Source organism: Phalacrocorax aristotelis, chromosome Z (genome assembly GCF_949628215.1).
Source record: "Phalacrocorax aristotelis chromosome Z, bGulAri2.1, whole genome shotgun sequence".
Lineage (NCBI taxonomy): Eukaryota > Metazoa > Chordata > Aves > Suliformes > Phalacrocoracidae > Phalacrocorax > Phalacrocorax aristotelis.
In genome coordinates this window covers 67048333-67120421 of record NC_134311.1, presented here as the reverse complement: position 1 = coordinate 67120421, position 72089 = coordinate 67048333, and the positions used below count along the sequence as shown (strand labels likewise).

General features: G+C 39.5%; 1 long non-coding RNA gene across 1 annotated transcript; it reads left to right on the top strand.

Annotated features, from left to right (window-relative positions):
* Positions 1-21626: 21626 nt before the first annotated feature.
* LOC142050472 (uncharacterized) lies at positions 21627-71566 on the top strand. The gene is made up of 3 exons (XR_012658039.1): positions 21627-21748; positions 32077-32187; positions 71317-71566. It is a non-coding gene; the product is annotated as an uncharacterized LOC142050472 (long non-coding RNA).
* The last annotated feature ends 523 nt before the right edge of the window (positions 71567-72089 follow it).

Here is a 72089-nt window from a genome sequence, read left to right as displayed (position 1 = left end):
CCACTGGCTGCCATATTCAGCTAAGCTTCATAGTGTGTTGTTTTCAGCTTCTTTTCCCTTTGGGCTCATCTCCGGACTCCTTGGGGCTGACATCAAAGTGGGAATCTTGAATGCCAGTGCTCTCTGGTAACTGGTATGAAACAGCATGTCCAAACAGCTCCACTGCTGGCTGCTGCCTTCCCACCTGAGTGTGTTTCCTCAGCTTTATGACTGAGTTACCCTTTGCTTCTCTGAGTGCTCCTGAGCCCTGTGCACTGCCAAAGTGTTTCTACAGAGAAGGATTATTAAGCTGAAGCTAGCAGGTAGCTGGCGTGGTCCACATTGGGAAACCAACTGTGCAAAACACTGATTCCTTTTTTCTCATGAATGGCTTTCTTCAAGGCTGCTGCCTGCATTCAAATCCCCAATAGTCCACTGGGGATGCTACATCCACTGTTTGTGCTGTGATGCTGGAAACTGGGTGAATATCGTAGCTTCCATGGATATGTCAACTGTGCCAGAACTGGACAGAAACTCTTTTGTAAGACAGTGACCATATTGCTAAAGCAGCTTCAGTATTCTTCAGTATTTGGACCAGTAACTGGAGGCAGTGTGGTAGAGGGGACCCCCTAAAAAACCACATCATGTGGTCTTGGGTTCTACTAAAATGCCATATGAGGGTTTATTTCAAGATATACCCAAAGTAGGGAAATATGACATGCCAACAAATTTCCTTTAAATCTGAAAAAGCTGTATGGGAATGTTCCTCAAACTCATACAGCCAGCGCTCAATAACTTGTGTGTTAAGTCAGTAAGTGTAAGAGCAATGGCCAAATTCAGATGTGTGAAGTGGAATAAACGTCAAGATATTTCATGTGGAAACAAAGTTAACATAGCTTCTAACTCTGCATACCTGGTCCATTATTCATGGTGCATCCAAGGGCAAGTCTTGGACTGTAGCCTGGGACTGATGTACTAAATGGGTATTTCAGTGAAGGACAGGCGATGTTACCAAAGTGCTCTGAAGGTAAAAGGGAGATCTGTGTATGTGTGTACAGTGCCGATACATTTTTGCTGTGTTGTTCCTAGATTTGTAGGTCTAACTGTATTTCTTATAGTTTACTGGACATTGTTTGTATGCACAGCAATACTTCACAGAATTCCAGGTTGGAAGGGACCTCAGGGATCGTCTAGTCCAACCTTTCTAGGAAGAGCAGAGTCTAAACAAGATGGCCCAGCACCCTGTCCAGATTACTCTTAAAGGTGTCCAACGTGGCTGAGGCAACCACTTCCCTGGGGAGAGTATTCCAACAGTTGACTGTCCTCAGCGTGAAAAATTTTCCTCTGGTGTCTAATTGGAATCTCCCCAAGAGAAACTTGTGTCCATTCCCCCTTGTCCTCTCCATCTGACTCCTTGTAAAAAGGGAGTCTCCATCTTCTTTTTAGGTACCCCTTAAGTACAGGTACATGGTGATGAGATCCCCTCTGAGCCTCCTTTTCTCAAGGCTGAACAAACCAGTTCTCCCAGCCTATCCTCATATGGCAGGTTTCCCAGTGCTTTGATCATCTTGGTGGCCCTTCTCTGGACCCCTTCCAGCCTGTCCACATCTTTTTTGTGGAGCAGGGACCAGAACTGTACACAGTACTCCAGGTGTGGCCTGACAAGTGCTGAGTAGAGTGGGATGATGACTTCTTACTCTCTGCTGGCGATGCCCTTTTTGATGCAACCCAGCACCCTGTTGGCCTTCTTGGCCACAGCAGCACACTGTTCGCTCATGTTGAGCTTTCTGTCCACCAGGACCCCCAGGTCCCTCTCAACAGAGCTGCTCTCCAGCCAGGGAGATCCCAGTCTGTGCTGCATTCCGGATTATGTTTTCCCAGGTGCAAGACCTTGCACTTGCCCTTGATGAACTTCATAAGGTTCTTGTCGGCCCACTCTTCCAGCCTGTCCCGATCTCTCTGCAGAGCAGCTCTCCCTTCTGGAGTGCCTACTTCCCCACTCAGTTTTGTGTCATCCACAAACTTCATCAGGCTACACTTGGTGCCGTTATCCAGATCACTTATAAAGATATTGAATAACATTGGGCCCAATATCGATCCCGGGGGGACTCCACTAGTGACAGGTTGCCAGTTTGAGAAAGAGCTATTTACCACCACACTTTGGGTGCAGCCTGTCAGCCAGTTCCCCACCCACTGCACAGACCACTTGTCTAGGCCATAACACTTTAATTTCTCCAGGAGGAGGCTGTGGGGGACCATATCAAAGGCCTTGGAGAAGTCCAGGTAGACAATGAAAGAATTTCATTGAGTAAGAATTACTTACCAAAAAAAAAAATGTTCGCTAAGTTTTCTCATCTTTCAATGATATGTGATTAGGATATTGAAATGTGTGTGAAAAATAAAGATGAATCAGAGAAATGAGTAGAATTACTAATATATTTCTTTGAAGAAAGTTTGAGAGCCCTGACAAAGCTGTTAAGACTCTGTCATAGTCACGTTCACCAGTCCAAACAAATGAAGGAAAAATACTCAGTTCAGTCTTTCTGTCATAGAGATTGATATTAAAACCTCATTAACCCTAAGGATAAGAAACCTGAAAAATATAGAAACTCCATAAAACTACTGTTAGCAGTGAGCCTGTGAAAAAAAAGTTTGTGTAAACACATTATACTTTCTGGCCTTTGCACAAAAAGTACATGGACCTCACTGAGGTGATGCAAATTTTTTATTTCCTTTTCTATAGAAAAGTCGTAGGTTGCTTAAGGCTTTGCTCAGACCCCATTTCATTTTAAGTGGAGTTGCTACTCAGCCCATTACTTCCCAGCCTGCACCCGTGCACAGAGTAGTTCTGCCCCAATGGCAGAGCTGCGCACCTTTTAACCTCACAAGGATTTGCTCATCTAAAACTTTTATGATCTGTCTGTATAGATGCTGTGCTGTATTAAGTCAATTAATTGAGACTGGGAAGGAAAAAGTCTTCAGTGTTTTCTCTCTATTTGATTTAGGGCGACAAGTCAACAGGAAAAAGAAACAACACAGATGTGTGACTACATTTAGTTTTTATGGTGATGGTATTATAGCTATATGAATATTATTCCTTTACTAAAGAGGACTTAATGTCAATGAGTTCAGTTAAACAAAGTATGCTTAAGAGGGAAAGACTTTCAATAATGGTCTTATTTGAATTTCTCTTACTGCATAAAGTCATAGCCATAAAATTGAAAACTTTTTTTAAAATAATGCCACACTGCCTTGCTCTGAGAACATGGATGCTGGATACTTTATATGATAGATACCAAAAGATGAAAAGAATGAAAATATCATACCAATCTGTTCATTTTAAATAGGTCTATCTTGACAATCATATCCTTCCAGTGGTCCTGCTCAGCAAAAGAGTTGTGTTCTATACAGTGTAAACAACATACGGATTTCACCACTGTGTTTTGTTTATCTTGGCAAAGTTAAAGGCTGGAATGATCCTGAAATACCTAACTGCCTTTCAGCTGCAAGATGGATTTGCTGTTAGTGATTTAAACTGCATATTCATTGTCTCTGGGTACAGGAATTAGATCGTGGTATATGGCAAATATTCAAACAGACATGCGTTTGAAATCCTGCTATATCATCACGAGGTTAAAATGTCTGTGGTCTACCTAATCTGTATCTGGCAGTCTTGGGTTGGGTAAGTGTACCTTTAGCATATCTTTTTAACCTCTGGTTTACAAAGACAGGAATGTGTCCAGATTCCAATTTAAAATAGAGTAGCTCAAATATTACTCAAACTTAGGCTCAGTGACAAAGCCCCAAAGATACGTTCCAGTAATCAGGAATAACAGTCTTTGTGGAAAGGCTTGTTGTTCACCGGCCACACCATGGTGAGTCCCCTTCTTCGCAGACCACATTTCCAGCGGTGACTCCCCTCAGCAATCACTCAAGAGCTGTCCCCTTGCAGGCAGTTCCTTTTACGCAAAAACTGGAGTGAGCTCTGCCTGATCTCTGCAGTCAGTGTTGGGACCAGAATACTTGTGTGCTGAGAAAACAGAAGAAAAAGTGAATCATGATCACACAGACAGAGGGTGATTTAGTTGGTGCGCAGAGAGGGTCTGTGACATCTGTTATACGGAGTATTTTGCTAGGAATGTGGAATGGTCGGGAAATCATCTTTCATATGTATTGTAAAGATATTCAGAACGTGAGCTAAAAATTAGGCATCAACTCATGTCTGCGGATAGTCTGAAATAACAGGAAAAAAACCCAAACCAGATAGCTCCCACTGTGCTTATGTAGTGATGCTGACATTGCAATCTAATCATGGTGGTTGAAATGCAATTATTTTACTTCTAATCAAAGAAAGAGGAAGAACCATCACATTGTGTGAATCTGCATTGCCCAGTGCCATGATATTATCTTGGCAGCATTTAGACTGTGGACAAAAACTTTCCTCATCTTTGCCTGTCACTGTAGAATTTCTTTTTTTTTTTTTTTTTTTTGAGTAGAAACCAGGAATTTTTTCTATAGTCTTACAGAAGGAGAAGACACATAACAATCCACCAAATTATATACGTACCCTAAGAAAATAACTGTTGAGAATCATACCTGATCTTAAACTGGGATATTTCACAATGTTGTAATCTTTTTCCTTCCACACAGAGTAGTTTACCATTCAGTTCTGTATCTCTACAGTTGTTTTATTCTAGTTAATCAGAATTCCTGGAGGAATTCCTGCAGTTAGGCAAAACACCTGGCACACAGTAAGAAATTAAGGAGCCAGTGAAGAATGCTGCCCAGAAACCAGTCATCCTGGACTGAGTCTGGAACAGAAAAGGAGAGTTGTGAAAGAAATGATGGAAGCAGATTGCTTCTATAAACTTCACCAAATACAGGAAGGGGAAGACTAAGTAAAGGAAGATTTGGCATGAGGTGGAGGAATATTGAGGGACAGCAGAATGCACAGTAAAGAAAAAGAAGTACTAATATCACATCTTCGAAAATGCTGCAGTTAAAGAAATACGTGTAGCAATTCAGAATAGAAAATCAGGTGTAGTTGTTGAGAACAAAAAAATTTACTAGTGCAAGAAGATAAAAGGAAAAAGGAAGGAATTTGAATTAACTGAAAAAGAATACCTTAACTCTGGAAAGGCACCAGACCTGATAGCTTAGTGAAACTGTTATTATAGCTGGAACATGAGGCCCAACTAATCCTGACCAGGAAAGACAGAAAGATAGATTGATATGATGGAGTAGTTTTGGAGAGGAAAAAGTGCCACTACAAATTATTTCTGTTCCCCAGCAAGGTGTTTACAGCATGTTCCTGCTCTTCTCGGATAGCCTCACCATTAAAGCATTGCATTTAAATTGCTTCAGATGAATAGTGATAGGCTAGAGCAGCAAGCTAAATAGTAATATCTGGGATCATGAGTAGATTTATGGAAACAAAAAATTGCAACAGAAGTTCTTGATTTCAGAAGGATCTAGTTTGCACCTACTATACTGAGAACTTCTGAGATGTCAATGTAAAAGTGGCTGTAGTTTCTCTAAGTCAAAGGCATAAAACTATCTAAAACATGTAACCCAAGCAGGGGAATACTTACAAGTAAATAATCCCAATCCAGATGAGTGAAGATCTGCCTCAAAAGATCTACCTCCTTGCATTAGGCAATGAGTTTATAAGCAATGTGCAAAGGAGCAGGCTGTATTAATTTAGAGAAGCTTGTTGCTAACACGGCTGTATCATCTGGACCAGACCTGACTGCACAGACCAGACCTGGACCACAGCTATCCGATTTAGAACACGGGAAAATTAACTTGCATCTGTCTACATTTGTCTGCTTACACGTACCCTGCAATGCAAACAACCAATATTCTAATATTAGCTCATCCTAATTCCTCACAAAACTGCATTTAACTGCAGTCCTGGTGTAATAGTTTAAAACAGAAAAGCACTGTTGTGGGACCTGCTGTGACTTCCCAAGTGACAGCCCCATTATACATAGAGTTTTGCCTGCTATTCCACTGCTGTTCCTATTAATAATGCATTTTACTAACTAGACGTGCTTTTCTGTTTGGAGTTTGTTTTGTCTTCTCTGGTAACTGCAGCCTGTGCTTTGGCAAACTTGTGCATAAGAAACTACCCGCCTCACTAGCACTCTGTGCACTTTTCAAAATGTTACAAACTTCTTTCTTTTGATTAGTCTTATGCTGATAAGCCTATGAATTAAAAATTATGTAGGAAGTAATCTAGTTTATCAATCATATTTTGAAAAATAAATTGTGTGCTTATGCAACAATATATCCAGAAAGGAACTTTGCTGTGTTTTTTGAATTTGCTTTTTAATGATGGAAAAGACCATTCATTATGTAACAGCTAGACATGCTTGTCAGCAACATTATAAAAAATATTGGATGGAAAGAGCGACAGATGTAGCCCTGATGTTAGCTGACTGCAAACAGTTCAGGAAGAATTTGACCCTTGGTTGCGTATGGGATATTTCTGTCTCCTCAGCTTGCTTCCCCCACAGAAGCAGCACTGGGGGCCTCTCCACAACTCAGCAGAGATGTATGAGAGAGTGGAAATAGCCCAAGCTGGGAACGGGAAGCAGTCTGGAGAGGTGGTATGGCACCACTGCTGAGCTATTTGCCCAGCTGAGAGGTGGAGGTGAGTGTCTTAGCTGCAAGGTCATCCTGACATGGGTTTTGTTTTGCTCCTGTGTGGCCAGTGATTGCCATATCACAGCCTGCTCACAGCCTTACTGTGTACCGTCATTCTGCTTAAACCTGCCTGGTGCCATCTGCAGTTCTCAGTGACATAATGATCATCCTTAATATTTTGTAAAAGTTTTTATTGAAAGTGTAGAACATCACATTTTAAAAGCAAACCCTTACACTGGTGTGATGCCAGATCATGCCTGCCCAAAAGTAAAAGCCCCAGTATGGAGACCATGTTTCCCCTTCCTGCCTTTCTGTGGAGTGTTTCAAGGTGTGCTTGAATCTCCACAACTTGCAGATTTCCAGTTTTGCTTTATCGGGTCATTTCTTGTCCTCTCTCTCAATGGCTTCATATAGAACAAACATAACCAGATTTTTGGCAGGGGATCAGATTATTTCAACCTGAAGGACATGGCCTAAACCATTTCAGGATATTTCAATATTTTTTTTTTAATTTGAAACAGAATAGAAGTATTTTTTAAATCATCAATATTATAAAATCTTAGGAGAATTCAAGCAGGTTATATATCTCTATATATCCATCTCTATCTAGACACAAGAGAGAGTCCTCTCTGGGTCTTTTCATAGTGGTGACAATTTATTTGAAACAATATCTTTTGTACTTTCCATATGTCATATTGAGTCTAAAAGTAAAAATAAGAAATATACCAGTGTCAACATTAACACTCATTTAATTAATAATGTGATACTGAGGAAGCCTAAAGATGTGTGTGGAGCTGGGGAATCACATTTCTTTACACAAGATTGTAATAAAACTTTCACAGCATTTTTTATCCAGCAATAGATTTTTTGTTCTTATTTCATGTTATGCCCATGTAGGAAACTGAAATACATCAGTAAATTTTGCCTTAGTTCCATGTCCTGGCACAAAACCCTCTTAGGGAGAGACCTTGGGGAGATGTTAGGAGCCGACTGATTGCCTTGTAAATTTTTTCTGGCAAAAGCTCAGATGGGTTTTTTGTGGAGTAAATTGTATTATGGGCAGTATTTGGGGAATGTTTATTCTAAGGTAGCAGATATATAGTCACCAAATATGGCACAATGTGATGATTTTGGTAGCTGTCACTTTCTGTCTTTGAGATTTTATGTTGAGAACCCATCCAAGTGCTGTCTCTTCTGCAGATGAGCTCCTTTGAGCAGATGAAAACCATAAGCCTGTGCATGGATATGTAAAGGAAAACGGACAGATTACACACATCTACTCTGTAAAATTTACTTTATCTTAATTTAAATCTATTCCCAGTTTCACCTACCAGTCTGCCTACACCAGACATTCCCATTATATCAATTGTAAACCCAGAATAACCTCCTGGTTGCCAATACTGTTGTATCAGAGTAAATATAGTTTAAGAGAGAACCTTGATTCTTCCAGTAAGAATGGTCTTCAATGCAGTTCTTGAAAAGAAAGCAAAGTTCACTTTGTCCTATAGACACCAACAAAACTTCTGTTTGCCTCTTTTGGAAGGGTAAGCTGCAGAGCCTCAGTGCTTGGGGAATGAGCAGTTCTGGGTGTCTGGGAGACTGTGCGCTGGCAGAGCTGCCCCTTGGCAGGCAGGCAAACTCACACAGGTGACCTGCAGACCTGTCAGCCTACTTGCCCCATCAGCTCTAATAATACTCCAAATTTCTATGTTTCCAAAGAAATATGATGTATCTGGAAATATACTCTGAATACTACCTTTTTATTTTTGCCAGAGCTTAGACTGTAAAAAAAACTAGTTTCCATTTTGCTTGTGGCTGAACAAGGATTAAAACAATGGCTTACTAAGACTTATGCCATACTGACTTGGACAAATGCTTTGTAGTGATATTTGTGATAGACCAAAGTAGGATCTTTGGTGATATCAGGAGCATAACTTTTTTTCCCAGGCTTAAGATAAATCTGCTGTTGCTGTATATTCTGTTCTCCTCTTGTTGTGGGTTGTTGCAATGTTAGAGGGTTCTTGTGAAACCAATGTGTAGATGACCTGCCAACAGTGAGAGAGATAATACACACAGAGGTCTCAGACTGTCAAAGAAATAGATGTACTATTGAAATAGACAAACTGAGTGAAAGTATATAGTTTACAATGTAGAGAAATGGAGGAGAGCGGGACAAAAGAAAAACAAAAATAATAAGTGTACTTCCTGATGGAAGGGAACTGATATGAAAATAAATAAAGTATTGTTCAATTAACAACCAGCTGAAACATCTGCACAAAGTTGTCTAATCTGGATATGTACTTTTTGTTTCACAGAAGCACATCCTGCAGTGATGAACATGATAAGAAAAGACGTTCTTAACTTGACACACTTTGCATGCAGCACCTACTTAATTAAACATAACTGAGTTAAATTGCACCTACTAGTGTGGAGGCATATCAGAGCTGAGACTCACTGTACTGGGTAGACTATGCAGATAATCACACAGAATTGTTTTCATGCTGAAAGACCTTGTCATGTTGAAATTGTTTTCTTGAGGTAGAAAAGTTTTTAATTTAAGCATCAATAAAGATGTGGGCTATGTCTGTGTTTCTGCCCATGGTCAGTCTTCAAAGCACCCAGGAGCAGAGAGAGCTTTGCCTGTCATTTGTGAACAGCCCTAGGAGTACCTGGGGACAGCATCCAGGCGTGGTTGGTAGTGTACCGGCCACCAGGCACTGGCTGCTGCTGGTGTATCTGGCTGCACATGCATCTTCTCCACCAGACCTATATTTTGCACAGCCATTGTGAGCGAGCCTTTCAGAATATGACCTTTGCAACTGCCCCACTTCTGCAATGTAGTCAAGCCTGGTGCATTGTTGCCTTCCTAGTCCTTCAAGTGGAGTATCTTCTGGAAATAGGAATTGTAGCTATGCCTTCTGAGATAGGTGGTAATTCTGTGATACAATGCATTGTTTTTCAGAAGATAACAAAGCATAAAAAAAGCTGTTAAACCTTCTTTGAAAACTGTCAGTGCTCTGGAGGCACCTCTGGTCAAAACTGCTCTGCCCGTTACCCTGGCTAGGCAGACCAATACTTACAATATTAATTTAGGCTGCGAGTAATGGAAATGCAATCTGCTTTTTTTATCTGGCATAGAAACTATAGCATTCATCTTTCTAGGATGAACGTTACTGCACTAAGTAATAGGATTGTTAGAGCATTTTCTTTGTTCTTTTCTGAATTTGAATTATCAGGCATCTCTTACAGATCTGGTTACCCAGTGCTTCAAGAAAATTGACCTTTAGCATATTGAATCATTCTTTCTTTTACTGAACAGTTAATGAACAGCTCTGGTAGGCATAGATGACCTACTGTGGCCTACTTTGGGATTTTCTTTAGTAATTTGGCACATGGAATCAGGCAAAGCCATACCTTGGCCTGATTCTATGTGTACCAGCTGAAGGCACTCATAGCTAGATTATTGTCCAAAAGAACTGTTGTCTCCTTTGGCTGGATGCATTCCTTCTGTCATGTTCATGAAAATCTCCAAATATCATCATTTCACCATGCAGAAGAAAAGATGGCACAGGAGACACATTACAGAAATTCAAAGTGTTTTCCAGAACAGGAAAATTAATTTACATCCACCTCAAAGTAAAGTAGCATCCTGCACTACAGACATGAAAACTCTTGTTTTCTAGAAATAGTGTAATTTATTGTGTAATAGGTGGTCATTTCCATAAAACATTGGCTTGCTGCTAAGCTCTTTCTGTATTTACAGTATCTCTTTTTTTGACATTAGATTAGAAAGTAGTATAAATTATGTGACCCTTGATTTTGGCATTTTATGTCAGACTATATCATAGGCTACAAACAAAAAACATGTTAAGAATAAGAGGTCTTGTCAGTAATTAGGTATAGAAATTAATTATTACTAAAGTTTAAATGTTTAAAAGAGGCCTCCTAACTCCAAAAAGTTCCCTTTTATCAAAGGCAGGGGAGCAACCAGTACCTCTCTGCAGGTGCTGTGTGGAACACCAAGTGATAGGTACTATTTGCAAACAGCAAGAGAAAGAATCAGAGCATGTTGAGGTGAAGAGACATGCGAGACCTCTGATACACAGCATACAATATGCCCAGAAGAGGAGAAAAAGTCTAGACTAAGAGAAACTGTTTAAACCCAACTTTTCCCTATGGTAGATGAGTAATTGTACCACCTATTTTATTAGCTTGGTTGAGGGATAGTAGCTTTTCTCTGGCAAGGGAAATATTGTCACATTTATTTTTTAGTACAATCTTAACGAAGGGTCCTCTTCTGATTGGTTTGCTCAGCCTGTAAGTCACCATTTCTTTATGTTATTATGCATTTTTGAGAGAACATAAACTTGTGTGTGTTTCATCCTTGCTATTTTTAATGGATTGAAGTCTACGAGACTGAATGAAAAATCTATGAAAAACTTGATTCTATTAGCCCCATACAGTATCCCACTTGCAGTAAATTTGGATAATGGTGATCTATACGAATTGTTCAGTAATGCATGCCTATGCAATTGCTAAGGGAAGGACATCCAGAAAACACACATGAAAGAATAGATCCAACAAGAGTATTCAGCTGGAATCAACAGGTCATCAACAGATAATCACACACAGATGATATTAAATTCACATTAAATGAATTTTTGCATATTAAAATCAGTTTGCATTTTAAATTTAGTTCTGATGCAAATGGATCCAAAAATCACTGAGGTTAATAGTAGTTGCTGTCATAAAAAGGTAGAATCTGTCCATCTGCTCTTAACAGAAGAAAAGTAAATAAACCAGCCAGTAGCTCAATTGATCAGACAGAATCACTGTTTTTCTACACATGCACTGTCCATTAGTCTGCCAGTGTCAAGCTCAGCTGATGAAAGATGTGGAGAAAAGTGGTAGGAAGGAAGTGATGAAGCATGGTCACTAATTCCATTTAGGATGATGGATGACTTCACCACTTGAAGTAAATTATTTTTAAAGGTTATGCACTATTCAGTTAACAGTTTGTCTGCGTCAAAGCCAAAGGTGCCCAGACTGCCATATACCTTTACTGCAGTCCAGGGCAGGGCAGATCAGTGAGGAAACTTGCCATCTTCACAGTACTCCCTGGTGCTCAGATATAGTTGGGGACTGTGTTAGAAGAAGAAAAAGCTATTTCAGACTTGCCCATACCATCTGTGGATGTTGCCCTCCAAACCTTTCCTGGGCATTTCCCTGGTGAGTGCTAGTAGGCATGGGCCAAAATTTTAACAATTATAACCACCAGGAGAGACTATCATGAATACAGTACTCCAGCTTGTTCCTTGGTTCTCTTTTGTTTAGTAGTATATACCTAGCCTGGTGTTTGGGGCAACCCCCATGGAGCTTTTTAACCATGCAAATGGGAAGGCCACAAAAATATCTTACTGCTTTGTAATTTTTTCTCACATGTTCTCTCTTATATCCTGTGATATCTCAAGGTGACAGGGGACCCGTTGCAATAATCTCCATAATTTTGGATACCAGGATTCTTGAAAAGCACAGGGAAGTGTAGCAGAACTGTCCCCCATCATGCCTAGGAGCTGCTGAGTGCTCCAGTGAAAGAGAGCCTTTGACTTTGCTTTCACTCTTGAACACAGGTTAATAGCCAAATTAAATAAAGTTAAGTAAGCAAGAGTTGGGCCTGCCTGATCAGTGATTTTGAATATTTTATACTCTAAAGCTGAGAATAAAGGTGTTTCTAAATGTTGATAAGAGAAAAGACCACCAAGTCTGGCTTCAGATATTGATGGAATGCAACTTTTTGTTCTTTTTAATGAGAATCTTAGAAAACTGTCTCTCTCTTTACCTCTCAGTTTTACCCCTTCAATAAGGGATGCTAGGGTCTGAAATCCCGCTGTGATGTTCATTAGGCAAGAGGACAAATACCCTTTTTTCCTTATTATTATTCAGTGTAAGGTTTTATTTTCTTAAATGGTAAATAGTGCTCAAGTAATTGAAAGGAAGGAGTCAGTAGTGAGTGGCCTTTAAAGGTCATTTTAAGCCAGTGTAATATAATTAAATGAACAACTCAGAAACATGTTTTAAAATCTCATTAATGACATTTATGTCTGTCACAGGATAGTTTAGCCAGAATCCAATAAGAAATACACTGAAGTAAGGTCGAACTCTTCTTAGAAGTGCATACAAAAAGGATATTTTATTTTTTTAATATGACACGAGGGAATGAAATTATCTTAGAGTTATTCTAGTTTAGCCTGTAGGACAAAAAGCATTCTACATTTTGGTTTTATGTAAAAACCGAATAGAATGGAAAAAACTGCGTTCTATCCTCATTTTACCTCATCACAGTCATGATATCTACAGGCATGTTGACAGGGCTGGTTGCAGGCACTCCAACTTATTACACAGCTTCCTGGCTGAAGTTGGAGAATGAGACATGCAGTGAGGCCTGGAATAGGAGGAAGCAGTTTCTACTCTATTTTGAATTATTTTTAATAATCCTGGGTCATGTACCATGCAGCTTCCTTAACTAATTTTTCATAGATCATTACCAAAAACCATGCCACTCTATGGTTCCTGCACTGTATCTGGTATATTCAAGTTTACTGTGTTCTCTGTATGTTGATAGGCTGTTTTGACTTGCACCTCAGCTAGACTGCAAGTTCACTGCAGAAGGTTTTGTGTTCTTTGATTTCTCCAGATGTGCCAAATGCACTGGTAACATAATTTTGCACATTGTCTGCATCAGTTTTCACCAGTGCCTCACACTACCTTCTCCATATTGCAGTCAGATAAACTGAGGTGGAGAAGAAGTGCATTGGAGCTTGCCAGGAGGAAGCCGGGATGAGACACAAAACTGACCTCTGTGGTATTCCTTCTGTGAGCCATTTTAGTGGTGTGTCCCACATGTGTTATTCTATTGACGTACAGTGTGGATTTTCTTAAAGCTCCATCTGTTTCTAGAGTCATGGACATTTTTATGTGAGGAGCTCACATTTACTTTTAATGATGGAAGTTGTTAGCCTTTATGACTTTAAAATAGAACTTGGAATCACATTAACATGGCGAGAAGAGATGGCAAATAAAAAGTTTCAAAATTGTACCATTTTTAATATATAACAATGACCTTATGATTCTTTGGGATATGAAATATTAATTTTTCTGTGTTTGGCACAGACATACTGGTACAATGACAGCTGTAAGAAAGTAATCTCAAATCTGTTAGGGATATATTATATGGAAATAAAATTATCAAGTGTTCTAGTGACAGTTCCAATCATGTTTGTTACATTGACATTTAGAAGTACCGGCTACTGCTTAAGGTCTCTCCCTAGTTTCCAGAGAATAAGGAAAGGGCTTGTGTCAGATTTCCTGCCCTGGAGTTAGCACGATTAAGGCTACAAGCAGCAGTATGTGAAAAGGTACCCTGGGTAGTCCCTATCATTGGGTAATGTTGGTTAAGTGCTTTATTTGCTTTATAGTCATGTAACACACTTCCCTGCTGTGCAGACCTGTTGCTGCTGCTGCCTAGTTATTTTCCCCCTAGAACTCCCACCAGCTTGCAGGTATTAGAAAGGGGACATATCTAATCAGAAAAAGCATATAAATTAAAAGGTAATTAAGTTGTTTGGTTTTGTTGGTATTTTTCTGGTTTGTTTGTTTTTTGTTTCCCCACCCTGCACCCCCCCACCCCCGGCAGCTTAAAGCTGATGTTTGGAATAGATATGTATTATAAAATCACTCTGGAAGGTGGAGATCTTTGCTCAAATGGCAGCTTCTATAATTAGCCAATTTATGATCTTTTAAAAAAGGGAAATTCTATCTCTACCTCCTCTTCATTTCCTTAACTCTACAGCTAGTCTCTAAAAGGCAAGGACATCAGCAGCACTGGGCAAACTGAGTCACTGTGTAAGAAATGGAGGAAAAAAACAAAAAAATCTTCACAATTTTTTAATTAGTTTTTTGCTTGCTTCTTTCTTTCATAGGACCATATGAAGGTTTGCATCCCTGCTTATTAGCTAGTCAAACACAAAATGAGCAGAAAGCAGAAAGCTGTAACCCTTGAGCCTCCCTGAAGAAGGGGTGCTGGGAATTAGTGCTCCTCTGAATGTTTTATTGAGAGAGGAAAAATGAAGTGATGAAGCCTTGCCCACTCTGACTTTAAGCTTATGTTCCTTATGATGTCAAGAAGTATTGAAAGAGGGGATTTCTCCTTCCCTGAGCTACTGGGCAGCTGAGAAAGAAGTCTAATGTAAAAAAAAAAGGAGGGATCAACAACTCAGTCACTCAGTCCCTGGGGAAGGAGGAGAGCTATGACCCTGTCATGCTTGCCTGCGCAATGCCCTGGGAGTGTGTGCTGCAGGGCTGATGAGATCAGTTGTGCCTCTGTGTGTGTATGGCAAGGTCAGCAGGGCCCATTAATCACTCCTGGAGGAGGGAGTGATATACTGCTTCCAGTTCATTATGATAAGCAAATTCTTAATCTTCTCTTTCCTGACCTATTTTGAAACAGAAGACAACTGGGAGAAGCTTGGCCTCAGTCCCATCAATACAAGTGCCTTTTCTCTGGGTTCGATAAAGCACCTTGCCTGTGTTGCATGGGGTAACAGGCATGCTCTGTGAGCTACCCACTTGGAGGACACCTACAACCCAGACCCACCCTTCTCCCCTGACGTTCAAAAAGGATCAGATGATGTCTGCTTTGTTTTAGACATCCCTCTACACATATGTATCTACAAGCGATAGATCTAAAATATATCAGGAGAAGTATTTAAGACTGTATTTTTCTATAAGAAAGTTAATTGGCTCACCTTTGCATTAATTTAAAGAGATTCATCTAATAAATAAGATTAGTTTCACTCAGTCATTCCTAAAATTACTATGAATAGTTGGAAGAAGAATGGAATTCATGACTGAATTGTTGACTGCTTGTATATTGATTCTTCAAGTGTATATTTTGTTCTTTAAGGGCTGTTCCTCGTTCTTTAACCTTTTGCCTCTAGTGCTATTGACATTTGCTTTGTGTATGTGCTTGTGCATCTTCACTACTTATGAAATGGAATTAGGAAAATAAATCTAAACTTAAATTATGTAATTTATGAACTGGTTGTGAATAAATGTGGCCAGGAAATTAGTGATTTTAGACATTGTGTCTAAAATAGCCTTCTACAAAGAAGTGAGGATAATTTATTTACCAGTTTGAAGTGGAGCTTTAACAACTGTATGAATGACATAGCCTAGTATTACTACTGCAACTACAAAGATCCCTTCTTATCTTGCATTCCTGAATCTAACTTGCATCAGCCTCAGATTTTGAAAACTAGAGGTGTTCAAGTCATTACAAACACAGAAATTCAAATCTGTGAATTTGAAAAAAAAAACCTTAAAAACTAGATTTTACATGCAGAAAACCATAAAAATATAATGAATTTTCAGTTTCACTATCTTTCTGAGTGTCTACATGAAACTTTTAATCTAGGAGCTCCAAGGTTATTAAATCATTGGCTCTAAAATACACTTTCCTTTTAGTAAATTACAATGCAAGATGTGTTGTATTCAGTGGTAAAGTTCCTCAACTGCTAGCACCAAGACTTCACTTAGGGTAACATCACTGAAATGTCACACTTCAATTGTGTTTGATATCTCACTAATTAAAGAGAAAAGCATGCTGTGAGAGACAACTGCTGCTGTCTCTCTTCTCAGACCATCTCTCTGCCACTGAGCTAATGGAGCAATTCTGTGTTTCAGTCCAGAAGCAGACATTCTTGTAATTGTCTGCAGTCTCATGCTAAATGCTTCATCCATTAAATAATTTTTAGCTTTAACTCATTTCCTCCACTTCAATACACTGTGTGTTCAAAGATGTAATTAAAAACTAGTGCTGTTTTCTAACATCAGTATAGCCTAGCGAACAATCATTCGCCATCTGGAGGCTAGGCTATAAAAAAAGGTAATCTAAAAAGAAAAACATACTGGTATTTGATTTCCACTGAAATATATGGCCTTCATTTTCATTTGTTTGCTATAAATCAGCAGCAATTCTACTGTATATTTATTATAATTGTATATTAATATATGACTGTATACTAATATGACTTGTGTAAGGCTGGCTGTGCAGGAAAGGAAAAATTAAAAGCAAGAAAGAGAGAAAAACTGAAGCCCTTATCCCTGCTCTTTTGAACTGTTTTCTACAGAAGCATCTTTCTGGCCAAATTATAATAGGAGGTAAAACTTTCTTCAGACTGATGTAATTGGGTAAGGGCAGCACCAAAAAAACATTTGACTTGCTTCATCTGATGGAAAACAACGCAAAGCAGAAAGACCATTCTTGTGAACTATACATATTATCATAGATCTTATGATATTTATCTTGAGCCTAGAGAAAAAAAAAAAGCCAACAAAATCTCTGGCTTCTCAAGGCTTATGAAAATCTTGCCTTTGTTTTGTTTTGTGTTTTTATTAGCTCAATCCTTATGTTGGTAGAAAAAGCCCAACTGGTAGAATGAAAGGCACGTTCTCAGAAGGTCAATAAAGGAATGCATGATTTTAAAATCTATTTTTCAGCCTAGATTGTGATTTTAGGTAATGGTACAGGAAGTGATATATGACTTTTATAAGCTTTGGTCTGGCCTTACTGAAATATGCAACTCCAGAGTTAAAGCCCCTGGGGAGGTGATTAGGTGTTAACAGCTGGGCCAACCTCATGGCTCATTGCTGCTAAGAGGCAAAAGCCTTTCCCTCTTTCTCATTCTCCTCACTCCAGCTGTACAGCCCTGTCCCTGTCTGCACAGACTTTGGCACGTAGTTGGCCACACTGTGAGCTGATTTAGCTTGCTAAACCAGAAGCAAACACTTCTTTCTCTTTGCATTGGATTAATTTTCTGATGCATTAGAAAGTTGAACTGGCTCACCACGGGGGCTGACCAGGGCAAGAGTGGGTGCCAAGCAGGGAGCAGGAATATTTGGCTTGAACTATGGGGTTGTGGTAAAAGTGATAAGAAAACGAACTTTCTGGGTTTTGTGGTAGAAAGCTATTAGATTCAGTTTTAATAGCTAACTCCACCTTGAGAAGCACAAGTCATTTGACTTGAACAGAATAGTAAGATGATAAACCCCTAATGCTTGCCTGTAATAAGGTAATACGAACTTTGGTAATTTGGGGCTCTGGGGATTTTCTGGCTCCTTCTGAATTTTCTCCATTTTAAATGAGCTTTCTGATGCTTCTTCTGCTTGTTCATGTACATTTCTCAGTGAACCTGCTTGTATTGCTCCTGAGCAGCTTCTCTGTAGTTTTTCGATGGTTTTCTTTTCTTTTTTTCTTTTCTTGTTCTCTTTCTATACATAGCTTTCATGGTAGCTATGTAGTTAGTAAAACTATTGCAAGAGCAACTCTTTCTGTAGGGTAATTAGCACTTGTTCCCATTAAAAGATAGTGCTGCTGAAAAAGAAAAGATTTGTAGGTACTAAATAGGGAAGTCTAAGGAAACACCTTGCATTGCCAAGGCATCTTTTCATTTTGAAACAAGAATATTCATGCAAAGTAAAAGAAAATCAGCAACAGATTTTACATGCTCCCAGGCAAAATCTGTCAGACATAGAAACTGTGTATCTCTCTTAATTCACCACTTAACATTTTCTTTCCTCTTTATATGTTTCCTCAAACAGAATCCTTTAAGTGTGAGGGATAGCTTTGGAGATGGATTTTTCACTTCAAGAAATAAGAAAAGCAAACTTGTAAACATTTGAGTGACCTTGAAAATACCTTGATAAAAAGAATACAGGTATTAATCACTGCTCTTTGAGGGTTTATTTTCAGCTGCCTTGTCAAGTTGGGAATTGCAACCACTAAAGCAGCAGCAGGGTTTCAGATCTTATTTCAAAGACATTCAAATGAAAGACTGCCAGTTGTGACACATGCCCTTTTATTATCCTAAAAGTGATTGATATGTTGCTGGAGGCAACAGTACCTGTGAAATGTTATGTGCTTTTTAAACCATTCCTGCTGCCTCTGCTTTAAATAGGATGGTACTTACCAAGGAAAATGGCCAAAGAACAAATTACTTGTTTTTCTAATACATCATTCCTTGATATGTGGATGCGGTGGAGGTCCCTTCAGGATGTACTGCATATTTAAGCATATGTATAGATATATAAAAATATATGTATATACATAAGTGTGTAAGGTTGTCTAAAAACAGCTCTGTAATGACACATGCATTATAGAGCCTGTCACTAGAAGAGATTTGTTTTTTTAAGTCTATAAATAGATAAGAGAAAATCCTGGACAGTAGGTCAAAAAAAAATATTCCCTCTAACATCCCTAATCATACTACTGGGGAAGTATGACAGAATGGACCACTGGCAGCCATTAGGTTCATATGTTGTTCCTAAATAGCATCCCCTATTGTCACTGTCAGAGGGAGAATGTTGGATGTAAATGGACTGTTGATCTGACACAATAAGATTTTTCTTATGATGGGAATTGAACCAAGACTGTAGTTGTCTGTATGGGATAGGAACTTAAAAATCAGGCTGTGGCAATTACTTTGTAGGAGGGTGCAAGTTTTTATTTGATATCTCATTTTCCCTGTTTTATTGAGATACTTTGCAGATAGTTATCTGCAAGAATATACTTCCTGAAATAAGAAAGATCAAAAAGAATTTGAAAAATTAAAACTCTTTATTTTTTTCCACATAAAATTATGGAGGGAAAGGTCTTCTAACAATGTTGTCCATGTTGAGGCTGGGCAAATTTGTTATATCTCCTTGTCCACTTGTGAAACTCAGATTTCAGATAAATGTATTAAAAGTACCATGCAAAGGTTACTTCTGTTATTATTCTTCCATAAATGTGATTGCCAATCATACTGAGTTTAATCATGTTGCCCTGCCCTTTGGCTTGCATCCATATTTGCCTACTATATTAGCCCTCCCTTTTTTTAAGTCCTTCTCACTATCACAGTGTTCTTTCAAATACTCTAGAAACTAGCAAGAAAGCTACAAAAATGGCAAAGCCAGAAAGCCACATTATCTCCTTTAAACATTTATTAGGAAAAAATATTTTATTTGAATGGAAGAGATCCAACTTCCAATAAGAAAGTGAATGAACTAAGGAGCTCATTTAATTTTGACCAGTTGAAGCAGGGACTACCTTCCCTGCTCTGTCCTTAGTTGAGACATATGAACCTATGTCTCTCACCTTGTAAAAGGTTGATGTGGAGGATTATGCTTCCATTTTCACATGAAAAATAATTTGTAATTTTTGAAACAGTTCCAGGACAACTGAAATCACATTCTTTTCCAAGTGTGTTTCCTCAGTATTTTTGTATTTATTCCAGATAATATATCCATAAATGTCTGTAAAATTAAGTTCTTCAGTGAAGTTTCCCTATTAATGTACACCTGAGTCTGAAACCAAACCTAATAAACACAGGATTAGTTCAGTTCTGAGTAATACAGTTGCTCTTTTGCCAGAGAATTAATATAAGGAAAATGCTTGATGGGCTGTACTGTTTAATGGCGTTGGCCTTTACTGTCCCTGACAAATTAAAGGCCATTTTATAGTCTGTGCTTCTAACCTGGAACAGCCTTGGTGGCCTAAACTTTCTTGAGCCAAGAAAATGTCCTCAAGATGATTTGGTTTGATTTTAAGAGCAAAAGTGGATGCTTAATATTTACCACATGATAATTTCTTAAACAATTACAAGTAAAACTGATGGAAAGCTGGCTCAGGCTGTGGTCCATTCTTTGTTGAAACATGTTTTATTGAATGGGAAAGTGTTTGGAGATCTTCCATTAGAAAATAGAGGTCTTGAAATCTGGGGGTCTTGGAAGTAGGAAATCATGGTGGTTTGAAGTGCCACTGACTATACATTTACACCAGTGAGAACATTTCATGCTTTGATTCTGTGTCAGTGCTGAATATCAAGGCAGAAGAAAAAAGGAGTAACATGAGAGGAAATCATGGTCACATGAAAATTGTTTACATTAAGGTAATCTCAGCTAATTGCACTGTATTGTATGTAAAATGTTTTTTGGCAGATACTTGTGAATGAAGCAAGCTCATGGCAAGAATATGGAGTTCAGTGCTGACTCATTTATAACCTTGCCCCAGATGAACCTTTTGTTGAAAATAGGCTGAGTTTGCTATCTGTACAAACATTTTTAATACTGCCTTTGGTGACTCCAGACAATGTTCTTGTCAGTGGATAAGCGGTACCCTCCATTTTCAGGCAGAATGATAGTTTAAGGTTTTAGTTGAAAGTTTATGTGCTCTTGTACAAATGCATCTCTTCAGCTTCTTCATGTCATTGTAAAGCTTCACCTGAAAGATCAAGATCTAGTAGATGAGGTCTCTTCAAAAAGTTTTTCTTTTTAATATAGAATTTTATAGTGAATTAACAGGGAAGAGGTAACCAAATGACTTCTATTGGGAAAGGAAGAGCAAAAAAGGGTTAATTCTGCTGCATGTGAATACTTGGGGATAAGGCTGAAGCAATTAATTTTATCTTAACAAACTGCCTCTGATAACTATTTTTAGTTCTACCCCATAGGCAAAGTACATAGAAACACACTTACAACACAAGTATTTCCTGCAGGTATAAGGCAAATACCAGTCCTGTGAGAACCTGTTTAGAATTGGCTCAAAGTTTATGCATACTGTGCCTGTGCAATCATTTTTTTACTACATTTCTAAATAATAGCTGAAAATAAAATTTCAACAAAAACTCATGTGGAATTTTCCTTCTCTTTTTATCAACGCTTCTAGTCATTTTTGTTCATAGGTACTCTCCAAGACAGTCTCATTGTGATTTCAGTACAGCTGATATTGGTGTTGCGGACAGGGTGACTGACATGGTCCTCACTGAACCTCACAGCTTATGCACCAGAGGGATGCTCTGTGCATATATGGAGGTGTTTGAACTGTCAAATTTCTAAAAAGGTGCTAGATCACCTTACTGATACAGGCAGCAACCAAACCAGTGCAATGGGCAGGTCTGAAAAGGTAAACAGATTTGTAGAGGTAGGCAGGCTCCTCCACGCGGCAAAATAGTTAAGGATAGATCTGTGAGAATGAAGAGATGCAAAGGGTGAACAGTACTGAAACATGAGAATGGTAATGAGACAGGTAAGAATCTATGGAATAGAAGGAGGGAAAAAACCTCCATTAGGGTGGGGGGAAGTGGGTTACAGCCCTAGCCTGTTTAAAGCCAGTTTTCTCTAAAGTACAGGTTATTTCCTTCTCTCCTTGTTTACAATGAATTTTTGCTTTCCAATACCACAGAGAACAGCAGTAAAAAAGAACTGCTTAGAAATACTATGTGTGCCTTTTATATAAAACCCTATTTGCAACCACTGCCAGTGTTAAAATTATGGGATCAGACCAATCACTCCACAGTAGTGGTTTTCAAATGATGGTCTAGTGTTACCTTCTGTCTGCCACTTAACCAAAGAGCAGACATAAAATGTAGACAAAATTATATACTTATCTTTCCCACAACATCAACGGAAGTCCTAAAGAAGTTTGACTTTATGTAGTATTCATGTGATGTAAAAAAAATTCAACAAGGAACAGAGAGACCCAACTGCAGAATCATGTTTTCATTGTATAGTGCAATTTCAACATTTTCAAGGTACTCATCTTATTCTGAAACTGCATTATATTCAGTATCAGAAAGCTGATTTTGTCAAAGTTATACAAATGGATAGCATAATTCCAAACTTCATGGACCTTCCTGTGAGATCAGTAACATATTTCAGTATGGTAGTCAGTCAAACTGCCTGCACAGTTGCTAATAAAGATGTATAAATGTTTCTGCTGAACATAGCACCCTACCGCTGTGACCAAGAAACTAGGCTGATATTTAGGTCGTATACCAGGTTTCAACCCTCTCTGCCTCCATTATATAAGACAAGGATGCATATCTTTGTCAGTGGCTTGTTGAATATATTAGAGTTGAAAACGCAATCTGTTGCCAAAATAAAGATGAAAATGATCCCTACTGTCTTAGTGATCAGATATACTTTTTACAGGGATGGAAGGCAATTAGAGTCTTTTGGAGCGGTGAAAAGGCTCCAGAGGGCTGAAAAGAGTTATCAGTTTTGCTTATGATCTTTACCCATAACTGTCTTTGAAAGATGGTAGAGGTAACATAAGGTTTCTGAGTATGAGGTGCTACTTTCTGATACAGTTGATGGTTATTCAAGTAGCCGGACTATCCTGTGTCTATATAAAGGTCTTGTCTGAGCTTTTAAAAATAGAATGGACATTGTCCTAAGGGGTTGAAAAAAAATGTAGGCCAAACATCCGTCCACAATGTTTCCCTGAGCAGCTGGTTTGTGTCCAGCTTTGGAAAACATTGTCCTAGATTTTACAGCTTTTTTTCTCTAGTATTAAGATTCCAGATTGTCTTTGCCTACATAAATTCCATTATGATTTCCTCTGCTAACAGATTTCAAGTAACTCTAACTTATCCCAGTTTATTTTCAAAGCCTTACTTTGTCTCTACTTCAGGTTTATGATAGAAGTGTGGGACTTTGCCTGAGGTTGTATTCTAAATATATACATGTTCATACAAATATAATATGTATGTTGTGTCGGAGGGTCCTTCAGGAAGGAAGTATTATTTCCAAATCCTGAGCCAAAACATATTATCATAAGCTTCCAAGATCAGATAATGAATAATCAATAAATTAATGAATAAATTTAAAGCCCAGGTGTGCATGGCTAAATAGTCTATATAGGAAATATCCTATTCTTCATTGCTGAGGCAACAAGCAACTGCCATCATGGATACCAACACCTATCACTCTCTTGAGAGCATAGATATACCCAGATACCTCTGGTACTCTGAAATCTTCTTTTGAGATTATGCCATTTAGAGTCATACCTTTTGGTGTTTTTAATCTAAAAAGGAAATAGTTTATTCTCTAACAGGGAAACAGGAGTCTCCAGCTCTTACTAGGCAGCCAGATGGAAACTGTGATCAGTTCTGTGGAGAATGGTGACTGAAATGATGCTCACAGCTCTTTCTCACAGCAGATCTAGTGCTCTCTCTCTGTTCTTGGTGGGGAAATATAGGCAGGAAGGAGCATTCTTCAGGATCTATGGTTTAAAGGAGCATGTCTATTCCTGGTTTGTAATCCAGTGTTGTGTTTAGGGAACATTGGCATTTGGACCTGTCAGGGTTTGTGGGCAGAATACGCCAAAGCACAAGCAGGTAAAATCTCCTTGACTGAGTATTCGAATCTGATGCCTACTATTACATTTTAAAAAAGGCCCAAAGGATCAGCTGAACATTGCAAAACCCAGTTAGTATTAGACAGACCCATGCAGACTTATGAGACAGCCTTTTGGAGACATGAGGGGTCTGTCTGGGAACCCAGGGCACTGCAGGAGAGCCCCAGGATGGGGGAGGAGGGTTTACTGCCTTTACTGTACTTCCCAGACTTGCAAAAGTTTTTTCTATACTATAGATTTTTTTTATATTTTTAACAGGAGTTTGATTGGTTCCAAGAAGTTTAGTTTGTCTACTTTCCAGGCAGTTAAACTTTCCCATGGCCTAGCCTTACATTCACTGCAACCGAAGTTGATTTGTTTTGCTTGAAGAAGCCACTGCTCTTTGAGGCTGCAGCAGCAGCACAAAAATATTCATCTGCCTTATTTTTTGACGATTCACCCAGTGCCTGCTTGGATAGTGAGCATTTATATGGCTGTCCTACTGAAGACAGGATACTTGTGGGTTTTTCTGGAGTAGGGGAGGAGAAGGTTAAAGAAAAGCAGTAGAAGTCTTTTAGGGGTTAGCTCTCCTAGGATTAGTTAATTTTCCCTTTGACCTCCATAGTGCTTGGAAAAATAAACTCTTTAGTTTTGGAGTCTAGAGGTAGATTAGTATGTTCATTAGGCTCAAGCCAAGTGGTTTAGGCCATCAGTTTCAGTTTCGAAAAGTGCTGTTGCCGTAACGAAGGTTTATGGATAGGACCTTATGTTTGTGATAGACTGCTGTAAACCAGGGCAGTCTACATGGTGAAAAGCCAGAGTTCACATCCATTGTTCGTGTTAGAAAAGCTGCTAAGTCTGCATGACTTTTGAAGCACAGAATGAAAGGAAGAAGCCAGGGGATTTTATTCCTGTCGCAGCATGCTGCAGCCAAAAAGTTATTGCAGGAGGGAGATAGATGATGGCAGTGCAAAATTCTATACAGGGTGGTGAGGGTGGCTGCACAGAGCAACCTTCATAATCACTTTTGAATTGGTTTAATAGAATATTCCATAACATTTTTGCAGTATTCAAAATTAGAGCTGTGGGAACTCAGCAGGGAAAAATCTGCCTGGCAAGAAACTTGTATTTGTTTAGTGTTTTTTCTTTCTTTAAGAAGTAGAAAATCTCTTTCAACTTTGTGAAGTGGAGCACAGCCACAATAAAGCCCACAGAGAATTCAGATGCCAAAGAAAAGTACCAAAACTAGTGGCTGCAGAGCCAAACATTGGGTCTTAACGCTTTTTGTCATCATTGCAAAAGGGATCAAATGCAGTAGAAGGAATGTGGGCATAACAAGTCAAGACCTTCAGGCTTGCCTGCCAGTTAAGTTTTTCCCTAGCACAAATCTGGAACTACTTCAATAAGGTCAAAACGTCATGTGATACGAGCCAAGGCTAAGTGGAGAATGTGGAAGAGAGTTGTCTTGCTGGTGAGTGCCTTTTTCAAAACAATTGCCCACTTCCAATGAGTTGTTGCTGTGTTGAGCACTTTTCCATGACAAGCCTTAATTTAATTACATCTTTTAAACTATTCTATTCTATTAAACATTGAGTCTTCACCAAATAAGGATGCTGGTGCTGCCTACAAAACAATTTGATAGTTTCAGTATCAGAACCTCAAGGATTTCTCAGTTTTCAAAGTCCATTCACAGTTTTTGTAACAATAGGAAAAGGGGTGATGGCTTTACATTAAAAGAGGGTAAATTCAGACTAGATATAAGAAAGGAATTTTTTATTATGAGGGTGGTGAAACACTTGAACAGGCTGCCCAGAGAGGCAGTAGATCTCCCATCCCTAGGAACAGTCAAGATCAGGCAGGGCAGGGCTCTGAGCAACTTCATCTGGTTGAAGATGTCCCTGCTCACTGCAGGGGGGTTGGACTAGATGACCTATAAAGGTCCCTTCCAACCTAAACGTTCTATGTCTCTGTGATTTTCCAATCATGGTAATCTACCTGCAGAAGCCAACATATTTCATAAAGGCAGATGGCAAATAAAGCTCATCCTGTATTTTTTTTTTTTAAGTGGGGGAAGAGGAGAGAAGAGAAACAGAGATTCTGTTCAAAGTCACAAAAATAATCAAGAATGGGAATAACTGACAGCATGTGTCCTGAATCTCACACCACAAGAAGGTTAAGGAGTGAAAGTACTGAAATGGGTTAGATATTTCTCAGAAAGAAACAAGGGGTTTGTGTTGTGTACACTTGCAGTAATTCTAGCTGCAGATCAAGCACAGGTACCTACCTTGGGTGTGCATCACACAACCTATACAAATTTACCTTCCTAGGTAACAGAGCAATCTGATTTTTTTTCCTTGACATTTCTTTCAATTGCTTAAAAGTTTATAACAATATTACAGAAATCCCCTACAAGATGCCCAAAGAGTCACATGAGAAAAAATGCTGTATTTATATAGCAGTGGTGGGGTGCACCCTACTCAAGCAGACCCCCGGCCATGGTACCTTGAGCATCTGCGACTGTCAAACTGGCCTTTGAAACTCCTAATACTAGAAGTCAAACTGAAACGGTTCACAACCTAACAAGCAGTCTAGTCAATGAGACAGCTATGCAGTCGTGAGCATTTTCCCCTCTGGCTGTCCGTACTGACTTACAGAATAGCAGGAGTGCAGCCCTTTTGAAACATCTGTTCTTGTGTTCAGACCCGCACTGACTTCAGTGAAACCAGATTTTGCCTTCAAGACAATGATCTCCCACAGTGTAAAGTAGGATGAAAATCTCTCACAGTCATAATATAGCCTGATAGTTTCTGATTACCTCCAAACTATATATATCTAGGAAAATATTCTTAAACTGATATTCTTATATAAAAATATAAACCAATGAGAGCTGAGCACTGTGGGGAAATTTAATTTCATTTTACAAAGAGATATAATAACAACATCTTTAAAAAGGGGTTAATATTTTTTGCATCTTCGGATGCCTTTAGATGAATCACAGTTGAGATTTTTATGACTTTGGAAAACACAAAGTGTGAACCAGAATTTAAAGAAATCTTTTCAGAAAAGCATTTCCGTAACTATAATCTCAAACATGCCTTGAAGGATTAACAGATCTTCATGTCACATAAAGATATGAAAGTCCAGAATAAGGTGGGTCACCATAAGCAGCTTGGGTGTTGTGTTCTTGTACACCATTCACAGTGGTAGAACGGAGTAGCATGTGCTGAGTTAATGCTATTTTTTCCCCACTTTTGATTGTTGATAAATAGCTCAACTCCAACCAGTCCTCAAAGATCCATCACTTACGACAGATGTGCACTATAGAAAAAACAGAAAAGTAGAAATTTAGACATATTTATTTATAATGTTATATGCTAACATGCTCTAAATCATCTTTAAAATAAGTTTTGGCAAATTGACTGTTGCTCAATATTAAATAAATATTGTTTTCTCTCACATTAAGTAGCATGTTATGACATTCACAAGAGGCAGGATGAGTTTGCCAAAGAGGAATCAGACACTCAATTACAGCCTTTCTTGGGCCATGTTTCGGAAATGGCATTTCTGCTGGAGTGATAGATTCAGCCTTGTTTTGACAGATCCACACTAATGTAAACACATGGCTCATGGAACTATGGTGCTTGCCTGCTTAATGCCTAGTATGGCTAACTAGCAGTGCATTAAAAATAGCAGAACTTGGCTTTATATATGGAAATACAAATTGCCATGATGGAGGGAAATCTTTCTGTATTGAGGTGTTATTTTGCATAGATTCTTTTACTGTGTTTTTTTTTTTTTTCATCAAGCATAAGCCTCAAAAAGGCGTTGACCTTTTATTTTAAGGGGAGGAACTGAAATGTAAATGGTGATACCATCTAAAGCTGCTGCAAGCTGTTGGCTAAATGAAGGCCAAACTGCGTATGCAGGGTTCTAAAGTTAGACACACATTCTCATCTCTGTTTTGACTTTTTCATAAGGGTACTCATGTTCAAAGTGCTGAGAGCCTCCTGATCACACTAAGATAAATGGGACCTGCATTTCTGAATATCAATGCTTACATGCCAAAATCCGCTTGTCCTTTCCTGGCTATCTGAAGACAGAAAACTAAGGTAGATGATCTCTTGGCAGTACTTGAAAATAAACGTATTTTGCTGATGTAATCCGTTGGCTGTGTCACATATTTATGAGTCCAGTAGGTAACGTTTTGAACCTAGATTTTTTTCACAGTAGTGGGGCCTGGGACAAAATGGAATTTACACTGTGTTCTTGGAGAATGAATTATATTCCCTTTCACCCTCAGAAAACTTCTACTGTAGTAAAAACCTCTATAAAATTTTTCTAACCTCTAAAAATAACTGAATGCTACTTAACATAAAAATCACAAAGTGATATATTACAGATCTAGCCCCTTCGTAATATGTTGACCTAATTAAAATGTATCAGCATCCTCTAAGGTGGAAGAGGCATAATGTGGCTATATTAATCATTGAGAATGTTGTTCAAATGCATTTCTGTCAAATGAAGATGTTAAAGAACTGCAGCAATACCCTAGGATTTCATATTTGCTCTGCAGAATAAACACTCAGGTAGTGAAAAGAGAAATCAAACTGTTCTCCTACCTTATAATGTCCTAGGTTTAAAACAAGAATACATTTTGCTAAGTTTAGCAAGTCAGCAGTTCTGTTTCCATCTTATAGAATGTTCTGGGGAAGAAATATGCAAATATCTTGATTTCCATATTCATAAAAGTTCCCAGGCATGAAAAGTAGCTCTTTCTGCCATCAGTTTTCTGTTTTGTGGTCAGCCGCCAGCTAAATCACAGATATATTTTACCTCAACCCTCTGAACAAACATTCTCTCCACACTTGGTGGGAAGAGGTGCTGAACAGACAGCATGAGACTGGTGTTCATGGGGGTTTGGAAGTAGTGAAGAGACACATTCATAACCAGTAAGGGGAATGCACTGTAAGGGGAACGTACAGTGTCTAACTTAGAGAAGCAAGTTAAGAAGAGGATTCCTTGGTTTCCTGAGTACGTACCAGATCCAAATGGGCTCTGTCAGGTGATTCATCAGATCTGATCACCCAAATGTCCCAAATTTTATTCTAGACAGTTCAACCACTACCTATTGACTCTATACAAAGAAACTTGATATCCACTTCCTTTCCCTACCCCACCAAAGGTTTTTTCAAGGGAGTGCTGAATATTACTGGCTTTAGAATCTTCCAAGGATGTTTTTGATATCCCTTTGGAGCACTTTGATAAAGATTCACAGGAGGTATTTTGGGGTGGCAAAGGAAATTCATGCATTTCAAACTAGAGCTTCCAAAGAAAATACGAACTGACTGATTTGGTATTTCTCTCCCCTGCAATATTCTGCATGGCTAAATCTGTAGAATCCAGCAGGCTTAACACAGTTGCAACAAATAACCACAAAAAAAAAGACAATTTCCACTGGTACATCTTTTTACAATCTCTTTGTCCTCTATCAACTCACTACTGTCATACAAACGTTAGCTTTTTAAACGAAATGTTATAACATGTAAGACTTAATACTAGCTATACCCACGCTGAGAAAATAAGCATTAAATGTAACCTTTGACTTTTTGAAAACAGTTCTTTCATTATATCTGAACAGCCTAATAAATTACTTTCTATCAGGGCATTGCATTTTGGCTTGGAAACAATGACCTTGCAGAGCACTCTACATAAATTAAGGCTTGAGAGTAGTTTTCAAACTTAGCCTTCTGCTGTACCCAGTTTATACCTCTGATCAGGAGATAACAGTGCAGCCATTCCAGGCAAGCACAAGAGGATAGGGGAAAATCTCTGCATGGTTCACAGCAGTAGTAACAGATTGTACTACTAAGCAGAGCACGACATTTTGATATTGACTGGGTTGTTTCTGAGGCATATGTGAGTCGGGACAGAGACTGTAAAAACAGTAGAAGTATGAGGGGTGTAAGAATATAAAATGAGCTGTGGAATATCATAAGAGATTCTTTAACATATGCAATAGATGATACCACTTGTGTGTGTGTGGTACACAATACTTTAGGGAGGTTGCTGGGCAGCAGACTGGAAGGTGTCTAAGCTAGGAGGCTTTCTTCCCAGCTGCTAGAGCATATTCTTGTCATCTGGGTGGGTAGGGGGACCTGTTATGGTCCAGAGCATAAGAGATATTACCAACAGGCACCCTACAGTTTACAGCCTGAATGCAGTCCAAAACACCATGAGGCCAAAACGCTATTCCACAAATATGCAGGATAGTAACAAACTACACTCTTAGAGGATTACCTTCTGCTTTCTCCCTGGAGCAGAGTCTGGCCCTTCAGTTTCTTGAGCTCTTCTTCATTTTCAGAACCTAATTGCATTCCCATGCAACCCTTTGTAGAAGATCCAACCATGCAACTTGTTTTCAGGGAATGGTAAAACATTGTTGTTCATGAATGGGTCTCCATTGCAGCAGAAATGTTCATATACTGTGTCTGCTCTTATGTCCTGAAATATTTCTGCATTAAGGTGTACTTTAGTAAAGTGCAAAATTATAGTAATAAAATGTATTTAAAATGTTCCTACATTTCTACATCCTACGTTTAAAAGGAGTGTAAGCATTCTGCAGATATCTCCATGTTGTTCCCAAAATAGGACCCAAGATATTAATAGATAAACAGTAAATATACTCTTCATATCACTTTTCAAGGGTGTTTGTGCGAGCATGATCAAAAAACCATGCATGCTGATAACATTCCAAAACATTCTAATTCAAGGTGTAATTCTCCATACTTGGTCTTTGCTTCTCATGAACTCATATCTGGCCATATTTGAGCTGTGAGGTCAGCCTTGACATCATGATGCAGAACATGGGAAACATTATCTAATGGTCTGGGAGAAAGTAGAAGAGTATAATTCCTTATTTCCCATTACAAACCAGGAAAAGCGAAGCTAAGGTGCATAGCTTATGTCAGGAGTAGATGACAAATCGTTTCAAATGCTGTAGAGGAATGCCCAGGATGAAGCTGGGGTACGTTTCCTTTGACTGTAGAAAAGGTCAACAAGAGCAGCTTTTGTTGTTAGCTCTTCCAAGTTCATATCCATTAAAGGGAAGTCACAGCTAAGTAGTTCGCAGGGTATGCCTTGTCCATCCTTTTGGATGTATTTGAGTTCTGTGAGTTTCTGCTGTTGCTACTATTGGTTTTGTAATGTTCTATCACTTCTGACATGCCTTTGGAGCACCAGCTCATTCTAAACCCAATGGAAACAAGAAATGTATAATACTTGGATACAGTAGTTTAGATATGGTCTGCTTAGTGCTTAAATCTCTCTATATTATATGTGTTCCATATTGCAGTGTAGGATATTATTGTATATCATCTATCAAGACAGCATCAATTTTAGTTTTTAAATTACTGTTATAAATTTAGAAGTTGCTGGATGACAGAAGAACTTAAATTTTTTTGTAGAAGCAGTTTTCCCCTAAGGGACAATTTAAAGAAGTTATCTCAAATAATTTACGAATGTGTTAACGTGCTTATCCAAAGCACTCTGAGTTCTCCTTTTGGCAGTTACTGTGATCAAAGGAAAACTGGAGGACATGTCACCAAATGCCAGGTCTTGTATAAAGCTGAATCTTGAAGGCAGTTTCTTGTCTTTTCTTGAAATGATTACTCTAAAATTGAATCTTGAAGCTCATTTTTGCAACTAAATCAAAGAGATACCTGATTAGAAACAAAAGTTCAGATTCTGTTTTCATTAAGTAAGCAGAATAGTCACTGAGAGAAACACGCAAATGTGCTCTTTGCTAACAAATCTGTGAAAGTCTTTTTCTGTTAAGGATCTATTTGATGGTTTAAAATAAAAAAGCAACTATGTGATCTATTATGTAGTGATTATAGTCACCGCATAGCTCATCCTATCACAAAGCTGTCTTTACTGCATTGTTAAAATCATTTCATGAATGTAAATAAGCTGGGTGAGCTGAGCCTGAGCAAATTGCATTACATTGGTGAAGTGGGAAGGGAAAACATAGAGAAGAATTCACAGCCACATAGCAATATCCTTTGGTGGAAGTGCTTGTCCCTGCTTGGTCTGTTTAGCCCAGATATCACAAATTCTCTGGCACGTAGTCCTTGTATAACTCTATCAATGAGCAGAGTGATATGCCGTCCTTCCTTGGATAGACAATGACCCATTCTGGTGCTCAGTGACATTTCCTCATTTATTCTTGCTTCCATCAGATCTTGGCTACAGAGCAGCCATTGTGATGCACTACAATAAGAGCTTCCAGCTTCCTGTAAGAAGCTCCATCTAATCAAGAAAATTTGCAGCTTGTCTCCTTAAAGACAAAGGTATGGATCATAGGTTCTGTTGTTTTATAGCTGTGTTACTAGGAAATTACCTACCTGAGTCTTCTCAGGCAAAGGCATGTTTAATGAAGTCTATCAACATCTTCTACCCTAACAGAATTAATGTGCTAATGATAAAAATACAGCAAATTATTACTAGAAAATATTAATTTGCAGCATTTGATCACCCTCAGTGAAGAGGTTTTTTCCAAATACACCTAAAGGGAATGTCCCATGCTGCAACTTCTGTCCATTTCCCATCCTTTCACCATGCACATCTAAGAAGTCTGACTCAGTCTTCTCTATAATGACTGATTAGGTAGCTGAAGACAGAAATTAGATTAGCTCAGGCTGAACAAACCCAGCCTTTTCTCTCAGCCTTTTCTTGTACATCAAATGAGAGAGTATGGGGTGCATTGGAAAGGTGCCTGTACAGGTGATGAGGGGGGAGAGTCCCTGGGCACATGACATAGTACACCAAAATATTTACCTAGGTGCAGCCAGAAGTTAATATAAATAATAATTCATGGTGGTTGTATATAAAACTACACCTCCTCCTTGCCTGTCATACATAAGTGATAACTGAGTTTTTCTATGTAAGTAAGGATTTTTCTGATAAAGCAGGTAAAGTGCGTAAACATGAGCAAATAATATTGATAGAAGTGGCAGGCGAGTGACTATGTATAAATTACCTAAAATAGAAAAACTGTCTCTGAAAGCTTTATAAGGTCCCTCTCCACTCAAAAAAAACCAAAAAAAAAACCAAAAAAACAAACCAGCAGATGAGAATATCCTGAAGCATGGGCTCCATCCAAGCAGCTGGTTCTGTGAACTCTGGAGATTTCCAGCCCTGTTCCTAGGATGTCAGCCATGATGGCAACCATCACAAAAGCATGGTGGAGACTTTGGGAATAGGAAAACCTCAGAGAAGAGACTCAATGGTGAAATTCTTTTTGTAGGAAATTAATTCATGGGTCACTTCTATGCAAGCAATGAAGAAAAATGTTTCTTGCCCTAGGTTATAGGGAAGGCTTCCTGTGTTGGGCTTGTTTACTTGTATTTTGTATGTTGGAATAGATTTAGCCCTTAGATGCTGAGTCACAGTAACAAATGTTCTTTTGATCCTGCACAATAAGAACTGTCAAAACAAAGAAAAGCTACCAGAAAACACTAGTTCTGCTAACAATTTATGTGCCATAAATTATAGGAGAATCAAACAATGACAAATGTAAACACTTCGAATTTTGCCCAATATAGGGCAAAGTAGGACATATTTCTTAAAGGAGAAATGCTCAAGCTGTCAATCTGCTTTTAACATTTTATTTTACTTTCTTTTCAGTGGTGAGACTTCTTTGATGTCAGATATGTTTTAAGAAACAGCAGGCACTAAATACTAGCATTGAGTTAAAAGCAGTATGTTAGAAAATTGAGATAGGTATCATGTTTGATTCTCCTTTAGAATGAAAAAATTCCAAACAGCCTAAATGTTAATTTATACTGATTAAAAACAACTTTTACAAAACTCTGTTTTCAAGACACCCTTCCCCCACCCACCACCAAACCCAAACAAGTTCTTTACATTTGAGCTGATATGTTGTATCAGGCTCTGGTCCAATGTAAATTCGGTCAAGTTAGAAGTCTTTGGTAAGGGACATAATAACAAACACTTGCAGAGCCAGGTATCATTATATTTGACTCTTAGGCATTATAAAACATCAAAAGGAATATCTGGATTACTAAACAGAGGCTTTGTTTAAAAAATATGTATTATATATATGTTTAAAACAATCTTTCATCCCTTCTTAAGAACACTACTTTGGCTTTGGATGAGTATTTGGCAGGATATTTTATTGGTTTAAATACATACATGACTGGCATGAATTACTATAGTAAATATTCCATCATTTTCCCTCTGGTTATAGGGGAAAGAATCAATATCTATGTTCCTCTGTTCCATTATATTAAAAAGTTGGATAATCGCAAATGGGTGTTGGAACAGTTTGCATTACTGATTAAAGGGCTTTCAGTACTGTGTTGCCTTGTATGCTTGGATTCCCTGCAGTAGCTTTCAGGCAAGGTTTGATACATGATGGCTACAAGAAGGAGCCCCCTCATTTATTGCCCTCCACAATTACTGATATGCAACAGGCTTATTAGATATCAATGGTAGTGCTGAAGGGACTGCCCTGAGAGCTGCTAAGCTCTCTGGACTTGTTTCAGCTATGTGCCTACAGTCAAGCTAAGAAGTAGGCTCATTGACTTCTTAACCATCCTGACAAGCAGGACGGAGCATCCACAGAGGTCAGGCAACTTGGATCATACAATGGTTATGAAAAAAGACAGGAACCATCAGGAAGAAAATCCATGAGTGGAAAAGAAATATGTTAAGATTTCACTAATGTAGAGCAGGACTGAATGTAGATCTGAAGAATGGATGAATGCTGGGGAAGAGACTGGGAAAATATTGGCACAACCATGCAATGTGAATTGTGAATGTAAATGTGAAGTTACTTGTGTCTGAATACATGATGTCTGTGTGCACGACAAAGTACAAATGGTCAGACTGATGGGCAGGAAAGAGATTGACAGCCACAACTGTGATGGATAAGGGAGTGCTGACAACTCACTTTCTATCTGCATTTCATTAAGATAGACTGTGTTGAAAAGGAAAGTATATTTATAGTTTTATTTCCATAAAATGAATTTACAGCAAATTTTAATGAGAACAAATCTTGACTAGCTTCCCTGGTATTTAGGACACATTTGATTTCTGGGGCATTGGCTCAATAGTTTCATGGGGGAAGAGCTTACGTGAAAGACTGGATGTATATGATAGGAATAGTAAACACACAAATAGTAACACCATTACTATCATATATATAGGTATAGTGTCATGCAACTATACAGTCAGCTTGTTCAGGTAGTTCAAGTAGGTGAAAAGTAGCCCAACGACAATGAAAAGGGAATCAAATCAACACCTTAACTTTGTTTATGTTGCAACTGCATGAATGTTGCTGCTGACATGCAAGGAGGGTGCGGCCATATGGCAGCCCAGGTTTAGCTTGGTTTATGCTGTTCCGTGATGGCAATAGCTTCAGTGACAAACGTGGTTGAAATAACAGATACTCATAGCATCATTATCATCTGCAGAGATAAAAATTTGAGTTTCAGAATGTAGAAATATATTTGAATGTACCTGGAATTAATAAGGCACAGTGATTGGGAAAAAATGTATACTATACATGACAGTGGACATTCAAGAGGCAATATAAAGAGTTTCTAATGAGATGCTTTCTTACACAAGTGCAGTACTTGAGATAATTGGAAACTAGAATTTCCATTCTGTGTATAGTTTAGACACAACAAAAATATCTGTTCCAATTTAAATTGTAACAGAAAATAAAGCTTTCCAGTGAAGCAAAACCTTTCAAACGTTGAAGTTTATAACACAGAGCATTTGAAGCTAAGAATAGCAGATGATGATGATGAACAATGAAGTTTCACGAGGATAAAAGTTGTTCATGTTCATTGTTCAGAAGAATTAAATTATATGCTGTGGGTTTTTTGCAATATTAAGGCAACAAAAATATTAATCAATAGTCAGCCTGAAATACTTATATTGTCAGACTGATACATTTTCCTTTACTGAAACAGCAACATTATTGTGATATGGTTAGATTGAAAGTATAAATCAGCATGTTCAAGTGATATGTTTCATTTTCAATGAATCTGCACTTTCCTATGGGGAGAAACCATTTCATTGAATTTCTGATCATCTGTACATAGCAGAAAGTAGCTGGAAAATTCACTAGCATGCGTGCCCTGATGCAGATGCTGCCAAAAGGAGCAACACTCCAAAGCAGGGCATTTAACAGTCTTTTCACAGGCTTTTTATTGTTACTTTTTAACACATGTCTTAGGTTGAAACTCTTCTGGTTATATTTCTTGGTCAAGGTTGTGAATTTCTGCAGGAAAGTTAAGAAAGCACCAACAGTGTTCTACCTTTCAAAACTCAACTAATTATCTTATTTTAAAACTGGGAATACATAAATGGCAATTCACAAAAGCGGCAGTTCACAAACCAGAATACATCTTGAACGGAAGAGAAGAGTGGAGAAAAGACATGGAGTGACTGGGTTAGCACAGCCAATCTCCTGAAATCCCAGAGAAGTGTGCCTTTAGCCCTACAAAAACATTGTTTTTATTTTTCATCTGAAAGCTAATGAGAACAGGGAACCATTTCAGGACCTCAGCCAGTGTTGCATTCCCATTTGGGTTTTGCTTTTAAAAAATTGGTGTGAAAAACGCGGAGACTCTCAAGGAGATCACCCTCACTTCATTTGAGTTATTAAAAAAAAGAAGTATGAGGAAAAAATTGAAGGAATTGGCATTGTTTAATGTAGGAAAGAGAAGACTGAGAAAAAATATAAGTGTTATGAATTATGTAGGATTTCGGGGGGCAGGAAGGGAGAGGAAATAGACTGTTTCAAGTAGCCTTGGGGACACGATTGGATGTGATAGACCTAAACTGCAGCAAAGATTCATATTACACACTGGCAAAAGTTTTTGGAGAACAGAGCAAAGCAGTGGCAAGCTTTTTGCAGGGAAACTGCAGAGATTCCGTGATCAAAGTTTTGTAAGAACCAGATTGGCAGAAACCTGGCCAGATACCATGGACAGGACCACACAATCTCTGCAGGGCTCTTCCGTTCTTTGTCTCCATCCATAATTCTTGATTCCAAACTATAGGGGTAGTTTTTCCTAACCTTGGGAATGACCAATGTACTGAGGCCTTTCTCTTTCTCTGTTCTCAGCCTATCTCTTCAGCCTCCTAGAAAAAAATACAAGGCCCAGTCAGAGACAGATTTTGATACAGAGGACACTTTTAAAGGACATATACAATAAAAAGAATGAAGACATGAGACAGCAGAGTAAATCAAAGCTCAAGCTTGCTAGCTGTAAGACTGAGGAAGGATAATGTCAACTTGCATGTTTCAGCAGCAGCAGCTGTAGCAAGAGCATCAAGACTGATAGTTGAGCATGGTGGTAGTCAATGTACTTCTCTGTAGCTTTCTTGAGCTGCTGTTGCTGCTCATACTTTATTTTGGGCTTTGAATCAAATCAGAGGGCAGATGGTCACTTCTCCTCTTTGGGTTTAATCACTCTGTCTTTCCAGCTTGTGTTCAAATAACTCATGGTGTATGGAAAGCAGGTGCGTGGCTGGCCATACCTGTTGTTTTTGATATGCCCTGCCTCTGTAAACCCATTACAAACCAGACGCTGGAGCCAAAACTTTCAATAGTTGTAGGATATTTTGCCTGATTTTTGGGGACTGCAAGATTTCTATTTAGGAGATTCATAATCTGCTAAATTAAAAATGTTGTTACTCTTTTCTTGGATACTTCCCTTGGAGCTGGATTGTATTTTTGGAGGCTGGTATTTTAGGCAAGTCAGGTTATTTTTTTACTTCCATTTCACATTGTATTCTCTATTATGTACTGGCTCTGTAAAATAGAATAAAATAATCTTTGTAAAGCATACTACAATGAGTAGAATAGTTCCTTACCATATTTGTCATTTTATTCCTCAGAATATGTTCCCTTTAGCAAGGATGTAAGATTTTATAGAGGGTATGAGGGAAGGAATGCTATAGTTTCTCTTCATAATGGTCACACAAGATGGAAATTTCTATTTAGTACTTGGTAATTAGATAGACAGGCTCTTTAAAGACTGTTAGAACCACTACAGGATTGTAAAGGTGGTCAGATGGTGAAAATGAACCTCTCTTGAATTCAAGGAAGTCACATGCTGGGGAAAGTCATATTCGATTATTAATCAGAACAACTATGTTGTAATATCCACAGTCCAATAAAAGAAGCTGGATAGCTACTGAAGAAGATTCCTGGAATTAGACATCTGTATTTCAGGAAGATTGGCTATTGGTCCAGAAATCGCCATGGAAGTGCATACCAAGATTAAGAGCCAAAAAGGCACTTATTCATTGCTTTAAAGCACCTAATCTTTATGCCAACGCAATTGAGGTGCAATTATGCCAGTATTTTGGAAATTACTGAAAGGATTAATTCTGGAGGAAATTATGTGAGAAGTAATGATCTGGTCGCAAATAGGAAGGAAAAATTTTAAGAGTGTCAAATATATATACCAGGACATATTTGTTAGGTTGGTAAACAACCGCTTCAACATAACCAGTTAAAACTTGATCAGCATTCATAACCTATAAAGGAAAAATGCCTACAGGCTGGAATTTATGCTCTCAAAGCAGGAGAACTCTTATAATAGATTCATAGAAACATTAAGGTTGAAAAAGACCTCTAAGATCATCCAGTCCAACCATCAACCCAACACAACCATGCCTCCTAAACCATGTCCTCAAGTGCCACGCCTACAAGTTTTTTGAACATCTTCAGGGATAGTGACTCCACCACCTCTCTGGGTAGCCTGTTCCAATGCCTGACCACTCTTTCAGTAAAGAAATTTTTCCTAATATCCAATCTAAACCTTCCCTGATATAACTTGGTGCCATTTCCTCTTGTCCTATCACTAGTTACCTGGGAGAAGAAATCAACAGCCATCTCACTACAACCTCCTTTCAGGTAGTTGTAAAGAGTGATAAAGTCTCCCCTCAGCCTCCTCTTCTCCAGACTAAACAACCCCAGCTCCCTCAGCCGCTCCTCATAAGACTTTTTCTCCAGACCCTTCACCAGCTTTGTTGCCCTTCTCTGGACACGCTCCAGCACCTCAATGTCCTTCTTGTAGTGAAGGGCCCAAAACTGAACACAGCATTCATGGTGCAGCCTCACCAGTGTCGAGTTCAGGGGCACGATCACCTCTCTTCTCCTGCTGGCCACACTATTCCTGATACAAGCCAGGATGCTGTTGGTCTTCTTGGCCACCTGGGCTCACTGCTGGCTTGTGTTCAGGTTTTATTGTTCTAGGTGTTTGTGCAGCCACATGGGTATCACTGCAAACAGACTGCTACATCAGAGCATGGCTCAGTAAAAGGCTGTTGTGCTTCAGGGAAACCAGGGTGCACGGGGATGACCATCTAGCCATTTCAATATCCAGTGCAGCTGAGCTAAGCCAGTTTCTTTGCATTCCAGTCTTTTCATTGTTTTTAAATGCCTCCCACAGAAGGCAGGGAGAATAACTGAATGTATTGTTCCTGATCATACAAGCCAGCTTGATGAAGAGAATCTTATTAAGTCATTAGAATAACATCTAGAAACTTAGCCACAATTCGGTCTCATTATAGAGATTTAAATAAACATACTTTTCCTGTTTCTTGCACTCCAGAAGTTGGGAGCAGGTGCTGGTTTTCTGTAGGGATTCGTAACCTCATTCCTTGTTGTGTTCTTTATTTCTATTGGAACAAGTATTTGTTTTAATCCTGAAATAATTAATACAAAGCTGGAGGCTGTTCTTTGAATGTACAGGGTCTGAAAATTGTCTGTGTTTTGCCTGATACTAATTATTTTCTCAGTTTGTCTTGACACTTTGCTGTGGTAATGAGTGTTTACCTCGAATTCCCTGCTGGTATTGCTGCGAAAGGAATAGGCACACAGAAAAGATATCAGTAGCAAAGGAAATGTATCAAATTACCTACATTCCATCAGTAAATTAATTTCATTAGCATATTAAAACTACTGTGACTCAAACAGAAATTGCCCTGATGAATTTGGATCTGGTTTATAAACCCTCAATATTATGACAATGAAACATTCTTCAACAACCATAGGCTGCTAGGGAAGGATGGACTTCACCTGTCAGGAAGGGGCAAGGGAATCTTTGGCAGCAGGCTGGCAAACTTGGTGAGGAGGGCTTTAAACTGAAGAACCCAGGGGGAGGCAGAAAAACTGGCAATACTAATGCCATCACACACAATGGAGGAATAAGACAGGACAACCTGAGCAGTGATAAAGGTGCTGTAGTGGCTTCATGCAATGGCAACCAGGAGACCAAACACATTAAGGGTCTGCATGGCTATAGTGGGTCCTTGTACACCGCTCCGGGAAAACCTGTGTGCTCAAGCACCTTTCTGAAATGCCTGTACACCAATGCATGGAGCATGGAAACAAACAGGAGGAACTAGAGGTCTGCGTGCAGTCACAGGGCCATGATCTCATTGAAATCACAGAGACATGGTGGGATAGCTTGCATGACTGGAATGTGGTCATAGGTGGCTACAGGCTTTTCAGGAAAGACAGACCAGCAAGGCAAGGTGGAGGAGTTGGTCTTTATGTGAGGGAGCAACTGGAATGCATCGAGCTTTGCTTTGGAGTGGAAGGAGAACAAACTGAGAGCTTGTGGGTAAAAATTAAGGGACAGAAAACTATGGGCAACACTGTCGTGGGTGTTTGCTACAGGCCATCTGACCAAGAAGAGGAAGTTGACGAAGCCTTCTACAGACAGCTGGAAGTAGCCTAACAGTCGCAGGCCCTGGTCCTCATGATGAACACCAACCACCCTGATATTTGCTGGAAAAGGAACATGGCGAGCCATGCATGATACAGAATCTTTCTGAAGAGCATTGAGAATAACTTTTTATGCAGGTGGTGCAGAAGCCAACAAGGCAAGATGTGATTCTCAACCTTATCTTAACAAACGAGGAAGGACTGGTTGAGGATGTGAGAGTTGAGGGTAGCCTTGGCTGCAGTGACCAGGAGATGGTCAAGTTCAGGATCTTGCGTGGTAGAAGCAGGGCAACAAGTCGGACTGCAACCCTGGACTCCAAGAGCGTCAACTTTCGCCTCTTCAAAGACTCACTTGCAGGAATCCCATGGTCAAGGGCTCTAGAAGGCAGGGGCATCAAAGAGAGATGGACAGTATCCAAGGACCACTTTGTCCAAGCTCAAGATTGGTGCATCCCTAGAAGGACACCAGGCAGAGGAAGCCAGGAGACACACAAGGATGAGCAAAGATATTCTTGAGAAACTGAAATGGAAGACAAAATTTCACAGTATGTGGAAAAAGGGACTGGCCACTAGGGAGGAATCTAGGAATGTTGTCAGGGTATGCAGAGATGAAAGAAGGGAAACCAAGGGCCATTTGGAACTAAATCTGGGAAAGGAAGTCAAAGCTAACAAGAACACATCAGCAGTAAAAGAAAGACTGGAGAAACTGTGGGCCTGCTGCTGAATGAGGTGGGTGTCCTGCTGACACAGGATGCAGAGAAGGCAGAGTTACTGAATGCCTTCTTTGCTTCAGTCTTCACTGCTGAGGATGGCCCTCAGGCATCCCAGCCCCCAAAGAAGAGAAGAAAAATCTGGAGAAAGGAGGACTTCCACTTGGTTGGGGAGGACTGGGTCAGAGATCACCTAGGCAAACTGGATCCTCACAAATCCATGGGCCCTGTTGGGATGCACCCGCAAGAGCTGAGGGAGCTGGCAGGTGCTGTTGCTAAGCCACTCTCCGTCACCTTTGAAAGATCGTGGAGGACAGGAGAGGTGCCCGAGGACTGGAGGAAAGCAAATGTCACTCCAGTCTTCAAAACGGGCAAGGAGGAGGACCTGGGAAACTATAGGCCATTCAGACTTGACTCTATCCCCAGGAAAGGTGATGGAACAGTTCATTCTGGAGGTCATCTCCATGCATGTAGAGGACAAGAAGGTTATCAGAAGTAGTCAACACGGACTCACCAAGGTGAGGTCATGCTTGACCAACCTGACAGCCTTCTATGATGGTGTGACTGGCTGGGTCAATGAAGGGAGAGCGGTGGATGTTGTCTGACTTGACTTCAGTAAAGAATTTGACACTGTCTCCCATAACATCCTCATAGGTAAGGCTAGGAAGTGTTGGTTAGATGAGTGGACAGTGAGGTGGACAGACAACTGTCTGAACAACAGAGCTCAGGGGGTTGTGATCAATGGACCAGAGTCTGGATGGAGGCCTGTCACCAGTGGTGCTCCCCAGGGGTCTGTGCTGGGTCCAGTCCTGTTCAACATATTCATCAATGACCTGGATGAAGGGATAGAGTGTAACCTGAGCAAGTTTGCTAATGACCAGATTGGGAGCAGTGGCTGATACACCAGAAGGCTGTGATGCCATCCAGTGAGACCTGGACAGGCTGGAGAGCTGGGCCGAGGGGAAATTCACAAAGTTCAACAAGAGCAAGTGCCAGGTCCTGCACCTGGGGAGGAACAACCCCGGGCACCAGTACAGGTTGGGGGCTGAACTACTGGAAAGTGGTTCCGCTGAGAAGGACTTAGGAGTGCTGGTGGACAGCAAGTTGACAATGAGCCATCAGTGTGCCCTTGTGGCCAAGAAGGCCAATGGTGTCCTGGAGTGCATTAAAAGGAGGGTGGCCAGCAGGTTGAGGGAGGTTATCCTTCCTCTCTACTCCGCCCTAGTGAGGCCAGACTGGGAGTACTGTGTCCAGTTTTGGGCCACCCAGTCTAAGAAGGATGTGGAACTGCTTGAGCAAGTCCAGCGGAGAGCTACCAAGATAATCAAGGGACTGGAGCATCTCCCTTATGAGGAAAGGCTGAGAGACTTGGCTTTGTTCAGCCTAGGGGAGAGAAGGTTGAGGGGGGATTTCATCAATACCTATAAATAGCTGAAAGGGGAGTGTCAGGATGATGGGACTGGACTCTTTTCAGTGGTGCCCAACGACAGGACAAGGGGCAATGGGCACAAGTTGGAACACAAGAAGTTCCACCTCAATATGAGAAAAAACTCCATTCCTGTGAGGGTGCCAGAGCATTGGAACAGGCTGCCCAGGGAGGCTGTGGAGTCCCTTCCCTGGAGACATTCAAAATCCACCTGGATGTGTTCCTGTGCCCCCTGCTGTGGGTGTGCCTGCTCAAGCAGGGGGGGTTGGATGAGGTGATCTCCAGAGGTCCCTTCCAACCCCTGCCATTCTGTGATTCTGTGATTCTGTAGTTATTTACTCTTTGACAGCCTGTATATTTTGGTTCATGTCCCATATTACATGGTAGAGATTGAAGTCATGCATGAAACCTGGATCACATTTTAGTGCCAGGTAGCCATACGCAGCCCAATTTCACCAATCATTTCCCTGTTTCTGATCTTTTCATTCAGATATTTGCTTTGCTTATGTGAAGACAGAATACATTAATTATTCAGTCTTGACAGGTCGTCTTCTCAATCTATGATCTTGACGAAATAAGTCTAAATAAGAAAAAGTAAATGTATTAATATGCTTGAGAATTCATAAATTTCCATAGAAAATTAATTTTACAAAATATTTTTGCTTGCATCAGAGCTTTCTTTTTTTTAAATAAAGTTTGCTACACCTATTGGTACTGTTTGTTCTTTCAAAGTAGGGATTATTTATAACAGCAGTTTACAGATTGGATTACTACATTGTAATAAAAAGTATCAAAGTAGGACTTGTAAGATATTCTAATTTGTGTCAATGTTGTACAGACAGTAATACCTAATATGATTTAAAACCTCAGTCAACAGGCATGCTTCTTAGATCCTGCACTGAATTTATCTTATCCATAATGTCGCCCTCTGTCTTATTCTGCTTGTAGAGTGCTGCTATGGAAATGCACATACTTTAAAGGTGGAAAGAGAAAACTTTATACTTATTATACTGCCAATTATTCAGCTATGAATCGTTTACACTAGATGCTTAAAACAATGGCAGAGAGATGAAGTGGCAAAGCCAGAACCAGAATCTGTGGTAAAATCACAGTCCTGGAGCTTTACTGAACTTTACACCTTTTTCCTTGTTTTGTCTTGAGTGACAAGGCATTTTGGTTGCCAATGTAAATATGCCAAGCTAGAAAATTACCAGTCTTGTCCTCCAGAAAATCCATCCAAGAAGGACTTGAGAGAAGCTCAAGCACTCCAACCTTAAAGTGACATTTGTCTTGGACACAGTGAAGCATAGCCATTTTTTAACTAGCCACTTCGGGCTGATGTGAGGGGGTGAGTTTGCCCTGGCACATTTACATCTACCAACAATCTTCTGGGGTAAATATCTTGCATATTTATTCCAAGTACTTCTGAAAAAGCAGAGCATGGAATTGCTCAGAGCACCAGAAGGAGCCAAACAGAGATTAGGAAACTGAACACCTAACATCATCTCCTGAGCTCAGTACAGGTCTTCCCAAACATAGAATGGAAAACTGAGAAAATCAAATACAGAGGCTGATTTCAGGGCACATCATAAGGTTTATTTAGCAGCACCTGCACTATTTTGACTTGCTGATTCTCTCTTGAACACTACTTTATTTGGGTAGTAGAGGTGCCAGTGAAGCCACATTTTCTCCACCATTTGGTGTGGAGGAACTGCATTGTTGATCCTATTAAATATTTTTCAACGATAAAAATAAAATCGTTGAAGAATTTGGTACAGCTGGCAGAAAATATGTATTAAAAGCACTGCATGTGTTTTCAAATTGGAGAATGATTCAAAGTAGAAAACATCTGTAAAGATGACATCTATATGAATACACAGAAATCTGAAAGCTGCTGAAAGAAAAATAAGAAAATTTGCTTTCTCTGTTAAAGTGTAATGCCGCTAGACAAAATTAATCTTTTCATAATATTTCTTCATAAATTCAGTTTTTCTAATGATCATATTCACTGAAATACTCGAACTAGGAGCTGTAGCCAGACCACTGTGCAATTCTGAACTGTAATATAATATCTCACTTGTTAGATTATGTATCTGAGTGAGTCCTTCATTTCAGATGCATTTGAAAGTGTGTGGATGTGTAAAATTACCTGATAAATAATAACTGGAGAAATGAAGGTATGAGGTTTAGATCAACACCTGGGCAAAGGTCTGTAAGTTAGCTTAAGACCTAGGGAACAACAGTGGTACAGTTCTGTCTCCCTCAATCCAAAGTTTGTGATTTTTCAGCTGAATTTATGAACCCACTCATGGAGCAGCTGTGGCTGTTCATCGCAGGCCAGTTTGTTAACAGGAGGATGCCACCTGACCTGAGACAGATTTTCTGAGTTCTGAGTGAAAACAGAGAACCACCAGGTTTCTAAAATAGTTTCATTCTATACGAGATACTGAATGCCCTCTCTGTGGTACGCTGGGTTGCATTTTTCCTGTTTTCCTATTTCTCTGCTGACTAAAATATTCCACCACAATGATCCATTCAAGTTGGGCAGTCACATCCAGAAGAGGGTTTCTGCTGTTGAATAGAGTTTTCATGGCCTGTCTTCTGCTACTGAGCATGTCTGAAAATTACAAGAGGGTCTTGGGGGGAAAGCAAAGAAACAAACCAATTTATTTTCAGAAAGTGCTTATATTACTATGTTTGTGGGATTATTAATCAACATTTGCATGTTAACCGCATCTAATTGTGTAGCAGTTAGATTAGAAAGCTTAAAATAACCTTTAGGCATTGTAATTTCAATTACTTACTAAAACATATCCACTCTCTTTGGTACAATGTAAACACAGCCAGAAAAATTCATCCAAGCCAGGATGACACTAAATTCAGAGAAGTGTTGAAGATACTTTCAAGACATTTTTCAGAACCCTGGGTTCTGGAGAACTTTAGATTGTAAAACTGTGACTGTCTGTCTCTGGTCTGAAATGTACTGTATAATAAATGCTTTTATGCATTTTGTCTGAGGAAAGAAATGCCTGATTATTGTTTGTTTTGTTTTGTTTTGTTTTCTGTGGAACTATGCAGCCAAGCTCAGGTAGAGCCATGACTGACTTGCAAAATAAAGTGGCAAAATGCCAGTAATGCCTTATACACTGATATTGAAGTGGATGCGCTTTTCAGGAGATACAGAAAAAATGGTCAAACTGGTGGAATAATATTGGCAGCTAGGGTTATGAAGGGAGAAAAAGCAGGTAAAACTGAATCAGTCAAAATTGCTTTAGCAGGGAAGTAAAAGAATTTCTACTGGAATAAATGTCTCTGGACTCAGAAAGATGGCTCAAGATACTCCTCAGATTCATGGAGGGATCAAAACTGTAACCTTGGCATAAGTACTCATTGGAACAACCTGTTCACTTATACTTGGTTTAGGTAAGAAAAGAAAATGTTATCTTGTCCTAGGAATCTTGGGCTGAGTGAATATGAACTAATTTAGTTTAAACTAAATAGAGGATAAAACCAGGATATTAGTTATGGGTTTGTCACCCATTTGGACAGGCTGAAGTTTCAACTGCTCACTCTGCGATGCAATTGAAAATGAGTTGGTTTCCATTTAGAAGCAGCATCACAAGGTTAGTGTGGCCCAGTGCTGGAGGCAATAAGGTCTACTGAGAACCTGGATAGTGTTGGACACAAGGGAAAAACAAGCTAAATAGACACTCTGAACCTTATCTGTGTAACTGGCAATGCCAGAGCTGTCCACGAGGGACTCTGCCAGTTGCAGTCCAGACGTTGCTGAGGCTTTGTCTCTGCTTCCATCCTTTCCTTTCTATGTCTTAACTTTTTCTTTACTTATCTCACCCCCTACTTCCTACATTTTTATCTATTCCTTGTCTGCTCCTTTCCTCCTCTCACAGACCCACTTTGCAGAATGTTAACTCAATATTATTTGAATTTGCAGTGAGGCTTCACCTCAGACTTTATTCTAAAGAGAATCAAGAGTAGGACAAAACTGTGTAATAATCCAAAACAAAAAATCATGAGGGAATGCTCTGAGGTGTGCCGCTCTCCACTTTTGAAAACCTTCCTGAGATTGTGGTGACAGAAGCAGACATTGTCCTGTCTCAGAGATGAGCATCTTCAGCATTTCTGACCTTTCTGTCAATACTTTAGCATTTTGCTGGAAGGAAGAACACTCAAACCAAACTGGCTATGCCACATATTTTCAATATTCTTTTAGCAAGTCACCTTTAACTTATTGACATCTGAACATTAACTGTAATGTCTCCTATTGATAGACTGATCCCTGTTCCCATTATTACTCTGTAATAAAATATAGTGCTTGAAAATTATTTTATTTAGTTTTACATAGCCCTAGGAATGGAATGACACTAGATTTACAAGAAGACAACTCAGTCATAGGCTGACTTACAAGTGAGAAGCCCAGAGTACACCACAAGCTATGTTAGACTAGGAGTAAGGGAAGGATTCCAGGTCTGTAATTCATATGGATACACCTCCAGCATTTTACCAATAGTTTAATAAAGGATGGGGCATACAGGGGAAGAGTGGTGAATGTGGAAGACGTTGGTGTTGGTCTCATTTTAATGGATCCCAAATCAAGATGTTTAAGAGGGATTTACATCTGGTCTTGAGGAAAGCACATTACTTCTTAAGGAAATATTTTGTTTCATATCAGTGGAAGGTGGTTATGATCATTTTCTCATCGGCTTTAGAGGAGAAAATCCAGTTCTACAATCCAGGAATTACTGTGACTCCCTTCTGAGTTTTGGTTTTCTTGTTTGTTTTTCTTGGGAGTAGAGGGGATGTTTCATGGATGTCTTTTTTCACTTTAGTAACCCTGTTTGGTGAAAAATGATGGTAAATCTGGACAACACTAGATGACTAATGGTCCACTGGTAGGCGCTGTCTTCCGTAAATGCTTCTGGTGGCCTCTAGGAAGCCATAGGAGAAACATGCCTGTGTGGCACCATTGGGGTGTTTCTCCCTGTGGCACTCATGCAAGTAGACACAGGTTGGCTGGAGCTCTCCTCAGCCTGGGAAGATGCCAAGTGGGTGAAGCTTCTGTTTCACCTCCTCCACAGATGCTCTCTGTGTGACTCATCTGGCACCAGGGCTGCATCTACAGTCATTTATGTCAATCTATTCTCTTCAGGAACAATGGCCATGCTGAAAAAGGATTTTAGTCTTTTCTTCTAAAATATTAACATAGATATGTATTGTATAGTTAAAGGTTAATAAAATAGGACTATATAGTGTATTTATAACTTTTGAACTAGTTTAGATTAAAACTTAGTATCCTTTTATACAGAATATGAAGATTGGTTGATGGTTTTGCATTCTTCTGCAAAAATACATGTCTTTTAAAATATTCTTTAGTTTCTTAATTTATTTCATGGTAGTTTTGTTTTCTGTTGGCTGTTATTTCAAGACACAGAAAACAGTGTCTGGAAGACATCATCCTTAGTGCAAATGTACTGAAGAAATATTTCCTAATTAGGACAGAATATTTCAGCAGCAGTATAAATTTTAGGGGGAAAAACCCCAAACTAAAACCAAAACCCTATGCATTTTCTTTTTAAAAGTAGACAAAACCTAATGATGGTGATAGGAAAATAGTGACTTGTCTTTTGTGACAACTAATGAGATTGTTTAAGAGGATATTTTTTTAAAAATTAGTGATTTTGTTAATTGTTAGAATAAGACCTAATTCAAGTACTGACAGGCAAGTTAAGTAATAGAAAGTTCTCTTTTCAAAAGGGCTGAACTCTGCAAGTCTGGGAAGTGGGTGTAAGTCTCTGCAGGTAGAGGTGAGATTTGGACCAGAGCAGCCCCCATGCTAGGGAACCCCATATCTGCTGAGTAAATCTGAGAGCATGTCTCAATGCTAATATTACATTACAAATACCTTAAAAGACCGGAGATTAATTCTGAGGAACTCAAATGGGGTGGGAATATGAAGTAAATAACTGTTGATTTATGCATGGAATTAGGAAAACACAGCTGCTCCTCAACAAAACAGGAAAAATCCTGAACACAGAGAAGGACAACATTTTTTGTCCTCCCTCAGTGGTGGCTGTTTAGAAAATACAGATTCTAGAAAATGAAAGGATTCTCTGTTTTATTTATTCTGTCATGTAATCAATGTTTCTGTCATCATGCATAGAGGAAGTAGACCTGAATTTCTGAGTGTGTCTCTCTCCAGTTAACTGTTAACAAAGTGACATGGTCATCCCTCCAGCCAAGTCTTGTCCCCACTCCTGTCCGTACCAAAGTTCCCATTGCACAATGTGCTGAAGAATAAGGTCATCAGTAATTGTTTCTCTAGTTTACACGTTACGTGAACTTTTAAAGACAGGTCTCTCATTATCCAGCTAACAACAATACGTATACAGAGAGTGGGACAACACCTTTTTTATTGGCCTGTGGCCCCTAGAGCAAAAAACAGGTACAGTGCTTCCACTCTAAATCAGGAATGATTTAAATCTACTGCTGTGTATTCATCTCAGACCAATTAAATTTTTCCAAAAAATTACTCCAGAAAGTTGTGTGATTTTGAACTGGAGCATTTCTGGTTCAGAATATGGCCAAGAAAACTGGTCAATTAATATGACTGAACAGAGAAAGAGAATGGAAGGAAAGACAAGACTGTACATTAATTCCGATTCCAAAGAATTTTTAGCATGGAATGGTATCCTAATAAGCAAGCTAATTGAGAACTAAACCTTGCATGGTAAATAAATTACATCAGATCCCTTTCTATAAGGAATATCGATGAGCATCTATTTATAAAAGACTTTGTATGAATAATTATAATATCCAGAACATTTTCTAAATTTATCACATCATTCATAACTTGAGTGATTAATTATTATCATGTAGGGAAATGCCACTTATGCTTAATCCAATATAAAATGAGAAAATATTAAAATGGATGGATGCACTGTGATTAGGTCTGTCAGAGACACTTATTTTTAGAACCATAGCAAGATCAGGACAGATTTTATTCTGAGATACAATGGCATAAACATGTAGCAGTTTTTCTGTGAAAAATATTGGGAAGAATATATAAAAACAACAATTGCATAAGAAATACTGAAAATTGTTAGGTTATGGATCATATAGAAATGGCTGTTACCTGAATGGCCCAAAGCCAAATGAACCAAGTAAATCATTATAATAGCAATATTTATAACTCCTAGAGTTTACACGGTTGTTATGATTACTAGTGATATATGATACATTGATGAAGCAGGATTTTGTATTTATCTATCTAATACAAAGATAACTCAGGTGAAGATTTTTTATCAATGTTATGTAGGCAGGGTAGCTAGTTTAGTAAATGATTACTATTTTCTTGCAAAATACCACAAAATACATCCTGTATGTTTTCCTATGGCACCTTTCCTGCTCTATGTCTTTGTATTTTTCTGTCTCAAATTTTAAAACTGCTTCATTGATTGTTAGTAGGACTGTTCAAATGCCCTGAACATATGCTGAGATAGTTGCAGAAAGTAAAACAAGATCTCACCTTACTTTGCTATGTTCTTGCATTTTCTCTATTTGATTTGGTTAATGTGACTGAAGTTCATTTTTCAGTGTTCAGAATCTGCACACTGTATTTTAAATTATAAGTTGGGAGGTTATATTTATTTTCTATCATGTTTCGAGAGCATATCCCAGCCTCAGAGATAGCTTCGTGCAGTGACATAGTGAAATCTGTGTGGCACTCCACTGCACAGATTACATTAGTCATTAGCCATTCAAAGTAAAATTTAAAAACAAGCAAGTACAAACCAACACATTCCAGATGATTTTCCAATTGTAAATTCTCCAAATTTTTTATTAGTAGACAATGACTGACTGAGTTAGAGCTGTAATTTGCTCTGGCAAGTGTTTCGCACATATCCCATCACTGGCAGAGATAAAGGCTCAATGAAATTTTTTAGCTTAATCAATTTGCACACCCACATCTGCCTGCGGATAGAATAGAAACTACTAGCTGGCTTTGAAAAAGACCGGGCACACAGGATTTGCTGGCTTCTCCCTAGCAGAACACCTGCACTGGCTTGCTAAATACCCTCACAGGCTACATGGCAATCTCCACAGCATCAGAGCACAAGCAACGCAATGATGTTATTCTCACCAACTCACCAACTCTCACGTGCTGTCTGGAATGGTGGTTTATTCAGAAATAGTTTGCTAGTGTAGGTGAACTCTAAGAATATAAAGGTGTATATCCCTGACCAAAGGATCCTGCTAAATAAAGGGTGCCAGGAAGCAGTTCCTGACCCTGAGGCCGAGTGGTGCAGCTGACGTATCCATGCAGTTTAGGGATAACACCTTCTGTTGCAGCTCCAGAGAGTGGTGTTACTGCACAAAAAATGACGACACGTATTGCATACCTCTGGTCTGTGGCATAAGGGAACATGGGAGCTTGAGGGTTCAAAGTCTGCACAGATAGAGTTGAAGGAGTGTGGATGGTGTGCTAGAGGGAGCCAATCTCACAGTCTCCATGTAGCCTTGAAAAACGGTCCTTTGGGTGAGCTGTTATCAGAAATCTTTCCAGGCTTTACAAGGGAGAGAACAAAAAATACTACTAGCTAATCAGCATAGACAAGCAAGGCTCAGTGTTTGATATCACCTCTGGTTGACCAGCATAGATATATCCAAAGTGACTTGCGTTGCAGCAGACAAATCATAGGTATTGAAAAAAGGGAAAGTGCTCTGTACACTCTTTCCTGTAACACTGCTTCCTTCACACAGGATTACTCTTTTCCCAAGTAGTGTTGTCACATGTCACATGAGTTTCCCAAGACCTTTTTCTCTGAAAGACTTTGAAATTTTCACTTAGATACTGAAGTTCACAGTGGTTGTGTCAGAGCAGTAACTTTTCCCTGCTTGAAAAATATCTGCAATTTTCATATATATCTACATTAGTTTGGCAATTCAGCTTAAATAAAATTGGAGTGAGTTGGATGCTTCCAGAAAACACTGGCTCTGCAGCTCAAGCACTGAACGTGTTTTCTGTCAGTACACAGAGTCCTCCTGACAGGCCTCAAATCCCAACAAGTGTTGGAAATCCCGGACAGAGCCATGGTAACCCTGCTTTCAGTGAGATGGAGCAGTGACAGATGAGGATGCCTGATGCCTTAATCTTTGCATATGATGGCTGTTTTTTGTTTATCTTGATGTAATTAACCAAACAGTCCCCATATTAGTTCATTTAGTGTCATGAGAATTGGTATCTTCCTCTTGTATATGTCACAGCTGTCCATTCCTGATCTGACTCCAGTGCACACACTGTACTTCTTGCAGTGACTCATATGCTGAAAAATGTCATAACCACATGAAAACTCATAAGTGACCTAGAGAAAGCACAGAGATACATTCAGATATGTGAGTGGTAAATAATACTTAACATAGACCAAAAGAGCATGGAAAGCCAAAAGATCTCACTAGCAGTGGAAATGAATGGGAGCAAGCTGAACTATTACTATTTATTAAGAATAAATGACCTGACACATATAGATCCTTCTGCTTGCAGATTATTCTAGGAAGGAGTTTGTAGTAAGGCAGATGATGTTCATAACAGTTTGCAGCAGAGCTCCTGTGAGCCTGTCTCAGACTTAGAATTGATTATAAAGATTCTTTTATCTGTCAGTTGCCTAAAACTTTCCCTATTCATTATCCATAAGAAATAATATACATTCCAGTGGCCCATACACATCAAAGATAAATATGCCAAATTTTATCATCAGTTTTTCTTGCCTGAAAATGTATTTGTATTTTCATATAATGACAGGCATTTGTTTATAAACTGAGGACTAGCAGGTGATATATTTCTGCTCCAAATTGCAGAACAGCCTCTCCACAGTCATTCAAACCTGCTTGCAAATTTACATCTCATGCAACTCAGCCTACTGCAGTGTGAAACTTCATTACAAACTACAGAGGGCAGGTGAGGATTGTAAAGCTGTGGATGGACTTGTATACTCAGGGTTTGAGTGGCTGACACAAGGCCTTTTCTTATATAGACCTAAGCCAGATGTTTCTTCCAGCTGGTGACTCAGTGCATGCTGTCTCTCTCTGTTGAGAGACGACTTTTTAATTTTCAAATGCATTAAGGAGTTCATAATTCAAGATAAGGAAAAGGAAGTATGAATGAAAGTTGCTTTGTAGATGGAAGGTAACATAAAATATTAACAATGAAAGTTATGTAAAAGAAAGACTATTTTTAATGTTTCTCTCTTTCTTTTGTTTTTCTGCCACCAGAGTTGAACTTGTGTGAACACTTCTCAAAGTATTAATAATTCAGCTGTTCACTCCTGGCTGACGTATGGCATACAGTTTCTCTTGGTCTCACCACAGTGTATTGTGTTTTCTGGTGCTGCTTTTGTATTTAAGGACTGCAAACTGCAGAGCTCCTCAGACAGATGCAATCAGAGTGCCGAGTGGGAAAGGAGAAGTGTATACATTTACTCTGCTCTTTCCAAATGTCTAATGACAGTTATTTTGGAATAATTACAAACATTTTGTTCAGGGGAAGAGTGAAGACAGACCATTCAGGTCTCATATAAGCATTTGGCAAGATAACATTTAGTTCAGTTAAGAACTTCTTTCCAGTATAGAGTTGAAGAAAAAAAAAAAGCACAGATGTTTAGATCTTTTAGATAACACAGAAACTCTGCCATATAAACTAACCAGTGCAGTGGGTGGAACAAAATCCCGAAAGAGATGAAAACATAAGTTAAAAATATACAAAGGGATTTTTAAGTTGGTATCAGAGGAAAGGTGGTAATGGTGTAGGAATGCAGGTTTATCCATTTTCCTTCTACTGCAGGATGTCTTTTTAACAAAGACTATAGCCTGGAAAAATCTGCCAGGGTGGGAATTTTTTTAAAAATGTAACTTTGTAAAAAGTTTGATGAAGTTTACGAAGGACTATAACCAGGTAAAAGGAAAGGTTTTCATCTACACTTTTGTTTTGTTTAAACTAAAATTAAATTTGGAAATTAAATCCTATATCCTTATTCTTTAACATCCTTAAAAGGAGGAATGAGGAGGGGAAACAGTAATGAAATCTGTTATTTTCATGGTACCTAACATTGGTTTTAAGATTTTTCAGCTGTGTAAATGGAATAGAACGTTGACCCAGCTAGATGGTCTTAGAAAAATGTTTCCTTTCTTAATTTCTTTATTACTTCCCAAGTCTGTCATCATCACATAACAGCCCCTTTTTGTGATGAAAACATGAAAGCATGATTGGATTTATTATCTTCACAGATACGGTCTAATATTGCTAAGATTTATCGTGAAAGGACAGCATTTTAATATCAAATGTGTGTCCATTTGATGACTACTACAGACAACATGTCAATAAATCAATAGCTTTATTTTCTAATCATGGTCTGATGCATTTCCAGATGTGTATGCCTAGCCATGTATTTACTGCAGTTGGTAAATTCCTATGAGTAAATTCTCAAAAACATGGAGGGGTATATTAAATCTTCAGAACAGATAAGAACAAAGCTGGTTTCTTTCCCAGAATTTTCTTCTCGTTACTGAAGCTGAGAGGCTAAGCTCCTGTACATGTCCGTTCCAGACTGGGTACATCTACAGAAAGCCCCAGTGCTTTGAGAAAAGATATTTGGCAGCTACTAATACATTAATCAATTGAGTATTGGATGAGCCCAGCAGTTCCCCAGAGTGAGTAGATTACTGAGAAGAGCAAATCAATTGCTAATTTGCTAAATTTACGTCTGTAAGAATTTCATAACCAATGTTATGAATATTTAGCTGATTTTTCTCACAGTGAATTGATCAGCCCTCCTGGATGAAGGCATAGACTTACTGATAATTCATGGATCTAAGAGTATCATAAACATAATTTATTTACAAGCAAGTATGCAAACAGCCTTCTCCTTCCTTAGCCTTTCCCCCAAAATTACAGCTAATAGCCAGACTTGATTTTTACCCTCTGAGCATACATTTCGTATTTGGACTTTGTGGTTAATGCTTTATATTCCTGAGTGCAAACAAAACTGTGAACAATGCAAACCAGAGCATTCAGAGTTCTTCCTGAGACTATAGCATCTGTAAAATTATCCAAGACTAGCATTTCTCTGGTTTGAAGATATATTAGAAATTATTTTTAATTTCTGAAGTATTCAGACACTAGTCAACACAGTGTAATTTGTGCTGAACAGCCAGGAGTGCAAGACAGGAATGTTATAGCTCCTCACCAGTGTCCACTTCTGTTTTTCAAGCTTGGCGCCAAACACCCCAGGCTCTGAACTCATCAAGCATTTTACACAGAAACATTTTCTTTTCTTTCTATTGACATTTTAAGAGCATTATCTTCCCTCTAACACCTTCTAACCACTTTCTGTGTGGTTTTTTCTCCTTTTAACGGCAAAAATGCAGAAAAAGGAGGAGCTGAGAAGCCATGCTGGGCTGTACATGTGCAATATTGGCACATCAGCCTGTATGCCTAACAGATTAAAACTGCAGGCAGGTACCCTACCTGCAGAACTGACCAACTAACATTTTTCTGGTTGGGGAAGAAAAGCTGCCTTCTTGAGACCATATCCTCTCCTCCTGCAACCAAAGGGAGCAGTGAACTCTACGCACAGCTGCAATTTGCAAGCATACTCTGGGAAATCAGCTTCAAACTTTCTGTCACATTATAGTGACTATAGTACAATGTACCCCAAAGCCAGAGTTTTACTTGGTCTGGTGGTTTTTCTGGCCAGAAAGCAAGTATAAAAGGCAAGAACAGGGCCTTAGCTTTTTATTGATAGTAGATGATTAATTTGCTTTATCTCATTTTAGGGAATTATGATGGTAATACAACAACTGTGGTTTGAAAAGTGGGTGTAAAAAAACACAGTAAAGCATCTTTTTTAATCGTTTAACCTATTTCAGTGTGTTGTTGATTGTAATTAAACTAATGTAGCATTAAATTTGACAATAATTTTAGATTATATATTTTGATACCTTGAAACCACTTAATTTAACTCTTGTCTGAAAAATTAGATAGATACTTCCTGCTTTGTCCCTGTTAGAGACACTGTTATGACAAATCAGTGGAAAATTGCCTTAAGAAACACCAATGCAGCATTTTTAGAGTAAACCTTACACTACACACTGTCCTTGGGATTGTTCTAGTGTAGGCAACATTAACTTAATTTTCTCTTTCACAGTAAGCAATATAGTATTTGGGTTTGTAGCTTTCTGAATCACTTTTAGATTTTAAAGGATCAAGGTAATGTCCAGTGTTACTTTATGTATGTGTCGATCTGATCTTTCCACAGAAACAAACCAGACCTGATCCCTTTGAAATCCCTGAAGTTGTTTCTGTATGGAAAACAGATCAGAACCAATCCTTGAGGTTATCAAGACTGCAGATGGGGAGTGGAACAGAAGACTATCTTGTTTAGTGTTAGCTTTTAGCTGACTAGCTAAGAGATGAGTCAAAGTAAACTTCTAAATACTTGGGCACTTCCCTTGACGTATTTGCTGTAGCGTACTGTTAAGCAGCAAAGTGAAAAATTTCCCTGTTACCCACACCACTGAAAGTTGCCTGTCTTTATGACAATAAAACTGTCAGTTAGCAATTCTTTCAACCGCAGGGCTGGGAAACAAGCCAAGATAGGAATGAGAATGGGGAGGTATAGTTGAAGGCATAGAAATGTCTTTTCCTTCCCATGGAGGAAGACTGCAGTGGATTGGCAGTCTTTGAACCCCCTTACCTGCATTTTGGAGGAGTGAAGGAAAACCACAAAAAGTCTAGGTAATTATGATAAGGCCAGATTGTGCTGGTAGTGTCCATGAACAAAAATAATGCTGTAGTTGTTTATTGTTGTAAATGATGCTTTGATGCATGGATCCAATAAAGACTTTGTTTGAATTAGCAGTGTTTATCTAAAAAGCAATGAAACATGATGTTTATATGTGAGATAAGCAGGGAATCATGCTTAAATGGTTGTAGAATTTTTATGGTCTCTTAAGTCGCAGAAGTTGCCAACATAAGGCAAAAATGAATGAATGAGGAAATAAATGAAATAATAAGGAAATCTCTGCTAGAAAGTGCTTAACTCAAGTGAAAGGCAGAATTTCTAATTGGTAGAGAAGGTTCAAAGCTCCTATGGTGGATTTTATAAAACTCACACACAAAATAATACAAAGGGAGAAAGGCAGCAGGGAAAGTTAGAAATGTGCAGAGATGTATTAACGGAGAATTAAATTGTATACCTGACAGATCATAAGGGCTTAGGTTGTTTCCTCTATAACCTCTGACTGACTAACTGAATTCCCAGAATGAGGATATGCGGGGGAGAAAAGAAACATCCGATGAGTACCAGTCCTCACGGCTGGCCAGACACACCATTGCTGAGTTGCTAATAGATTTGTGCCCAATGACACAGAAACTGAGACACTGAAAATGGGTGTGGCATGAGGGGAAGATTCTCTGTCTCCTCCTTATGTATCTTAATCAAGAAGGATCAGATTCTGTACTTTGTTCACATCAATCAACATCTTACTCCAGAAGCAGATGTCAGTGGGGCTGCATAGGAATAAAGCTTCAGGCAATGAACAGAACCATTGAGCAGCATGGTGTTCCCTGTCATGTGCTCAACAATCCCTTTAAATAAACAGTTTCACAGGGCATGCATTTGTTTTACCCTGCTGCCTATAAAAGTTGTGTTTATAAGCCTATCCTTCTTGTTCAGCCTCCTCAAATCAAGAATGACATTTGCAGCAAAAAGATGCAGCAAATGATTGCAGCAAAAAGATTAGTGCATTGACTTAAAAATTCCATTAACAGTTTTCTACTTCAAACGAATGAATGTAAACTGGGAATTAATTGCTGAAGTGTCAGAGGGAGGCTTATTAGCCATGGGTCCATGGTATAGATGACAGAGATAGGCCATGTCTGACCAACTTTTTCTTTTCAGTCTACCTTTTTATGTACAGCTGAAAGCAATGGTGAGCTGTAGTAGTGATGTCACCATAGATTTTGTCTCCTAAGCAGTTTGAATTGCAAGTGAAAATTTTATAGTACTTATCTGGTGAGAGGCTCATTTTTTGTTGTGATCTGAGCTATTCTTAAATGTTAGCAGCAGTAAAAGAAAGACTGGAGAAACTGTGGGCCTGCTGCTGAATGAGGTGGGTGTCCTGCTGACACAGGATGCAGAGAAGGCAGAGTTACTGAATGCCTTCTTTGCTTCAGTCTTCACTGCTGAGGATGGCCCTCAGGCATCCCAGCCCCCAAAGAAGAGAAGAAAAATCTGGAGAAAGGAGGACTTCCGCTTGGTTGGGGAGGACTGGGTCAGAGATCACCTAGGCAAACTGGATCCTCACAAATCCATGGGCCCTGTTGGGATGCACCCGCAAGAGCTGAGGGAGCTGGCAGGTGCTGTTGCTAAGCCACTCTCCGTCACCTTTGAAAGATCGTGGAGGACAGGAGAGGTGCCCGAGGACTGGAGGAAAGCAAATGTCACTCCAGTCTTCAAAACGGGCAAGGAGGAGGACCTGGGAAACTATAGGCCATTCAGACTCGACTCTATCCCCAGGAAAGGTGATGGAACAGTTCATTCTGGAGGTCATCTCCATGCATGTAGAGGACAAGAAGGTTATCAGAAGTAGTCAACACGGACTCACCAAGGTGAGGTCATGCTTGACCAACCTGACAGCCTTCTATGATGGTGTGACTGGCTGGGTCAATGAAGGGAGAGCGGTGGATGTTGTCTGACTTGACTTCAGTAAAGAATTTGACACTGTCTCCCATAACATCCTCATAGGTAAGGCTAGGAAGTGTTGGTTAGATGAGTGGACAGTGAGGTGGACAGACAACTGTCTGAACAACAGAGCTCAGGGGGTTGTGATCAATGGACCAGAGTCTGGATGGAGGCCTGTCACCAGTGGTGCTCCCCAGGGGTCTGTGCTGGGTCCAGTCCTGTTCAACATATTCATCAATGACCTGGATGAAGGGATAGAGTGTAACCTGAGCAAGTTTGCTAATGACCAGATTGGGAGCAGTGGCTGATACACCAGAAGGCTGTGATGCCATCCAGTGAGACCTGGACAGGCTGGAGAGCTGGGCCGAGGGGAAATTCACAAAGTTCAACAAGAGCAAGTGCCAGGTCCTGCACCTGGGGAGGAACAACCCCGGGCACCAGTACAGGTTGGGGGCTGAACTACTGGAAAGTGGTTCCGCTGAGAAGGACTTAGGAGTGCTGGTGGACAGCAAGTTGACAATGAGCCATCAGTGTGCCCTTGTGGCCAAGAAGGCCAATGGTGTCCTGGAGTGCATTAAAAGGAGGGTGGCCAGCAGGTTGAGGGAGGTTATCCTTCCTCTCTACTCTGCCCTAGTGAGGCCAGACTGGGAGTACTGTGTCCAGTTTTGGGCCGCCCAGTCTAAGAAGGATGTGGAACTGCTTGAGCAAGTCCAGCGGAGAGCTACCAAGATAATCAAGGGACTGGAGCATCTCCCTTATGAGGAAAGGCTGAGAGACTTGGCTTTGTTCAGCCTAGGGGAGAGAAGGTTGAGGGGGGATTTCATCAATACCTATAAATAGCTGAAGGGGGGGTGTCAGGATGATGGGACTGGACTCTTTTCAGTGGTGCCCAACGACAGGACAAGGGGCAATGGGCACAAGTTGGAACACAAGAAGTTCCACCTCAATATGAGAAAAAACTCCATTCCTGTGAGGGTGCCAGAGCAGTGGCACAGGCTGCCCAGGGAGGCTGTGGAGTCCCTTCCCTGGAGACATTCAAAACCCACCTGGATGTGTTCCTGTGCCCCCTGCTGTGGGTGTGCCTGCTCAAGCAGGGGGGTTGGATGAGGTGATCTCCAGAGGTCCCTTCCAATCCCTAACATTCTTTAATTCTTCATTATCTTCAAGCTTGATGCCATGTATTATCTCTACAGAGAAAACACTAAATCTAAGACACCAATAGTTATTTAAAACTTTTTTGCAGTAGCATTGAGATCATCTCGGTGATACAAGGGAAAACTGTGGAGCGCAAGAGGAGGCACTATGCTTTTCAGTGTTAAAAATGAAGAGATCTTAAAAGTAAAGTTAAAAGACAAGGATATTAGAATAATTATCATATTTATCTTTGAAACAGAGAAGTAGACGGAGGTATAATCAGTTTTTCAGAGGTGCAAAGAATAGCTATTTCTCCAAATGTCAATGAAAGCCAATGAAACCTGAATATTCATTTTCTGTACTGCTTCAGAAAACCTCTCCCTAAATTACTTTCCTGACTATGTATGGCCATGGCAGATCCAAGAATCAAGACCAGAACTCCTAGAGACTGTGATTAGATTTTTGTCAACACCTTGCTGCTAATCTAGATTAAATCTCTGCTGAGCTATGCTAACATCAAGCAGAGGTGAGGAGGAGAGATATAACACCAAGCTGCTGGGTAAAGATTTTTTTGTCTTCTACGACTGTCAGGGCTCTCTTTAGGGAAAATGTCTCTGGAGAAATTTCTTGGCATGCTGATGTCCTCCACATGCCAAACTTACTTTATCTCTACACCCACCCCAACCCCAAAAAACATAAAACTAAAACTTTCAAAACACTCTGGACAAAATACAAAAATAATAGTAATAAAAAAGGACAACCTCCAAACTTTTTTAAATCCCAAAGGGATTTTCACAGGCGCCAGTCTCTGAGTTTGTGAATTTTAGAGACTACAGAAAGGAATTATTCCTTTTAACTCATAAAATCTCATAAAGTATTGAGGTAATCCACACTAAGACCTAGGATACATCCTCCACATCCTATTTCAGAAGTAGATTTTTGTTGAGCATCCCAGGCCTTTTATTTTGCTGTGGTCTGAAAGATACTGAGACATTTTAGCCTTATTGATTTACTGATTTATTTTCAGTGTTCTTTCCTGTAATACATTAACGAAGAGCCTTTTCTTTTCTGTTGTGAGATAAGGATAGTCTCAGATGTGGCAAGCCTACAATCAATTAAGGAGAGAGTAAAGAAAAGGAAAAGACTCTGGGAAGGCAACGCATTGAGCTTTTTTGCTTTGGACCCTCAGTACCCACTCTAAAAACATGCAGAGAGATTAAAAACAACTGTCGAGACAACTAAGTCCTACTCAGCCCTAGAGAGAAACCTGAGCCAATAGTCAAGTGTTGCACCATAACCAGATAATTTGTAAATTTTGGCTTTTTCTGATTTTGGCTCCAGTGATACCAGGTTAAGGGAAAGCTGCTGTCAGTCCTTTGCTTCCCAGCTGCACATAGCTCACTGCACAGGCTCTATCCCGAGAAAATCTGACTAACCATAGTTGCTGTGGTACCTAAAAAAGGCAAAGTCATTTCTCAAATAGCTAAGCTACAAAGAACCTGAAGAGCTACAGATCAAGGTCAACAACTCAATTGCCACCAAATGTGATTGTTTTATATATTAATACCAGATATCTCTAACTTTTCCACTTAGATACAATAACATGTTTGTGCTGGCAATTACACTGATGCTGGAAAGTTCTTGGTTTTATATCCCTACTTAAACACCAGCATTTGAATCTCTCAGCTCCTTGTGGAAGGAAAAGCAGACCTGTGAGGAAATGCAGAAATCTCCCAGCAATCAGGACACTTAGAAATTGGTACTGAGCCAAGCTGGTTTAGAGAAGCTGATGCTGATTCAGATGGGGGCTGGGAGGTGGGAGCAATACAAGCCCCATGTCTGAGTAATTACTGAGGAACTTCTGAGACTTTGTGAAGTTACTGATAGTAGAAGTGTGTTCTTGGCTGGACAGTTAAGATGTAGAAATGGACAGCTCTCAAGTTTCTTGGTAGTCTGCAGTGAGCAATAGAGACTATTTTCTTTAGTCATGTTGGGTTTACATGAGCTTATGGTGAATAATCCCGAAGACAACTGTAGAAAGTTTTGGAGTGTCAAAAAGTGGTGGGCTTGTGTTTCTAGATAAAGCTGCTATCCTCTAAAATCATAAGAGAGAGATTTGAGGGCTTATGTTGCTCTGGAAGTATGAAGTGGGTGGATTCTGGCCTGTAGTCACTTCATTTAAGATTTAAGATGATCCCTAGAGGGTTAGTGTTGTCTTCTGTAGTATTGCTCCTACAGCCTTAGACAGATGGATATATTGAGACATGTTTGCAGAAGTGATTGGAGTTGGTTGCAAACCATACTGCCTGTTACTTACTTGTGCATAGCCTTTGGATTAGTGTGCTGCCTGGCATGCTTGCGCTCTCATGAACTTACTCTGTGGGCAGTGAGACTATTTCAGTAGGAGGGAAAGCAAATTCATATAGGGTGAGGCCTTTTATGTTCAGCTCTAAAAATGTTAAGTTGGGAAGTCTATGTCTGAATTCTATTTCTGTATAATTATTTCAGGAAGCAATCATGAAAAGCGGTCACACAGACAATTCCCTGGTCTTAATTGCCTTTGGTGGGTCAAGATCATCTCAGGCTCAGAGCCAGGTTGCATCCCAGAATGCCTTCTCACTGGTTTTGTCCTATACACAGCAATTCACTTCTGGGTTCCCTCCTGGCTGGAAGCAGGAAATGAGTTCAAAACTAGCTACTTGATTTTGCTGTGCAGTCTGTGGTGTTTCTGAAAGACATTCTGCCAACACTTTATCCAAAGATTTTGGGTATAAAACTTCACAGGAATATTCTGTTAATATCCAAGTCTGTGTGTATTTGTCCAATTGGCTTGATAACTTGGCAAACAGTTCAATACATGTTAATGCTTGTTTTTTCATTCATGTTTCATTAGTGAGTAAAATAATATCTTGTATCATATTTGTTATGCTACATGCCTTTCTTTTTGAGCTTTTAAAGAGAGTACAATCTCTTCTCACTGTTAACACTACAACGAATCTGAGAAAAGCAGTAGGTGTCAGAGGTGATAAGTGACTTCTTGGGAGCTCTTATTGTGATGAATTGTACATATCGAACTGTGGAAAATTAAGCTTGAAACTTTCCTGTTCCCTCACATTTAGAAATTAAAAGGAGTTGATATATTCTGAAGACAGAGAAGTCAAATAGAAGGTTATACTTAGCTCTTCAGATGCAGATTTCTTTGCTCTTTGTTGTTGTTGTTGTTGTTGTTGTTCTTGTCTAAATATTTTAGCTGTTGTAAAACTTCTCTCTCTTGCCCTCCAGCGAGTCCTAGCATACAAGGGAGTCAATAGGGAACAGCAGAATCAGCTAATTTATTTCCAAACTTAAACAAAAATGTTCTCTAATAACAACTGGAGAGAAGAAACAGCACTGCTAGGGCAGTGCTTATAGTACACTGCATCTTGCAAGAAGTGTTTAGAGTGCAAGTTTGGCAGAGGGATCTGCTATTTATAGACACTGTGACAGGGTAGTCAGCTCTGATTAATGGAGGGGGCTCAGCTTAAGACATAGTTTAGTGGGGATTTTTCTTAATACACATCTGTAGTCAGGTGGTCATGAGAGAATTGTTTGTTTGCTGAAGTGTTTCCAGCTCTTTCTCTGAGACCTCAAACTGTCTGCACTCCAAATGTTCAAAATAAAAGTTCACAAAATGACAGTCCTTAAATACACTGTTGTTTTTTAAATCAAATGTTTTTCTGAATACTTGGAGTTGAGTATACTGGATGAGTGATTCACAGAAATCTTGCTGATACACGTAGGCTCTATTCCTTCGAAGATGCTGTCTACTACGTATGACCTAAACTACAGTTGCCATTGAACACAAATGTTCCTATGCATATATTTGGTTTCACCTCCCGAAAGAGGGAACTAGAGCACTGAACAGCCAAGGCTTCCAGGCTTTCTGCTCCACTGCTGTCCCATGACCCAGCCTTAATTTGTCTCCAAGGCAAGGAAGAGTGGCAATATTTGCAGACTGGCCATTACCTCCTGCAATATGACTGTGCCAATTCACCAGGAGCACACGTCATCCTTCCCTAAGGGTCTGGAAAGCCAATCCTGCTGCCTCCACTTGCCTTGCAGTCTCAATGCAGGGAGAGCTTTGCTCAACATCAGCAGAAACACAGCCTGTGAGAAGCACAACACTGGGTCCCCAGATCACTCCCTCTGTATACGATCAGCACAAGGTAATATCCAGATGGTTTTTTTTCCCACCTGTCTTCCCTAAGAGGCTATAGGCATTTCCAAACAAGTAGAAGCTACTTTGCTTCTAAATACCAGTAAGACTGCTTAGAAGGCAGACGCTTTTGTTGAATGCAGCTGGCACACTGTGTCTTTCAGTGTTCTCTGGGAAGGAATTGTAGTAGGAAGAAGCAAGCACTGTCACCTACACTAAAACCACGGTAAGGAGTCTTACCTATGGTAGATAAAAGCTCCTACATAGAGGGCCTGTGGGGCAACCCTAGACTGTCCTTTGAATGTTCTTTGTGTCTTTATCCCTTGCACAACTTTGATTAAGGTTCAAGACCAATATATACAGCATACAACTAAATCAGCAAAGATATTTGCTGGGTGCCAAAAGCTGCAGCACTGCTGTTCCCAGGTGAATATACGCATTTCTAAAGAAAGCTAGATTTCCTGGACATGATGCCATGGTGACATAACTTGTTGTGAGTCTAGCCAGAGCTGGTTCAGACTTCAAGACCCCATGGCAAAGCGTGGTGACAGCATGTCCTCATACAATTGTGGGTGCTGCAGTGCACATATTTTACAAACCTGGACTCCAAACAGAGAATATAAAACTCAACATCTGGGAGATTTGGCTCTATAAAGAGTGCCTAAATATGATGGGACAGCCTAACGAAGTAATGTAAGAAATCCAATGCTGTGAAGGCATCCAGTTACAGGGAGATAGCAGGAAATACATCTAAAGCATCTCCCACCTTTCAGAGTATGCTCTCTGAACCACTGCTATAATAGAGGCTATGACGTCCATTAGGATTTTTGTCTACAGCTCATCCCAGACAGTAAGCTTTTGTGATTTTTTTCTTACTCCTGTAAATACTTTTGAAAGACCTGGGCTGGACTCACCCTTTGTCAAGAGGCAGTAGTAATGTGACTGGCCATATGTAGTATAATAACTGCTGAGTCAAAATGCTTGCCTGGCAAGCATTAGAAGCTAAGTCCCTTAGCATTAGAAGCCTAAGTCCCAGTCTCTCACAGCTGGATGGATAAGTAAGCCCATCTCTCAGCCCTCATTGCTTGGAGCTGGAGTGCACCCTCTGAGCAAGGAGATTTAGCAGGAGGAGCTACAGCTAGAGGCACATTAATTAAAAGTACAAAGTTAAACCAAATTTTCTTAGAGCTTCATTAAACTGACTATCCTAATCACCACCTTTCTTTTCACATCTGAATTCAATGAAGAGAGTGGTTTCTGTGTAGCAATTAACGAAGGCATCCATTTCCAGGAAAAGGTGAAGGACTGAGGGATACCCAGGCAGGAGTGAGGTGCCAAAGCCCTGCAGAGACCCAGTGCCTTTCCTCTGTGCAGACCCTGGGCAGAATGTAATCAGTCTCAAGAATGATCTCAAGAAGCTCCCTGACCCCCACAACAGCCATCATGATGAACATTTTGACATTCTTTCCAAGCTTTGTGTAAAGCCCCTCATAGTGCCAGGGAGTGGCTTCTCCTTGGGGCATGCAAAGGGGGAAATCCCTTAAGAATTTGGCATTGTAAGGCATGACTTACAGAAATGTGTATTGGTGGTGTGAAAAAAAATTATATCATCAGGGTCACAATGCTTTATTCTGAAAGCATTTATATCTACTTGAAGATACAGACATTAAATTCTCGTCCATTTTCCCAGCTGTGCAAAGCTTTTGACAAATGTTCCTGTTAGACTGGGCAATGAAAAATAACCCATCATTTATTTCAAATTATATCACTGTCGAAGAACTATTTAATAAAGAGATTAAATATCTCCATGGAGTCATCTTAATATAGTATTTGCTTGTCAGAAAATGTATTTGATTACAGTCCTTCTAGAATAAGTCTTTTATATGATATTTTGCTAGTAGTAATGGACTTTAGCCATTTCAGAATAATACACTAAATTGATCCCAGGTGGCACAAATAAATGGTCTGATTGGTGGTGGCAAGATTCCTGTTCACAAATATAACCCTGTGAAATAGATGAGGAAATGTAAGGCAAGTGAGTTCAAAAGAGCATAAATTATTTAGGTGAGAGGTGAGGTGTAAACATTGTGCCACATAGTCTGGGAGCTAAAGGAGAAGAGGTGAAACAAAGAGTGTTCAGAAAAAGGAGTCAGAGGTTATTCTAAGACAAAAATCTAAAACTTGCCTTCTGATACAAGCATGCAAATAAGGAGATAGCTTAAATTAGCTGATAATTTGTGGTTGAAAATGGTGTTTACTTTGAGATAATCTGTAATGCTGGGGAACATTCCTGACTGCTGTACAGTTTTCCTGAGTCCATAAATGTCCAGGAGATCCAGTCACTCTTATTCAATGGGTACAAAGACCAAATACATGTTCAGCCTGACAATCCCTGAAAGAAAGTCTACCAGAAACAGCCAGAGTCACCAGTAAGTAGGAGCCACTCTGAAAACAGCCTTGAAGAGAAATGTGGGCATTGCAGTAGCTTCCCCCCTTTTTTGACCAGACAATTTTGTCTAGATGATCAGAAAACCTAGGTGTGTTCTTGCAATCCCCTTACTCCAATACCACTTCTTACCTGACCCTGAACCTCTTGGTATACATAGACCATAAACTGTTCTGGACAAGGACTGCCTGCTCAGCAGATGTCATATGAGCTCAGCACAGCATATCACACCTTGGCATCTCACAACAAGATTTAGAGTTTAGGTGAGGTGATTTTGCTTTCCATTAGAGGATTTGTAAAAAAGCAATAAAGTTATGCATACCTGGATAGAAAGTGGTACTTATTAACATCAGAAAAGAAAATATCTACTAGAAAATTTAAAATTAAACATTGTTGATCCAGGCCATGATAGAAACCTTTTGTTGTTTTAGGAATTAGCAGGTTTATATTTTGTTTACCTTTGCTCACCCAAAATTATGAAGGTTTACTTATGAGATCTAATTTCAAGTTCTTCAGTTAGCACATGAAGTAAAGATTCCCACATTATGCATTTTAATATATGATATAAACTGACTGCTTAAAATGCAGGAAAAAGAAAAGGGAATTTGGAAGCCAGATTAATCTGACATTGCAGATGTCTGGAGGACGTAAAAAAGAAAGGAAAGGAGAACAAGGTAAACTAAGAAGAGGGGACAGATGCTGGCCATTTTTCTTGCTCTTGTTTTTAATGTTCTTATGTGAAACCTCATTAAAACATTTACTTCCTTACATCATGTTTGTTGTTAATTTTGGTATTAATACTCGTGCTTGTTTACTAAAAACTTGAACAAGCACCTTGTTATTAGGCAAGTTGTTATTCTTAAACAAAGAGGATCCAAAGTTTTTGAAGCAAACAGTGATCCATGGATTAAATAGCAGCAAGCAGGGTGCAGGATATAACCTTCAGCATGACAACTTCAACATAATCTGGCATTATCCTAACAGTCAATTCTTTTCACTAGCCAGACATCTATTTAGTTACCTTACAAGAAAAAAAAGCCCTGTGAAGTGACAAGTCAGAGAACCAAGTAGAAGGCAATCAGTCTACAAGCAATGTGCCAATCATCAAAGCAGTCTGATTTACCATAAGACATTAAAATGTTTTTAGAATTAGGGTTGTTTTTGGGAAAAATCTCTCTTAGCAGAGTAGCCTCTGTGCCCCCATGGTTGAAATCAGGAAACACAATGTTTCTGCCTTTCGCTACGGGACTGGGAAAAGGAAAGTTATTATCTTCAACATAACAACTGCTACTAGCACAAGATGTTCTTAAATGAAACAAAAAAGTATGTTTAATATGTCTACAACGGGAAGATCTTATCATTGCAGTTCCAAATGATTTTATTTCTGTTGTTGTGAGATACATATTTCAAATGAAATCTTTTTCAATTTTATTTTCCCTTTAACTTCATGATTTGTAAAATCAGCAGAACTGAAGTAGTTGTTATTATCATGTGCTGTTTTCTTAATAGCAGTTATTGCCAAGAATTTCTTCCAGTATACTTTTGACTGAAGTTTCCAGAACCAAGGGAATTCAAAACGATGGCTTAGATGTCAGAAAATCATGGTTTCATAGAACAAAACCTGCCCTGATGCTTTTCTAGCAGAAACATTTTTTAGTCCTTTTTGCAGCCTGGTCATTTTGTTAACATCCTTGATGTTTAGAAAGAAAGGTAAAACCAGTATTAGCTTTTCTTTGAAGTCTTTACATGTGCTGTCACATTGTAGCTGACAGGCAGAATGTGTATGCAACCCAGCCAGAATGATTGCCTTGACCTGAGCTGTTTCTACATCAGAAACTTGATGTAGAAACAGCTCTTTCACAGATCTTGGGAGAATCTGAAAATACAGGGGAATATTGTGTGTGTTACAGCAGAAGTATCAGAGGACATGTTTGTAATCTGTTCATAGCACAGTAATATTAATTCATTAAATATATTTCAAATTGCCACTGTCTTCCGAGATAATTAAATAATAACACTAGATAATGTCAAAGTCCCATTGAACTAAATAAAGACATATTATATGACTGATTATTTTTAATATTTCTGGGTTTTTTATAGTTTGAACTCTTTAGTGTGTACATTAAACCAGGGATCGATATTGGGCCCAATGTTATTCAATATCTTTATAAGTGATCTGGATAACGGCACCAAGTGTAGCCTGATGAAGTTTGCTGATGACACCAAGCTGAGTGGGGAAGTAGGCACTCCAGAAGGGAGAGCTGCTCTGCAGGGAGATCGGGACAGGCTGGAAGAGTGGGCCAACAAGAACCTTATGAAGTTCATCAAGGGCAAGTGCAAGGTCTTGCACCTGGGAAAACATAATCCGGAATGCAGCACAGACTGGGATCCACCTGGCTGGAGAGCAGCTCTGTGGAGAGGGACCTGGGGATCCTGGTGGACAGAAAGCTCAACATGAGCGAACAGTGTGCTGCTGCAGCCAAGAAGGCCAACAGGATGCTGGGTTGCATCAAAAAGGGCATCGCCAGCAGAGAGTAAGAAGTCATCATCCCACTCTACTCAGCACTTGTCAGGCCACACCTGGAGTACTGTGTACAGTTCTGGTCCCTGCTCCACAAAAAAGATGTGGACAGGCTGGAAGGGGTCCAGAGAAGGGCCACCAAGATGATCAGAGGACTGGGAAGCTGCCATATGAGGATAGGCTGGGAGAGCTGGGTTTGTTCAGCCTTGAGAAAAGGAGGCTCAGAGGGGATCTCAACACCATGTACCAGTACTTAAGGGGCAGCTATAAAGAAGATGGAGATGCCCTTTTTACAAGGAGTCCCATGGAGAGGACAAGGGGGAATGGACACAAGTTTCTCTTGGGGAGATTCCAATTGGACACCAGAGGAAAATTTTTCACACTGAGGACAGTCAATCATTGGAATAATCTCCCCAGGGAAGTGGTTGTCTCGGCCATGTTGGACACGTTTAAGAGTAATCTGGACAGGGTGCTGGGCCATCTTGTCTAGACTGTGCTCTTCCTAGAAAGGTTGAACTAGACCCAACCTGAGATTCTGTGATTCTGTGATTCCACAGATAATACAATACTCACATAAGTCAAGCACCTTCATTTTTTAGAATTCAACTTTAACATCTGCCTAGAAGCTGGTTTAAAATATTTTGCCTACAAATTTGATTTTCTCTATTGAGGAAGACGTAATAGCTTGTTCAGTGTGATACAGCTCAGGTATTCACATCAGCAGTTGGTGACAGGGATTTGGTTATTGAGCAAAATACCACGTAAAGAGAGCTGAGCTGTCCACTGCCTTATCACACATATGCTGAAAAACATTAGTAATAGCTGCAGTTCGAGGCTCCTGTTGATGTTTTCAATGTTTTTAATTAATAAATTATTACTTAAGTAGAAAACTACACCCCCTTTTCTGTACTAAACCAGCTTTTTTTTTCACTGCTTGTTCTTTCATTTACTTACCCATGACATTCTGATGTATATGATAATGCAGAAATAGCCTAGTCAGGTGGCCACAAAACCATTTTCTTCCAGGAGGCCTCAGTGACAAAGCCTGGGAAGTTCAGCTCCTGACAAAAGAAAAACTGTACTTGAACAAGAAATGACTTCTACTACAAAGTATTTTAGTAGAAATTTGTGAAACAAAAAATTGGGAGTTTGTTTGTAGGGTTTCACAGATGATACAATGGCAGTGTTACTCACAGAGCGGTGGAAAATTGGGCTAGGTTGCAACTAGAAACTATACTACGTTTGAGGAATCATGCTTTTGGGACAAGGCAATGAACTAGATGGCTTAGCAGCTTCTTAGCAGAGAGTTTCCATCTTTAATACATATACTCAGTGCTGAAGAACATTTATTTCTTCTTGTAGTGTAGTTACACAGGATAATGTGAAGAGCTTACATAACTAATACAGGAGCTGCATTAAAGATATATTAATACTTGTTTATAAAATGCTCTGAGACACTGAGAAAGGAGAAACTTTAGAAGGGCAAAGGATTCTATATACGAGAATGAGTCAGGAAACATTCTTTGCCTGCTTCTGCTCTGGTTTTGATATAATGAAAGTTTGTAAACACTCACCTGCAAAGTTAATCAAACCTCAGAACTAAACAGAGTAACATTTTTCAGAATAGTTGCTGCAGTGTTTAACAGGGTCTTACTTTAAATAGTAACACGTCACATTTTAAAATGTTTCCTTGTTAAAAGGGCCAGGTGCCCTCTTCAAGCACAGGTGACAGACTTGGAAATGAAAGGGATAAAAAATTGAAGCTCTCTACCTCCCCTTGCTGTAGCTGCTTTGCAAAGAGGTGTTCAAATTAGCAGGGTCCTCCTTGAAAGTGATGACAATAGCAATCAGAGCAGTTTCTCTGGAGCGCTGAAGGGCGCTGCTTGCAGCACATTCCTTGTGAATAGTAGGTTTCTTGCATCTTGGCATTACACATTGAATTAGTCAGAAGGTTTCTTTGTATGAAACAACCGTTACATTGGCCAGTGTTCTGGGGTTTGGAGTAGGACCTCCAGACCTAAGCTACTACAAAGGTTGAACTGTCTTGGAGTAACAATAGACCGCGTTCTATGTAGAACAACACAGGGAGAGAGCAGAACTGCTGGTAAGTGCTGTAGGGCTCAGTGAAACCCCAGACTAAAAGCTGTATGATCTTGGTATAGCCCTACCAAGAAGAGAACTGAATTCTTCTTTCACTCTCTCCCACTCCAAGAAAACTTCCACCTGTCTGCTCATCTAGGAAAAGTTCTTCAAAAGGAGTAATCAGATAACAGTTGAAAATTATGTAATTATTATTTAATTTATTTTTAAGGAAAACTTTAAAAAAATGTTTATTTCTAAAACCATTAAGGAGGTTTCCTCCGAAGTATGGACCCTGGCTGTCTGGTAATTCCTTGAACCTACATGGTCGTCCCCCCAGTAATCCCATTTATATAAAGTGTAAACACTTCTATCACAAAAAAAAAAAAAAAAAAAAAGAAAAAGACAATGTCTGTTTATTTGTTTATTTATAGGGCTCAGCCTTCTCTCTTTGATGTCCATCAGCATTTCCTTTTGGCTTCAACAGAACAGTGACTGTAGCCCTTAGGCTAACCGCCTGTCCTCTCAGGCTTTGCAGAAGGTGTGTGCTCAAGGCTGCAGGAGGAAGGAGGTACTTAGACCCGTTGCTTGTCTTTGCTCATTCTCCCAAAAGGTACATGTTTTTCTCTGTCTGCAGGTGCCTTCCTTTGTGGAGGAAGGCCAGGACACAGCTCCAACTCCTCCTTCCATAGGTCTCTAACCAGCTATTATTTATACTAACTGCAATTCAGTTACTAACTAAAGCTGTGGCTGGGGGAGACATTTGAAGGCACCAATTTACTGTTGTCAACAATTACTCCACTACAACATAGCAGACCCATAAAGTCCCACTCTTAAAACGACAGGCTTTATTTCTATGGCATTGATTGTTTTTCGGTCTTACAAACTGAGCTAAGTTGCCTTCTACTTTCAAAGCTGTCAGAGAAAACAGGATGTCTCTTATTTCTCTTGCCTGCAAAATGAGACCTCTGCACAATTAAAAAAAAAATCAGTAAAAACCACAGAAAATACTTGCAGAGTTGACAGTGGTTTTTGTGTTAACCAGTACTTATTATCAAATACATCCTTCTAAACTCTGACAATCTCTATGCTACATCTAACAATCATGTTTCCTTACATTGGCCACAATTCTGCAAGTGTTTGCAAGATATGCTTATCAGTATACACACAAGTGGGCTCAGGAAAAACCTTGATATTGTGCTCAAAG